The sequence below is a fragment of the Quercus lobata genome, chromosome 11 (assembly GCF_001633185.2).
Source record: "Quercus lobata isolate SW786 chromosome 11, ValleyOak3.0 Primary Assembly, whole genome shotgun sequence".
In the NCBI taxonomy this organism is placed as follows: Eukaryota; Viridiplantae; Streptophyta; class Magnoliopsida; order Fagales; family Fagaceae; genus Quercus; species Quercus lobata.
The window spans coordinates 26495588-26567676 of NC_044914.1; the positions used below are offsets into that span (position 1 = coordinate 26495588).

At 36.0% G+C, this 72089-nt stretch overlaps 3 protein-coding genes, 1 long non-coding RNA gene and 1 pseudogene across 4 annotated transcripts; 2 read left to right on the plus strand and 3 right to left on the minus strand.

The window, feature by feature from the left end:
* Positions 1 to 10498: 10498 nt before the first annotated feature.
* On the plus strand, positions 10499 to 12224 carry LOC115967694 (protein LURP-one-related 6-like). Its single transcript, XM_031086831.1, has 3 exons — positions 10499 to 10822; positions 11599 to 11844; positions 11959 to 12224. Exons 1-3 carry the CDS (start codon positions 10583 to 10585, stop codon positions 12100 to 12102), a joined length of 630 nt encoding a protein of 209 aa, XP_030942691.1. The 5' UTR covers positions 10499 to 10582; the 3' UTR covers positions 12103 to 12224.
* A 4927-nt stretch (positions 12225 to 17151) lies between these two features.
* Positions 17152 to 17865, plus strand: LOC115966631. Its single transcript, XM_031085830.1, has one exon. It carries the CDS (start codon positions 17152 to 17154, stop codon positions 17863 to 17865), a length of 714 nt encoding a protein of 237 aa, XP_030941690.1.
* A 130-nt stretch (positions 17866 to 17995) lies between these two features.
* On the minus strand, positions 17996 to 20341 carry LOC115969092. Its single transcript, XR_004086868.1, has 3 exons — positions 20198 to 20341; positions 19231 to 19297; positions 17996 to 18309 (listed from the first exon to the last, which is right to left on the minus strand). It is a non-coding gene; the product is annotated as an uncharacterized LOC115969092 (long non-coding RNA).
* Positions 20342 to 34870: 14529 nt separating this feature from the next.
* On the minus strand, positions 34871 to 36459 carry LOC115966632 (annotated as a pseudogene).
* Positions 36460 to 36501: 42 nt separating this feature from the next.
* On the minus strand, positions 36502 to 50111 carry LOC115968723 (oligopeptide transporter 4-like). The gene is made up of 6 exons (XM_031088212.1): positions 49367 to 50111; positions 47578 to 47675; positions 39065 to 39628; positions 38410 to 38662; positions 37812 to 37994; positions 36502 to 37328 (listed from the first exon to the last, which is right to left on the minus strand). The coding sequence occupies exons 1-6, from the start codon at positions 50027 to 50029 to the stop codon at positions 36717 to 36719; spliced, it is 2373 nt and encodes a 790-aa protein (XP_030944072.1). The 5' UTR covers positions 50030 to 50111; the 3' UTR covers positions 36502 to 36716.
* Between the last annotated feature and the right edge of the window lie 21978 nt (positions 50112 to 72089).

Consider the following 72089-nt stretch of genomic DNA (forward strand, 5'->3'; position numbering starts at 1 on the left):
TTTTTAGGTTCGACTTGAGGTTGGGTACAAATTCTTGCTATACTGTTTTTCATCGACGGTAAATGGGCCTAATATTCTAAGCACAAATTTCCTGTAATACTCGAAGATGTAAACTTGCAATTTACATCATTGAGTATTATAGTAATATCAACATGTCTTTCCTATATAAATTTATTTTATTTATTTATTATTATTATTATTTTTTTCTGTTAATCCATAAAAAAGTGTTGATTTAGGTTAAAAGAACAATGATATTTTTAGGTGGTTAACGGTGAAAATGTGACGAACTATTATGGAAGCGATACATTGACATAGCTATAACATTTAAAGTTATTAATTATAAAATTTTAAAGTAGAATAGAATAGATGTGATGATAAACTTAGAAAGCATAAACTAAATTTTACCATAAAAGAAAAAAGTTACCAAGGCTGCATTTGTTTTGGTTTAAAATACTTTTCAGCAAATAATTCTAGATTTTCAGGTTTTTGGGCTAGTTGAAAATGTTGTTCAAACCGCAAATATCTAAGTTGATCATAAAATCACTCCTCGTGGACCCCACTCACCACCACATCCCACCGCGACCTGCATCACAACTTTGGCGACCCACCCTGGGCAAAGCAATGACCTAGTCATGATTCGTGCCACCACTCCAGTGACCAACCGTGCAAGAGACAAGACAAAAGGCTTGTGAGCAAAATTTAGCCACCATCCACAACGGAGTTCCTCCATGTTGCCCATGTTCGAGCTCCTCCCCACTATCCACATAACGAAGGTATCATTAATTAAATTCATAGTTAGATTAACCATTCATGTGAGAGGATGGAGTACCATTCAATAATTATTCCTTGTGAAGGTTCGATAAAATCTTGTTCTTAACATATAAATAGGAGACTGTCAAAAGGCTTATACCTTAACTAATTTGGCACCTCCTGATAAAATGAAACTGGTATGATTTCAATAAAAGTGAAATTGAAGTACAACAAAGATAGAGAAACAAGATACAGGGAACCATTAGCATGGTTATCATTTTGATCGATCTATAATAAGAAGATGCTGAATCAATGGAAGATCGAAGCCGAACCATGACTAAGTTGACCTAGTGTTTCTAGCAGCATGAGATAGCTCATGAACCACTCTATTGTAGTCTTTTTTCAGATGCCTCACTTTCTAGCTACAAAAGGATTCAAGCATGGTGAGAGAATCTTGAATAATAGGATCCATGTCTCCACCAAGGGAGCCTGACCTCAATGCTAGAACTACAACAAGAGAGTCAGACTTAATAATAAGTAGAGTGAGATTCATTTCACGAGGTAGAAGAACCCCTTCTTCAATAGCTATAGCTTCAGTAATATCAACTGCATATATGGCAGACGATAGCTTACTTCTGATACCTTTGGATTTTGCCAACAAAAATATTTAATATTCAAACCTCTTATTTCTAGATATTGAACATATATATACAAGAATTTGGAAAAATTATGTTACAAACCCATGGGTAGAACTCATCATTGAAAACCGGCTTGCAAGGGGAGGGTGCCCAAGAACTTATAAACACATGGTTAAACTTACACTTAACTAATATGGAACACTAGGATCATAACATACCATTTTAATCCAACCTTTAAGTCGCCCTTTTTAGGATCCAACCACAAAGCCGCAACTCATTTGATCCCATACTTAATGAGCTACATCCGATTAATTGGGGTGATGGTTGACTCTGATACCAAATATTACAAATTCATGAGTAGAACTCACCATTAAAAACCTATTTGTAAGGGGGGGTGTCTAAGAACTTATAAATACATGGTTAAACTTACACTTAACCAATGTGGGACACTAGGATCATAACATATTATTTAATACTTTCTTACATTAATAGTGGATTCTACCATTTATTTAATTGGTGAGATCTATCATTTATGTAAAAGATAGTAATACCACTTTTTATTACTCAAATGTATTCTTCATTTTTTTTTATACTAAAATATGCTAGACTTACTACAAATTTTGGCACAAAGAAAACCAAACTACAATAAGAAAAATACAACAGGAAAAGACAATGGTTATTTTAGGATCATAACTAATTATTTTTACAATTATTTTATATGATAGATTATGACTACGTATTTGTCACTTTCACATTAATCCACTTTTTTTTTTTTTCTCCCATAACTCACAATTAGGGGTTTCAAATAGTTATGAAAATAGATGTGAAATTGATTTTAGTGGTAGAATTTTTCAAGGGAAAGGACTGAAATTTTAATCACATTTATTTTTGTTCCAAATCATTGTTTAATAGGAATTAGGAAGCAAGAAGTCAAGAACTAATCCAATTCCAACGTGGACATAATTGTGGTGTGTAGCTAAAAAGAAAGAAAAGAATGCAAGAAGAATGAGAGTGGTTCACGGAAGTTGATGTTGGTGAATGAAAACAGTGACTCAATTTGCACATACACAACTTAACAACAAAGCAATAGCATACAGCAACAATTAGGCAGGCAGGAAAGGCACTACGCAGGCTGTGTATGTAAGGGAATTACTGATAAATCTGAAATCTGAGTGAATAACAACAAACAAACCTAAAGCTCTCCGATTCTCAAAAAAAAACCTAAAGCTCTCCGTACAAGTCTCTACCAAGGCAACCCTTTTTTTTTTACCTGCTCTGCCCTTCTCCATTTCTTCACCGAAACAACACAGCCCAACCCAACCCAGAAGATACAACGAAGTACAAAACCCATGTGTGTTTGATGTTTGAATTCCATGCGCAATGGAGTAGCGTGTATCACTCAAACCCATGTGTCCCCACAACACCCACCCACTGAATCAGACTTGTCATTTTCAGTAAATTTTTCTTCTTCTTCTTCTTTTTTTTTTTTTTTTTTCCCGCTCTTTCCCAAAGTACCACGGCAAAAAGAGTGGTGACGTGTCGGAGCAGGTTAGCATTTCAAGGCACTACAATGTTTAAAGTGAGCCAGGTGGGTGCCTTCAAAGTTCAAAACCAATACCAGAGTAGAACAGTAGAACTAGAACCAGCCAACTGTCGTTCTCTCTCTTCTCCTTCCGAATCTGAAGAAAGTATCACCCACCTTACAGCGACCTTACTTTTAGTTTGTCGGACCCACCTTCAATACTACATATCCAGTTACAGTAACCATCCTGAAAAACCATGATGATGTGTTTGCTCTTTTATGGTCTCTCTCTCTCTCTCTTTTTAATTGCGTTGTCATCATTATATTCTAGAAAATTAGAATTTATTGTCAATGGTAGGTTGTCCATGGGTCAGTTTGGGTTGAGTTTGTGCACAATCCGTAACCAATCTAATCAGATCAGGTGAGGAATTTCCAAACCCGCAGCTAACCAGTAATGGTATCTAGTTAGTTGATTTGGGTTTCTGTAATGTGATAGTTGTTTCGGGTACTACTAAAAAGTAGCGAGATCTTAGCAAGATCTTACCAAATTTATCCAAGGTCTAATAAGATCTAGCCAGCTCTAGCGAATTTCTCATTGAATCTAGAGAGATTTCTACCAAATCATATCGAGAACTCATTGAATCTAATGAATATTTGCCAAATCTAGTTGTGTAGGTCACTGAAGTTCGTTGCATCTAGCTGGAAAAGTCACTGAAATGCTAGAGAAATCGTCGGAATTGATGTATTTCGGTCAAGTTAAGTTTCACGAGTTTTAAAGGAGACCTACAGCTGACTCATCGAATTCGGGTTTTTGAAGGTTGGGACCCATGTTCGACCATCGGAGCAGTTGAATCGGGTGGTGGCAGGTCGGGTATAGTTGGGTTTGGTGGGTTAGGCAGGTGGGCGGTTGGGTTGGACACCCCTAGTCAATGGTTTGGTTCTAACATAATTTGGTTCAAAGATTTGTAATTATTATATATGATCCCTAAAATTTGAATTAAAATAGTGTCATTAAAGCTACGTCGCCATTTTTTAATTTTGTATTTTACAAACTTTCAATTTCAAAAGGAAGAAAAACTTGAAGGCCCAATCCAAATGAGTCCAGTAAATGAATAAAGCCGTTTCTAAATAGTTCAAACTTAGCTAAATATAAAGTTTGTTCATATTTGTTTGCTTATAAATAAACCAATTTCTCCTTAATTTTAGAACTATTTAATAAACAATTTGGGTTCAAAGAAAAAAAAATTATTCATGGATATGCTTGTAAACAATAGAACTCAATAAAATACAAGCCAATATTGGGCTCATTTATAGACTTGGTAATAAGCTTGATATGGACTTAAAAAAATAAACCCAGATTTATAAAGCCTTTAATTAACTTGAAATTGAGTCCACTTGTCCAAACCAAATTGGCTTAATAATATTCTTATGTTGAATCTTGAGTTTTAGAGCTTGATATTAAGCTTGAGCTATGCTTGACTAATTAATGAATCAAGTTGAGCTCAAGCTTTAGACATTTTGGTGAGTTGGAGTTTAAACATTGTTTGTAGGCTTATTTCAAGCTCAAGCCAAACTTGAACACTCAATACTCAACAAAGTTTGCCTTGTTTACGTCCCTACAAACAAGCCAACAATGCCTAGGTCCAACCTAGAACCACATCCACAAGCAACCCTTTGATGCCATATTAAGCATGATCCTTGCACACTAATAGATATCCAAGTGCAACCTTGTGGCGAGAAGTATGTGATATATCAAACCCTAGCCAGAACTTAATCAGTGATGCCCAAAGCTTGGTGATGGATCACCCCACCCCAAAAGGAAAGCCTATAGCTCACTTTCCCCATCATGTTAGCATTACTTACTCTCATTAACCACCACCATTTTACATTAAATGCAACATGATGGGGGGTCGTCACTTTGTAACGTTGGGGGAAATAACTTATTAACACGTTCTCTCAGCTGACCTAAGGGAATAATGTGTTGTCAAGACCTCTTCGACCTTATTTGGTGATCATTAACTCTTATTCGGTGAATATCATCAATTGCATGAAAACCAAAGAAAAAGAAATTCATAATGATTTTTTTGCTCAATCAATGGCTTCCAAGTTTTGCAAGAAGACAAAGATAATGAAATTTTAAAAGTGCTTGTTTGTTTGGCATGGAAGATTCTAATCTTTACTATCAACTAGAAAGATGAGTTTTTTTTTTTTTTTTTTTAGTGGAGAGGTTTGATGTAGGACATAATCTACAATTTAATTTTTTTAATTCATTAATTTTGGTTTATGTAATTTTCTTTATTTTAGGATTAGGGTATTTATTTCTTTATTTTTAGGTGCTTTTAATGCTTTTTAGATCAAATTTAGTTCCTATTATTTCTAATTTTCTAGGAGTGGAAGTGTTCTGCTGATTGTCGCTTCCACATCCCACATCACGTATGCGCTATTGTTTACTACTCTATCAATTTCTTTTAAGATTTTCAGGAATTATACTGACTTAACCTTCAAAGTGCCTACAACTACGACCAACCCCTTTGGTTGGTCTAAAGTGTAGGAAATGATTTGTTTTCCTCTTCAAGGTTCTCATCTAGTGAATCTCTACTTATTCAACTACCTTGCTCGATTGGGGCCCTTACTGTGGTTCATGTTCTCAAATTCACCTACGACAACTTACCCCATTGAGATTGATCATATCACAATTTAGTCACAAACTTTTCAAAGGTTAGATTTTAACCCTTTAAAATTTGAAATAAAATTAGATCGTTAAGTTTATTTCGATATAACCCTAATGATTTCATTTTCGCTCAAACTTTTGGCAATCAAATATAATAATTGAAAGTTTATTGTCTAAATTGTGATAGGGTCAAACCAAAAAGAGTTAAATTATAATTTATCATTGTTCTTTCCTAAGTAAAGGAAGGACAAAATTAAGTATACGGGTGGCAATTCATGTTGATGCGTCGTCTTTATGTTGTGTCAAAGTAGAGGTATTCTACTACACTAGTCAACCCTTATCCAAACTTTTTAATAACTATCAAAATCCCTCGATCTTAATATGACTCATTTATTAAGCAGGTTGATTGGACATGACTCATGTAGCATGCTTAAAATACAATTTTTGTTGGATCACTGAAAGACCCATTTCAACCCATTTTATAGAATTTGACCAAAAATTATTAATATATTTTTATATTTTGTAGGCATATAAATTCTAATAATTAAAATAAATAAATTATGCACAAATTGCATTTCATAATAACATCAATTAAAATACTAATATCTTAAAATCTAAAATATAATAAAGTTCCACCCAAATTTAAAAATACATAATCAAAGCTGGGTTGTTTTGGTTGATTGCAAGTCAAGCAAATCAACACAAAATTGACTTGTTTATTAATTGTGTCAAAACGTGTCAACCTATTTTATCACGAGTGAATTGTATTTATTGTCATAATTTCAAGTTTATTTACAATGAGCACTACAAATAAGTGACTTATTGATGTAGTTTTGAATTAAAATTTTGTAATCTAACATATGATGTGCTTTATAAAATGAACTATTGTTTAATTACAATGACCGAAAAGCAAATTGGTAGTTTGTGACACCATTTATACCAATTGATTTTTTTCCCCGGCAAGTTTGATTGTGAATCATGATCATTCATATATGTGGAATTTTGTATCCAGAGAAAATCTAGATTCTACTAGCAAAATTGTAGGAGTGATATTTCTACATATTGTAAATGGACAGTCTATTTGAAAATGAAAGGATCATCTTCCTTGATATAATTTATGGCGAATGCATTGCACCCCACAGTTACTGCACGTTGTACTTGTGCATTAAACGCCTACAAATTTGGTGTTATGCTTCTTTTGAATGACAATTCACAAGATGCTGGCTTGGGCCTATTGGTACGTTTGGGCTAATGGGCTTCCCACTCGATACAATTTACCAAGATGGGCGGCTCCTAAAACATTCTGGAAGTTTAAAATGAAATATCTTCATTATTCAACAGGAAAAGACTAGGTCCTTCTGGGTTCTTTGCATCTTGGAACCAGTATCATATATTCTTAGAGTTGCTAAAAATTTGATTCGCGTCTAATCCTTCCAAGTTTAATTAATTAAGTCCAAGTTAAACAAATTTCAACTCTCTCATCTTTTAATGCTTTGGAATATGTTTCTCATGGCAAATGAGTTGTCAATGGCTAGGTACCAAAACACTTGAAAAAGAACCTAGGCACCATTTCCTCGCTAATTTATGTAGGGTCCGTTTGGATACAGCTTATTTTGCTAAAAACTGAAAACTGAAAATACTGTAGCAAAATAATTTTAAATGTATGAATAATACCGTGAGACTTATTTTTAATATATATTTTTTCTGAATAAAGTGGTTGTGGATCCTGTGAATAGTGCGCGAACAGTGTATGAACAGTGCTCTATGTCTCCTGAAATAGTGAAACGCATGCATAAAAAAAAGGAAACGTGCAGACGCAGACGCTGAATTCAAACATATACATAGTATACTATATATGTATTTGTTGTTGTGATTACAACATGGGATATCACTTAACCTAAAAATTTAAACTTTTTAGTTTGAGCCAAATTATAATATATGAACATTTCATTTTTCTTATTATTATGCAATGTGAGACTTTGCTCACATGTTTATATCCAACTATCTCTCCCTCATATGTGATTCTTTGCATCTCTGTGAGCTTCCAGGCCTCTACTTGGGCCAACGAACAAGTCCTAATCATTCCTCTTTACCTATAGGCTTTCTTTCCTTCACCAGCGCATCATTTATAGGCCTCTCATATGCTATCTATGAGAACAAACCCCACATGCTCATTAATGAGAACCTAGCTCGCACTTTCTTGTGCATGGGAACACCTCGTGCTACACCATGAATTAGAACCCATTAACAATACTCCTTTGATTGGCATTTTTCTAGGATCGTTTGTGTGGGCCTTTTAGGTTTGCTATGTCCCAGCTCCAACTGTAAATGGAAATACAATTAGTCCATTTAATTTTGACCATATTATAGATTCTTTGCATTTCAATCGAAATAAAAAAGTTGAATAATGATTTTATATATAAAGAAGCTACCTTAAGAATCTTGAGATGAGGTTCAAAAATCTTCATCTTTTCCTTCTACTTTAATTACTTAAAAAAAAAAAAAAAAAAGGAGGAAAAGAATTTCTAGCCCATCATTTCTCTCAAACCCATCAAAGAGAAAAAGGTTGTCTACTAGCTTAGCAAAATAAAAAGCAATATATTGTTTTTTGCCACCTGTCACAATATACATCTTCCATGATAAATTTTAAACTAGATCATATGCATGCAGGGTGAGCCAAACGTTACTCCGAAGTCCACCCTAACACGATACCCCAGGAAAGGAAATCGTGTTCAAATTTCCTCTGTCAAAGTAAAGACTTACATCTTTCAAATGATTCTCTTCCTACTCACTAAGATGCAAATTTCAAAAAGCTCACAATGCCTCTTTTGAATGTATATTCTTGGCGAAACTACATTAATGGTCCCTGAAATTTACCCTGTGTGTGCAATTGATCTCTCAAGTTTTAAGTGAGCACTTTTAGTCCCTCAAGTTTAAAAAATGAGCTTTATTAATCCTTTTGTTAACTGCAGTTACTGTTAATGTCTACGTGGCTAACGGAGCAGTGATGTGGCTAACAAAGTAGTGATGTGGCGTCTTTTTTTATTAGAAATTTACAAAACTCAAATGACACATCATAAATTCATAATCCGACACCTAAACAAGTCCCAAATGGGTTACCCAAATCAAATCTCCCAAATTACCTATGAGATCTACGATCAAAGAATGTCACCGTTCACCATCACTCTTCAATGCTTTAAAATCACTCTGTTAGTTGTTGTTATGCATTTTTTAAATCTTTGTATTGGTTTTCATACGATTTGCAGATCCTTGTTTTTTTTCCTTCTTTCCTTGCCTGGCCATTTCTATCTTCAAGACTGTAAGTGTATACTTCTTTTCAATTCTTTAATACAATTCCATCTTTTATCTAAACAAAAAAAGGAGAATCACAATCCAGAATGAACGCACCACCGAAACAATAAAATGCCAAAACACAATTATGAAAAAAATGCCTACAATATAACATACACATAGTTTTGGAGAATTAGTCAAATGATTGTTCAACCATTCAAGCATAAACACAAATGGATAGTGTGCATAACGATAACAAGATCTAAAATTTCAAAAAAATAGAAAATCTAATTTGAAGGACTGTGACTACAGAGAGAAAAAAAAGAGCAATATTTGAGGGATTGTATGGAGAGGTGAGGAGAAGCGGTGAGGCACTGGTGGCTGTGCAAGCACGAGGAAGCAGTAGTGGCTGTGGCAAACAACACTTGAAGAGCTAGAGCCAAAATGGGTTTTTCACCACTTATCGTCGTTGTTGCTATCGTGTGGGGGAGGATGACATCGTTGCCAGGCAATGGAGGTGGCATCCCAGCGTCACATAGAGGAGGACGATTGGGTCAAGAGAGATTTGATTTGGGTAACCCTTTAAGAACCGAATTAGGTGTGGGGAATTTGGGTTCTGAGGTGTCATTTGAGTTTTGTATTTTTTAATACAAAAAAAATATCACGAAACTTTAAAAGATGCTATGTCACTACTTCGTTAGCCATATAAGTATTGATACTAATGGTAATTAACAGAAGGATTAATAATGCTCATTTTTTAAACTTGAGGGACTAAAAGTGTTCACTTGAAACTTGAGGGACCAATTATACTCACAGGACAAACTTCAGGGACCAATAGTGTAGTTTCGCCTATATTCTTTATAGTTATTAAGGAAACTTCCTTCTCAAAAGAAAAGTTATAAGGAAACTTCATTTTGCTTTCAATCAACCAACGACTTTCATCTCAATCATTAGAATTTATTAGGCTAGTAGCCTTTTTTTTTTTTTTGTTTTTCCTTTAATCAATGTGATAGTGTATTTAATTGGATGCATTTTTTTTTTTAAGTTTATTTGTTTATTTAAATAAAGCTAGTTAAAGCATATTCTAGAAAATAAACTTTTTTTTTTTTTGCTGAATTCTAGAAAATAAACTTTAAACAAACTAAGAAGTCCAATGAAAAAATCAATACCAAACAGACTCATTTGATTGACATAAAATCACTTTTATATCATAAATGTATCCAATACTAATACTAATTTATTATTCACCAATTCTAATACGTCATCAAAGTTTAAGTAATGGCTTAATGATAATGACATTGTTTGTGATGTCTTTTATATATATAGTTCAAACCATACCCATCTACTAATTAAAATAAAATAAATAAATTATAATATATCAAACTTTAATATTTATCAAAAAAAAATATTTATCCTTATGCACCCTTAATAGGAAACTAATAAAAACTACTGCGGGGACTCTCCCATCTAGTTGGCTAGCTAGTGAGATATCAATTCACCTCTTCAACAAGCAATGTCCACGTATTCCAGATATTCTCTTCACTTTCTAGACTCCAATGAATCGCATTGTCAAGTCTTGCCGAACCTTTTGAATTTAATAAAGAAACAAAGAGAGCTTCTTTCTTCTCCTCCCAAGTCCCAACATTATATATAAGAGTCGTATTGTTGCATGAGAGCAATATACGAAGCTTGAAAGAAGTATAGAGAAAGATGGGTACAAGGGCTAATATTATTCCAATCATAAACAAGACTTACTGTTCCTCTTCACAGGTTGTCCTTGTAGTTAGGAGGAGGCCACATGCGACAAATGGAGGAGGTTTTGTGGTGACAGATTGTAATCAGAAGGTGATTTTCAGGGTTGATGGGTGTGGTATTCTTGGCACAAAAGATGAGCTGATTCTGAGAGATGGAGATGGTGATGGAAATGCTTTGCTGCTGATCCGCCGAAAGGTACCTAAACACACATATACATGCATGCATCACCACAAACAAGTTTTATATGCATGCATTAATTTAAACGTCCTTGATATTTGACATGGTAATTTGGATGGCCTCAAGGACCCAAAGTGACGGTGATGCTTTGATTTTGATCTTTTTTTTTTTCAAATTTATTCAAATTTATATTAGCTAAGCTAGTAAACACCATGAGTCTATTAATTTCAAGTGAAATAAAAAGGGTTATTTTAAAATTTTAAATAACATAGTATGATACAATTTTAAACTTGTAATATTTGATTTGAATTATGAAATTAATATGTTTGAAATGGAGAAGATCTTATTCTCTCAAAACTATGGATTAGAAGAGAGAATTGGGGAAAACCATTGTTGAGAAACATTAGTCTCCAAGAAGAGAACATGATTCACTAAAACAGGAAATGCTAGTGGGATTGTCAATCCAAACATGGACTTAGAAATATAAGCCTGTTTATTGTAGCATTTCCTTAAAATGTTTGGATTTTTAAAAAATCTATTTTGGTTTCTTAAAAGTAAAATTCTTGAAAAATAATCATATTACAAGTCTTCCTTTTCTGATGACTTCTTGAGCAAGCATTAAGGCATATATCTTGTGTATATATACACAATATATTAAGAAATACATACACGTTTATTTAAATAAATACACGTACATGCATAACCAAAAGATGAATTTATTCTTGTCGTTTGACTTTTGGCATCTTTCCTCTTTTTTTTTTTCTTTTTTTTTTTTCTTTAATTAAAAAAAATAGAAGGGTGGAATGGCTGAGGCACTAAGCATTTACAAGAAATGGAAAGGCTATACATTTGATTATGAAGGGTCTCAGAAGTTAGTTTTCAGCTTAAAAGAACCCAACTCCTGTTTGGTAAGGAACAATGCAATGAAAATCTCCACGGAACCCAGGGAAAGCAACAAAGATTGGGACTTTAGGATCAAAGGCTATTTCCCAGATAGAGATTGTACCATCATCGACACCAAAGGCGACATTGTGGCGCAGGTAATTGATTTGATACTATTCTGGCTATAAACTTGTACACTGCAATGCTTAAATTAATTAATATCAATGTTGTCTGAGGTTTTCTCATAAGGATTTGTTGTTTATGAAGTGCAGGTTGGAGTGAAGAAGGAGGTGCAGGAATTGATGGCAAGCAAGGATCTGTACCATGTGGTGGTGAAACCAGGCGTTGATCAAGCTTTTGTTTTTGGTGTCATTGCTACTCTCGACTATATATATGGTGAATCTACGAGGTGCTAATCAATATAGCAGACGAAATAATTAATGTTTTTTGTCACGTCAGAATATGAGAGCACAGAAGTAATTCTCCACATATAACTGATGCTATCATGTACTCATGCTTTTTACCCACCCTAAAGTTTTAGGACTATGGTATGGCTTTATTGTTGATGTTTTTTTTCTTCCAAGAAATATATTATTCTGTTTACTACCTTTGTATTAATTATAAGAGTTTTGTACTTTAGTCTTTAGTGGTATTGTTCGATTTTCTAAACAAAGAGAACTTGAGCTGAAATATATTTCAAAGTTTTGGAATGATTTGTTTGTGTATTTGGAAAAATTATCAATGAGTGACAGCTCCATTGATTACTTTTAAATAAATACATTAGGTAAACTACAATAATAATTCAATTGAGATTGTTCAGTAAAGTAAAAAGAAAATAAAAATAAATGGAGATTCCTTTTACATTAAAATTTTTTCCAATGTATTCCATTAAAAAAGGCATAAACTTTACATTTTTTTCAAGATTTAGAAGAGTGTTGGTAGACAATCTTACATTCCCCCACTTAATTTTTGGTCTTGTGCTCGCGAAATGCTGATTTATATGAAACACACTTGCTCTTGCACCAAGCCTAACTTTTCATACTCCACTATCTTGAAACAAAGAATCTTAGTGAATGGTGGACACAATGCAAAAATATTTTAATTATTAAGTATAATAGGTAAAAATGCAAACATATTCTAATTAAAAGTATAATGGGTCCGTCACTTGGATTTCCAAAGACAGAAAATAAAGAAAATTCAATTCCACCCCCAATCACCCGGCCCCTTCCAAAAACTTTTCTTATTCAATGGTTTCAAGAGGCATCTCTCTTACAATATATATATATGTGAGTTTCACATGTTGCGAGAGGAAGATCTCATAAAACCATCTTATCAAATATCATACTATTACCATGCATTAGTCATGCACTATTACTTAATGCTAAGAACTAAAACTACCATAAGTAAATAGTGAAGCATCAATAGTCTAATTGTAGTTGATTTCTAAGATCTGAATCAGTTCTAAAGCTTAGAGGAGTCCAAAAATTGAATTGACAATGATATATATATAATACGATAAAATATTGTATTTGAACTTATGCCGTCATCTTTACCATTAAGTCAAGTCATCAATTGTTTCTCAAAAAAAAAAATAGTTAAGGATCTGTTTAGACACCAATTACTGTTGAAAACTAAAAACTGAAAACATTGTAACAAAATAATTTTTAAATGTATGAATAGTGCTGTGAGACCCAGTTTTAATGAAAATTTTGCTGAATTCCATACTTGTGGATCCTGTGAACAGTGCACGGGACCCACTGTTTAAACGCCAAACGCAAAAACACCAAACGCCAGACGCAATCCAAACTCATACTAAGTCACCAATAAAATTTTCTATAGTATAATTAGAATTTGATCCTAGATTCCTTATTCAACGATACAAAATTTAAATAAAAAAGAAAAACTTTACCAATTGAGCTAACTTACTTCCACAACAAAAGTAATAAGGAATAGGTAATCATTTGAGCATATTCACGAGGAGCCAACTTAACCACCAAGCCAGGGAGATAAGGTTGATGTCTCCATGCTCTAGCATGGCCATCTTTGAGTTTGAGGGTGGAGTACCCTTTTGTTTTTGGGGTAAGAAAATCTTTCGTTTTTGGTAATTGAACAAAAAAAATCAATAGATCGTCTAAATAATATGCAATAACTTGTATCCTTAGCATCCTTTCTTGTGTAGCTCATCAAAATTAAAGCTTCTGTTGTACACAATGCATGAAAGAAATTCAACGAAACAAATATTGGTTTATTGACAATTAGGTTTGCTTCCTAAGAAGTCTTTCTAGTCGATTCCTTTTTTTTTTTCTTTGAAAGTGGATAAGCATTCAAAGAAAATGAAGAAAAAGAATGCACTAAAGATTCTCATATAATGCGGTTTTAATTAGCTTAACTGACAAGTTTTTTATATTATCAAATAAGGAACTTGTATTTGAATTCATGTTTACATTAAAGGATCATGTTAACAAACACCCTTAGGGTTTGTTAATAAATTATATTAAAAAATTTTTAACACCACTTTCATAAAAAAATATAAAAAACTGCCAAAAAAATTAATTACTTTATTATTTTCCTATAAAATGTTTCTAAAAGAAGTTCCTAAACTAATGTCCTTAGGGTATTCGTTAACATTTCTTTACATTAAAAACCAATAGTGTCTTTACCTTCTTCTTTTTTTTTTTTTTTTTTTTTTTTTTTTTTTTTTTGTTTTTTGAGTAACAATAGTGTCTTTACCTGATAATAAAGAGCAATTATTATGGATTAAACAGCCAAGGTTGAAATTATATCCATACTAGAAGAGAGTGAAAAGATTATTAATGATTAGAATTGAAACCGACTATTGTAGATACAAATTTTGATTTTTAGAACCAGTAATAAAGACGCATATATTATGGTCATAAAAATATAGACTTGGGCTTAAGTGGATTATATTCCATTTTCTTTGAAAGTTAATTCAAATTTTTTTTTTTTTTTAAATAATGATCTCTACAGTTGCCGATCCATCAACATAAACATTTATTCCTTGACGTTTCAACTTTTAAGAGTTTTTGTTCTTATATAGCTGCTATCTTTCATTTCTGAACTTCTATTAAGGGTTGTATCCAAAAACCAACTTTTGTAAGTCTATCCATTTTGAACTTAAGATTAAGCATAAGCTAATTCAAGCAGTGTAAATACATTGGTGTGGCATATAATATCTATCATCATAGACTTTATCAGTGACTCAATTCTAAAAGCAGTGGCATCGCTGAGAAATGGACTCCCTCGTGCTCTCAAGGGAAGAACAAGAGGAGTTGGTACGTAGCAAGAAAAAAGTGAAGGACTTTAGCCATGAGGATTACCGAGGATGACAGGATGTTGTTTCGATGCCTCCATACCATGAGCAGGGAGGGTGGAGTGAGGCAAACTCCTTCAAGGAGAAGTTCACTGGGGATATCCCGGGGGCATACACCCAAGCTTTCAATTTTAGTGACATCATGGAGTCTGATGAGGAGGTTGAAAACCTTCGTGAAGGTTTAGTTGCTGTTAAATTCTCCAAAGACTTCAAGAAGAAGATTCGTACTCCATGGACAAGAGCCCTCATTGTTAAGGTGTATGGAAGGGTGGTGGGCTTAAGTTTTCTTCATAGCACGTTGTTATCCATGTGGAAAGCCTGCGGGAAGGCTGGACTGTGTTGACTTGGAGCACAGGTTTTTTCTGACCAGGTTTTACTTGAAAGAGGATTATGAAGCTACTCTTAAGAGGGGACCTTGGTTCATTGGAGAGCATTTTCTCTCCATTAGACCATGGGAACCTAACTTTCGACCGGAATCGGCAAATGTCACTTTGGTGGCTATTTGGATTAGATTAAACGTCTTGCTAATCGAGTATTACAACTCGGAAACTCTGTTGCAAATTGGGAAGTCCATTGGTAATGGGTTAAGGGTTGACACACACACTGCGAATGAAGCAATAGGTAGATTTGCTAGACTTTATGTCCAGATTGATGTGGATAAGCTGTTGGTGACAGCAGTGTTGATAGGGAGGTTTGAACAACTGGTTTGCTACGAATGCATTCAAAAATTATGTTTCTCTTGTGGTAGAATGGGTCACAGGAAGGCAAGTTGCCCGTATACAGTTCGTCCAGTTTCGTCGGCGAAAGAGGGGGTATCGGAAAATGGCAGGGACGGTGAAGGACGATCATGGGATATGCATGTACCACACGAATCGGCCATGGGAATGGAGGCCAGCAGGATCGTGCATGGGAATGTGTCTGAGGAGGTACAGGAAAGGACATACGGTCCTTGGACTATAGTAGTGTGAAGGAGGAATGTGCCAAAAAATCAGAGAAGTGGAGGGGGCCATGCTGTGCTGGATAACGGTCAGCTAAGACAAGAGCAGAGAAAGGTAGAGACTGATGCCAAGTTCAAGTTTACAGCGGGTAGAAAAAATTTGGCTGATGGGCCAAGTAGAGAGGTTAAAATAAAGCTGGCCCCCTCAAAACAATTGGATCAAGCCCAAGTTGAAAGCACAATATTCAACTTAAGGCCGAGGGGCTCCCTACAGACCCAATAGTCCTTACCTCGTAAGTCCGTAGCGCCAGCAATGACAAAAGATCATCAGGCCGTGGGTGACGCCTTATTGAATGGAAATGGACTTGGGGTTTCTAGGTTGGGCCAGATGTTAATTTTGGAGGTGAAACAGATAAGAAGAGTTTCAATTCAGAAGCCCAAAGTAGCCCATCAGTTAAGGGCAAGAAAGTAATTGCGAGGAATAGGGCAAGGAACAAAAACACCACGGAAGCTACTGGAAGTAGTAAGACCCATTTCAACCTTACTTCTCTAACACCTAAGATTCTCAGTAGAGATGGCGCTGACCACGACCCAAGCACACCTTTCCTCTTTTCAACCACCACTAATGCCGAGATGGGCAATCAACACCAACATAAGATTTATGGGATTGTCAATAGAGGTGAGTGCGGAAATGAGAGAGAAGCCGACACTGGTGATGGGGTGGTCCGATCAATGTTTGAAGGAATTCGGGAAGATGATTGTCACGGTGTTGGAAGGAAGAATGAGGGGGCCTCAGACCTGACTTGGGGACTGAAGATGCAGGAGCTTCAACCCAGGTTTACCACGGTGAAGGGGAAGTGGCAGATTATTGCGGCGGAGAGCTCAGAGAAGAAAGAATGGAATTCGAAGAGGGAGGTGGAGCTAATGCCTTCCTATGATGAGTGCTATACACCTACCCACCCCATAATAATGAATATTTTAGTTTGGAATAGCAGGGGCGTGCTGAAGTCTAATTTTCAGGAGTATGTTAGAGACTTGGCTAGAGTCCACAATCCGGCCATCTTAGTGATTATGGAGACTAGACTGGGTGGAGAAAGAGCCAAGGGAATCATGGATAGACTTTCGTTTGATGGCGCCATTCACATTGAAACAATCGGGTATGGTGGAGGTTTATGGCTTCTGTAGAACTCTGACCTCATGGAGGTGGTGCAGCTGGCTAATACAGAGCAGGAAATCCATGTGGAAGTGAAGGTAATTGCTTCTAACCTTTCTTGGATTCTGTCTGCTATGTATGCTAGTCCTAGGAGTGCAGAAAGGTATATTCTGTGGGAAAACTTAATTAAGGTTGCAGGTTTACATAATAAGTCGTGGGTGATAGCCGGGGATTTCAATGAACCCCTATTGGGTGAGGATAAATTTGGAGGAAGACCTGTTAGTATCTCGAGATCCCTCCTATTCAAAGACTGTTTGGATAAATGTAATATGGTTGACCTGGGATTCTCCGGTCCTAGATATACGTGGACAACTAGGAGGGACCTGAACAATCTCATTCAAGAGAGAATTGACCGATTTTTCACGAACCTAAGTTGGTGCCTATTGTACCCAGAGGCTAGAGTAACACATTTAACTCGATGCCACTCTGATCATTGTCCGGTTCTCATAGAAGCAGTTCCTAAAAGAGTCACTCACCTTAATAGACCTTTCAAGTTCCAGAGCTTCTGGTTATCTAATCCTTCGTTTCTTGGGGTTGTGATGACGGCAGGGAGTCATACTAGAAATCTCTCGGCTTTAATAGAAAAATTTACAAGTGAAATGACGCAGTGGAACAAGAATCAGTTTGGTAACATTTTTGAGAAGAAGAGGAGGCTAATTGTCACGACCCAAACCTGTACTTCAGAGTTTAGAGCATGACCAGCATGTTAATATCAAGTTTACCTCAATACTAACACAAACCAACCTAAACTGAAGGTACTTATCAAGAATTGTTTCTTGACTTCCTGCTTAATTTATTGCATAAAAGCCATAATATACAACAATGATGGAAACCTTGAAATTTGATTTCCTTTGAACTTGGGAAATTACCACCTGGTTGAAACTTAAGGTATACGTGTAAATATTACATAGCTAAACGTTTAGCAAAACTCTTATTACAAACCTAACCCCAAAAACATATAACTGGGGTTCACAACAAAATAAGGTACCGAATTACATCTGTGCTCAAAGGATCAATTGCATCTTGATTCCTTCTATACAACAAAAGAGCTAACTGCTTTACAACAAAACTCTACATTCTAACAAACGAGAAAACATAGAATTCTTGCCACCTCTAATATTCTCGCTGCTTCCAGGAAGAACCTGTGCACGGAAATATAATAGGGTGAGCTGCGAAGCCCAGTAAGGTTTTAAAGCTCCATGGGCCTTTAATAAAAATGCATGTAAATCAAATAGTTTATGGATATGCCAGATTTGATAAAATAGCCTTCATATTGTTCATATTGTTCTTAAAAATAACTTAAGATGAGAATACTTCATTTTTCTTTCATTTAATAAATAAAATGACATAATAAGGAACTTGAATATAATTCAGTAATCTTATCTTTGAACATACTATTAAATACTTTATCATAATTTCTCATCAGATTTATAACACATTCAATATACCTTTCTTATCATCTTACTTTCCTTATAATTTCCAAATAGCTTTATACCTCACTTATAATACATATTAGTTAATCCAATTGTAAGTCTGTCACTACTTTGGGAGGCTTTCAACACAGAGTGTCAGGCATCCAACATTCCCCACAATGCTAGGTAATTCCGGAATCATATCATAATATATACTTTCAACCATGCGGGTAGGTTGACATCCTCCACAAGTTGGTTGTTACCAACAAGGGCAGGTACAGCAGAACCAGTCCCACTTTTAATGGCCAATCAGAATCTCCATGGAAATGCCAGTACTATAACCCCTACTGGCTGAGTTCAGAACATAACAATGGAATAACCCGAAAACTACATTTTTCTGATAACTTTGCTTTTACATAAATGTTTCACAATAGTAGCATATCCACTTCGTTTTTAAATAATATGTTCGTGATATAAATCATAGCATCAATATGCTAAAACTATTATGTATATAATATTGAATAACTCACGAACACGTATTTTACTTAAATCATGCATATACGTAATATCTCTAATTAAAAGTTTTAATACATAATATTTTTCTAAACAATTTTTTATACTTATCAAAAGCACGTGTTACAAGTCCCTTACCTGAAAACAGAAGACGCGAGAGATTGTACACGAGAAGCTCAAGTGTCCGTGTTCTCGTTCTCACTGCCTAAACGAAAAACCAAAACTTATTACGGACAAACTCTTCCTAATATATAAACTTATACCTCAATCACAACCTAACTCTCAAACTCAAGAAAATCTTAATTCCCATCGCATAAAGTTCCCCAAAACATTTGATACAATCATCAAACACATTTTGCAGCCGAACCATAGAGAAACCAATTCATAGAATTTATATATGCTTCAAACATACCAAAGGATGAGCGTATTAAATTATAGCCCAAAACATACACCCTAACTTGGGAATTAAATCCACAAAGTCAAGTGTAGCATATGTTGTTCACTGCTCATTCCAGCAACATATGCTCCATTTGTAAAATACAAACGGGCTATCCACACACATCCAATTGTCATGAAATTTTACAGAACCACTCCCCTGTATGTCCAGTATATACCATAAAAATTTCGGAGTCAAAGCATAAACCCATGATTTACTAAAAATCACACAAAACAGGATACTCAAATCTGTCCTGTTAGAATTTCTTGCAACTTACAAATTAAACCATTATTTTTATGTTCATCAAAATGTTGTGAGACCACTTCTATAAAAACCATGTGTGTCTTAGAATTCATAAAAACTACTCCTTGCATCCTAATTCACAAAATACGATTTAATACAAAATTTTCTTGTAGTAAACATCAAATCTGTCACAGAGACAGCTTCAGTACACATTCTTACAAAATCATCAACAAATAGCAATAGGTCTTAATTTCATTTGGGTATTTTTATGCCTATAGTATACATATTAAAATATGTTAATAAGCATTCAATTGATCAAAATATCATCAAACTTTCAATCACTAAAACAGAATCATAGTTCAACCTCTAAAATCAGGATAGAGGATAAAGAAGTAGAAATAAACAAATGAAGTTTTGATGACTTACCCCCAACAATTTGAAGCTGAAATTTTAGTGTTAACCCTTTGATTTCTTCTTTAGAGAGGGATATTTTACTTTGGTGAGGTAGAGAAGGCTGCCGTGTAAGAAGGGGAGAAGAAGGAAACAAGAAGAAAGAGAGAGGAATAGAGAAAGAAGAAAAGGAGCTGCTGGACTTCAAATGCAGCCAAGAAAATAACAAAAGTGAGAAGACTTTTGCACCCCACAGTTACTGCACGTTGTACTTGTGCATTAAACGCCTCAAATTTGGTGGTGTGCTTCTTTTGAATGACAATTCACAACATGCTGGCTTGGGCCTATTGGTACGTTTGGGCTAATGGGCTTCCCACTCGATGCAATTTACCAAGATGGGCGGCTCCTTAAACATTCTGGAAGTTTAAAATGAAATACCTTCATTATTCAACAGGATAGGACTAGGTCCTTCTGGGTTCTTTGCATCTTGGAACCAGTATCATATATTCTGAGAGTTGCTAAAAATTTGATTCGCATCTCATCCTTCCAAGTTTAATTAATTAAGTCCAAGTTAAATAAACTACAAATCTCTCATCTTTTAATGCGCTGAAATATGTTTCTCATGGCAAATGAGTTGTCAATGGCTAGGTACAAAAACACCCGAAAAAGAACCTAGGCACCATTTCCTCGCTAATTTATGTGGTATACTGTATATGTATTTGTTATTGCGATTACAATATAGGATATCACTTAACCTAAAATTTTAAACCTCTTTGTTTGAGCCAAATTATGATATATGAACAATTCATTTTTCTTATTATTATGTAATGTGAAACTTCACTCACACATGTATATCCAATCATCTCTCTCTCATATGTGAGTCTTTGCCTTTTTATGAGCTTCTAGGCCTACTTGGGCCAACAAACAAGTCCTACTCGTTCCTTTTCACCTATAGACTTTCTTTCCTTCACCAACGTATTATCTATAGGCCTCTCATATGCTATTTATGAAAACCACATTTCAATCTATAAGAACCACGTGTCAATCCTGCACACTCATTCATGAGAATCCAGCCCGCACTTCCTTGTGCATGGGAACACCTCATGCTACACCATGAATTAACACCCATTAACAATACTCCTTTGATATGCCTTTTTCTAGGATCGTTTGTGTGGACCTTTTAGGTTTGCTATGTCCCAACTCCAACTGTGAATGGGAGACCTTGAATACTTCGCTACCTTACTGCACACCACCTACAAAAGGAGGCTAAACACCTTGCCACCTTGTTGCACACTACCTTGAGCTATGATATCACTTATTGGGTCTCAATCTAGCCTTGTGTGAATTAAGAAAAACAACCAACAATTTTAATCAATCCCCCAAAAATATTATCACTAAAATTACCAAGCCAAAATATCAATCTTTAGTAAGAACACAAAAATATATGTGAAAAACATTTTCTCCTTGAAATGAAAAATCATTAGACAAACTTCAAATAAATTACTATTATAAAATCAATTAGAATATATTCTTTCAAATTTATGCCTAACTTGAGATCCACACCAAATACAATAATATCTTCTTTTGTGTATATCTCACGGCTAAAGAAAATTTCCTTATTTTCTTTACTCTTGCACACACTCACTGCGTTCATTGCAGTTTCTTCTTATTTCTTCACTTTGTAACATCACAAATAAGCCTCACAAATTCTCCTTAATTTAGTGTGTTTTACAAAATAACGTTGTTAACAAAACACAAACCTTATTATCTCTCTCCTTGCATTACCTCCCAAGAAATTTTTTTCTCTCTCTCTCTCTCTTGGTTTCACGCCCAATTCTATAATTCTTTCTCTCTCCTTGTAAGGAGAGCCCCTAGGCCAAGCCATTAAATTTTTTTTATTATTGTCTATTTAAAAGACTCAATTCCTATTCCTTTATGAATATGAAATACATTAATTCTTTAATAGGGATTAGGTTCTCCATCCACTCCAAAAAATAGCCTTTTTCTTCCAAGATAAGGAAACAACAACGACAACAACAACAACAAAAAACCAAATTAATTTTTCATTTTTCAACAAGGAAACCCAATTAACTTTCCAAGTCACAATTGGAATTTGAGACTATTTCCCAACAACTGTTTGGGTGTGGTTTTTGGCCACCAGGGACATGGGTTAGTCGAATAAGTAGTTTATTTGTAGATATGGCCTTGGGGTGGGGGTAGGTTATGGTGGCTTAATTTGGGTTGCTATTAGGTTTCGTGTTGTCTTAATGTGTTTGGGGGTGATAATTTCGAATAGTGTGAATGATTCTGTAAGGACACGATTCCTGCACGGCCCAGTGACATTTTTGGATTCACGCGGGAGAGATCCCTCACAATACGATTTGTAGAGAGTGGGCTTGAAAAGCTTGGGCTTGGTCACGGGGCGATGGTCCGGTCTGGATTTCAGAAAGGTCCCTGTGGAAAATGGACTGGGCCTAAACGTTTAAAGCCCCGCCATGCTGCCACTTCTGAGAATGGGCTCCTCGGACTAGATCCGAGGACCCTTGTGATCCTTTCCGGCTGTCCAACGGAGGACCTTCTCTGTTCTGTGCATGGATCGTTCCAGCGATCTTATTCATGAAGTCCTTCTTTTTTTCTCCCCCCCTTTCTAGATTCACTTACTTCTCCTTTTATACTAGCGTGCATTCGATGTCCTTCGTCCACGTGTAGGGTCAGTCTTTACAAATACTGACATTGGTCCCATCAGTCTAATCCCGGAATTGTTGGGGATGACTTGATAAAGCTGCAGAGTACGGTTCTGTCAGGCATTGGGCCTTATCTAGAAGGGTATTTAGGGTAATCGCCCCAAGGTATTTTGGATTTCCTTACGAATTTATCCCTTTATTCTGGGCGGATTATGGGCTTGCCGAGGACTAGACTGTCCTCGGCTGCCTCCCAAAATTGGTCTGTGCTCTGCGTCATGGAGCTTGGGCCGCAGTTCTCCTCGGATTGGGCCCTCGGACTCTCTAAGGGCAAATGGGCCTGGTCCACGAATTGTTGAGCCCCACAATAGCCCCTCAAAACCCTTCTATCCGAATTCCGGATTGGAAAGGAGGGTTTTGGCAAACCCGGGCCCTTAATATGGCCCATTTAGCTTGATCCCGCATTTATATGAGCGGTTTCCCAGGAAGTTAGGCGGTTTTTGAGGGATTCCTTTTAATCCGCTCGGAATCTGCTCCTGCCGCTTGGACGTCCCAGACGCGCCCTTAATGAATTCCCTTAACGAGGCTCATTTATATCCGGCGGCTCATTTGATAAGGTGGAGAAGTGGAACGGACGCCTCTTTTTTCTTCAGATTCTTTGGGAAGGTTGAATGCATTTAATGCCATCCGTTCTGCTCTTCCTATAAGAAGGCAAGCAGGAGGCCATCACTTTCGTACTAACTCCCTTCTATTCTTCTGAGATCGCAACAAATGATGAAGAAATCATGCCCTTCCTCCAGACACCATATTTTGATAAAGCTTGAAATGGCTCAATCAGGGCAAGGGTGGCGCAGACTTAAGATCCGTCCCGCCTCTCTTTTAGCCAAAATCCGAAGCAGGGGCTCACCACGCCGAACTCTTGGCGTGACTGAGTCGAGAATACCCAATATCAGCACCACCCGGCTCCTCACGAGCGTACCTAATATGGCACCAACGTGTTAGGAGTCAGGGCTGAGGCAGGGGCTAAGTGCTTCTGCTTCTCCCTCTTTTGCTCCTTGGTGCCCTCCTCCATCTTCCTCTTATAGTCTTCCAAGCACCAGTTCCGCCTTGGTGCCTTCTCTTTTCCCTCTTTTGCTCCTTTTCTTTCTTTTCATCTCTTCTCTCTTCTTCTCTTCCTTCTTTACTCATGTCCTCCATCTTCCTCATCCATCTCCTCCATCTTCTTCATTGATTTCTTCCTTACTATTTCCTTCTCCTTCGATTCCTTTCCCTTGTTCTTCATCCTTTTCCGAAGAAGGTTCTTATCATGATATGAGCAATATTGATGCAGAGACTGAAGAGACCTTGAAGATGAGTTTAAAAGAAGCCTGACTGCTTACTTCTCTGTACTGCGAATGTTATCGTTGCTTCAGCAGTCCTCCTTTTGTATAGGCTTGTTTGAGCCCTTTTTTGTACATTGTAATAATCTCTTATATTAATAAAAGTGTTTATTATTTCATTTTGCATATTCCGTTTATGTTTTTGTATATTGGTAAATGCTGCTCGGCTCAATGAGAAAGTGTCTAAACCGATGACAACTAAGACCAAAATACTTGATAATAAAAAGATGTTGCCATAACTCTAATATAAGTGTTTGGCCCAATAAGGCCGACCAGTGAAAAGTAATGATTACCCATGCTGGCCGAGGAGAGAACTGGAGGCTTGATGCCGTGTTTGGGTCCGAGGACCATACAAGGCCTTGATTCTATCCAAAACTCGTAATAATAATAATTTTTATACTTGGTTTCCCCATAGGCTTGAGTCCGAGGACCATGCAAGGCCTTGGTTCAGTCCATAACTTGTAATAATAATAGTTTTTATACTTGGTTTCCCCATAGGCTTGAGTCCGAGGACCATGCAAGGCCTTGGTTCAGTCCATAACTTGTAATAATAATAATTTTTATACTTGGTTTCCCCATAGGCTTGAGTCCGAGGACCATGCAAGGCCTTGGTTCAGTCCATAACTTGTAATAATAATAATTTTTATACTTGGTTTCCCCATAGGCTTGAGTCCGAGGACCATGCAAGGCCTTGGTTCAGTCCATAACTTGTAATAATAATAATTTTTATACTTGGTTTCCCCATAGGCTTGAGTCCGAGGACCATGCAAGGCCTTGGTTCAATCCATAACTTGTAATAATAATAGTTTTATACTTGGTTTCCCCATAGGCTTGAGTCCGAGGACCATGCAAGGCCTTGGTTCTGTTTTATTCCCTCTCCTTAGGTATCCCGTACGCGGCCGGGCAGGAGGTTGTCCTCGGCATTAGTTATTACCCGGCGTGGGCCGTAGTCCGTGGGCCATCATGTAGCAAGGGCATGGGCCGCGAATTTACTAGGCCCACAGATCAGGAGATATTTCCATAGTCTTTGGCCACGCGGTACTTTTGGGTGTCCCGATGTTCGAGGTGCACCTCTACGAGGCTCCTTTAGTCTTGTCGTTGCAGAGGTCTGTTGGAAGTCGAGCTGGAAACGTTTTGTCTGTAGCGTTCCTTGGGAAGCTGCGCTAATTAAATGCCACCACCCTATATCCTCAAATAAATAAGAGAGCAAGTTTCTTTGCCTAGGCACCAGCTCCTTAGTCTCCTCCTTCAGCTTCCTCCCGCAGTAAGTCATGTTTGAGACGAGGGTCGGGGAAGAAAAACTCTCTCCGCCGCAAAGGCGCCACGTTCTCCTCAGGCTCAGAAGAGTGACATACGGGCAACGAAGGCATAGATTCAAAGACACATTCCCTTATGACAGAGGGGAGAGGGTGTTTCCCACGCTTTTAGTCAAAATCCGAAGCAAGTTCTGGCCATGCCAGATTTTTGGTATGTCCGAAGAAGGAATTTCCACCATCAGCACTGTCTACCTTGTAGCCGGCAAATTTCTGCGGGGGCTTCTCAACTTCCGGCTCCCTGCATCTTCTTTGTAGATGGTGTTAGCCTGAGGTCAGGTTCTTTTGCTACCTGAGTTTCGGGCACGTGAAAGCGTTGAGGATGAAACGAAGTCTTGAGGCAGTAGCCAACCTCTCGTCTGTGCTACCTCCTCGGCCTTCTCTTGCTTCCTTGTAACTTTCCTTTCTATCATGTAGCAAGTTTTATCACAAGTTGATTTCAGCTTTTTGTTGTATGCTGTACTGTTTCTTTGTTTTAATAAAAAAGGAAATTTTGCCTACTTATTTTGAATACTACTCTTTTTGCAACATTATTTTGTGGAAGGGTGTGCTCCCTGTGTTTGTTTCTTCAATGATACTTAGAGCAGGAAGTTTTGAAACATAATCCAATCAATTCTAATGTACCAACACTACCAAACATTACAGCGATAATTCATAGCAAGTTTAACTCAAGAAACTAGCAAAGATAACAATTGAATATTCTGTGATAAGTACGAGAGTACCGTCCGAGGAGTTGACGGAGGGTAAAGAACTCAAATCGTTTCTCAGGTGACGTATTGCCCTACGTCGCATCGATTCCCTTGGTGCTGTAGATCTAAGAGCAGACTTGCGAATCCCCGCAATTTGGGAACTGACCCCATGGCGAGTGGAGAGTTTTCCTCAGATGAATCCAAATTCTACGTAATGTGGTTTTTCCTTACGAGTAGTTGGTTTTCCCATAGGGTTGAGTCCGAGGACCATACAAGACCTTGGTTCTGTCCAAAACTTGTGATATTTATCTCTTGTACTTGGTTTCCCCATAGGTTTGAGTCCGTGGACCATGCAAGACCTTGGTTCTGTCCAAGCTTTTGATCTCTTGTGCCTGGTTTCCCCATAGGTTTGAGTCCGAGGACCATGCAAGACCTTGGTTCTGTCCGAAGCTAATGAGATTTGTTTTATGTGCTTGGTTTCCCCACAGGCTTGAGTCCGTGGACCATGCAAGACCTTGGTTCTGTCCAAAGCTTTTGATCCCTTGTGCTTGGTTTCCCCATAGGTTTGAGTCCGAGGACCATGCAAGACCTTGGTTCTGTCCAAAGCTTATGAGATTTGTTTTTTGTGTTTGGTTTCCCCACAGGCTTGAGTCCGTGGACCGTGCAAGACCTTGGTTCTGTCCAAAGCTTTTGATCTCTTGTGCTTGGTTTCCCCATAGGTTTGAGTCCGAGGACCATGCAAGACCTTGGTTCTGTCCAAAGCTTATGAGATTTGTTTTTTGTGCTTGGTTTCCCCACAGGCTTGAGTCCGTGGACCATGCAAGACCTTGGTTCTGTCCAAAGCTTTTGATTTTCATCTCTTGTGCTTGGTTTCCCCATAGGTTTGAGTCCGAGGACCATGCAAGACCTTGGTTCTGTCCAAAGCTTATGAGATTTGTTTTTTGTGCTTGGTTTCCCCACAGGCTTGAGTCCGTGGACCATGCAAGACCTTGGTTCTGTCCAAAGCTTTTGATCTCTTGTGCTTGGTTTCCCCATAGGTTTGAGTCCCCCAAGATCCAAAGGTTTGAGTTTCCGAGGACCATGCAAGACCTTGGTTCTGTCCAAAGCTTATGAGATTTATTTTTTGTGCTTGGTTTCCCCACAGGCTTGAGTCCGTGGACCATGCAAGACCTTGGTTCTGTCCAAAGCTTTTGATCTCTTGTGCTTGGTTTCCCCATAGGTTTGAGTCCGAGGACCATGCAAGACCTTGGTTCTGTCCAAAACTTGTGATATTGATCTCTTGTGCTTGGTTTCCCCATAGGTTTGAGTCCGAGGATCATGCAAGACCTTGGTTCTGTCCAAAGCTTATGAGATTTGTTTTTTGTGCTTGGTTTCCCCATAGGCTTGAGTCCGTGGACCATGCAAGACCTTGGTTCTGTCCAAAGCTTTTGATTTTTGTGCTTGGTTTCCCCACAGGCTTGAGTCCGTGGACCATGCAAGACCTTGGTTCTGTCCAAAGCTTTTGATTTTCATCTCTTGTACTTGGTTTCCCCATAGGTTTGAGTCCGAGGACCATGCAAGACCTTGGTTCTGTCCAAAGTTTGTGAGATTTGTTTTTGTGCTTGGTTTCCCCACAGGCTTGAGTCCGTGGACCATGCAAGACCTTGGTTCTGTCCAAAGCTTTTGATTTTCATCTCTTGTACTTGGTTTCCCATAGGTTTGAGTCCGAGGACCATGCAAGACCTTGGTTCTGTCCAAAGTTTGTGAGATTTGTTTTTGTGCTTGGTTTCCCCACAGGCTTGAGTCCGTGGACCATGCAAGACCTTGGTTCTGTCCAAAGCTTTTGAGTTTCATCTGTTGTGTTTGGTTTCCCCATAGGTTTGAGTCCGAGGACCATGCAAGACCTTGGTTCTGTCCAAAGCTTATGAGATTTGTTTTTTTGTATTTGGTTTCCCCACAGGCTTGAGTCCGTGGACCATGCAAGGCCTTGGTTCTGTCCAAAACTTTTGATATTGATCTCTTGTACTTGGTTTCCCCATAGGTTTGAGTCCGAGGACCATGCAAGACCTTGGTTCTGTCCAAAACTTACGAGATTTGTTTTTTGTATTTGGTTTCCCCACAGGCTTGAGTCCGTGGACCATGCAAGGCCTTGGTTCTGTCCAAAACTTTGGATATTGATCTCTTGTACTTGGTTTCCCCATAGGTTTGAGTCCGAGGACCATGCAAGACCTTGGTTCTGTCCAAAGCTTATGAGATTTGTTTTTTTGTATTTGGTTTCCCCACAGCTAGGCCTTGAAGTCCGTGGACTCTGCAGACTTGGGTCGTTCTGTCCAAAAACTATTTGGATCTCTGTGTGCTTGGTTTCCCATAGGGTTTGGAGTCCGAGGACCCACATGCAAGAACTTGGTTCTGTCCAAGTTCGATGGTCAGGCTTATGAGATTGTTTTTTTTGTGGCTTCGGGTTTTCCCCCAGCTTGAGTCCGAGGACCATGCAAGACCTTGGTTCTGTCCAAAGCTTGTGAGATTTGTTTTTCTTGTGCTTGGTTTCCCCACAGGCTTGAGTCCGTGGACCATGCAAGACCTTGGTTCTGTCCAAAGCTTTTGGTTTTCATCTCTTGTACTTGGTTTCCCCATAGGTTTGAGTCCGAGGACCATGCAAGACCTTGGTTCTGTCCAAAACTTACGAGATTTATTTTTTTGTGTTTGGTTTCCCCATAGACTTGAGTCCGTGGACCATGCAAGGCCTTGGTTCTGTCCAAAACTTTTGGTTTTCATCTCTTGTACTTGGTTTCCCCATAGGTTTGAGTCCGAGGACCATGCAAGACCTTGGTTCTGTCCAAAAACTTACGAGATTTATTGTGTGTTTTGGTTCCCATAGACTTGAGTCCGTGGACCATGCAAGGCCTTGTCTGTCAATTTGGATTTTCTCTTTTACTTGTTTCCCCATAGTTTGAGTCGAGGCGCAGACCTTGGTTCTGTCAAAACTTACCGGAGATTATTTTTGTTTTGGTTCCCCATAGGCCTTGAGTCCGTGACCATGCAGGCCTCTTTCTTCCAAACTTTGTTTCATCTCTTGTACTTGGTTTTTCCCATTGGTTTGAGTCTAGGCCGAGGCTAGCTTCGTTCTGCAAAATACGAGATTTATTTTTGTGTGTTCCCCACAGGCTTGAGTCCGTGGACCATGCACGCCTTGGTTCTGTCCAAACTTTTGGTCTTCATCTCTTGTACTTGGTTTCCCCATATGATTTGGCCGAGAGGACCATGGCAAGACCTTGGTTCTGTCCCAAACTTACGAGATTATTTTTTGTGTTGGTTTTCCATAGGCTTGAGCGCTGACATGCACGCCTGTTCTGTCCAAACGGTTGTTTTCATCTCTTACTTGTTCCCCATAGGTTTGAGTCCGAGACCATGCAGACCTTGTTCTGTCCAAAATTTACGAGATTTTATTTTTTGTGTTTGGTTCCCATAGCTTGAGTCCGTGGGGACCATGCAAGCTTGGTTCTGTCCAAAACTTTTGGTTTTCATCTCTTGTACTTGGTTTCCCCATAGGTTTGAGTCTGAGGGCCATGCAAGACCTTGGTTCTGTCCAAAACTTACGAGATTTATTTTTTTGTGTTTGGTTTCCCCACAGGCTTGAGTCCGTGGACCATGCAAGGCCTTGGTTCTGTCCAAAACTTTTGGTCTTCATCTCTTGTACTTGGTTTCCCCATAGGTTTGAGTCCGAGGACCATGCAAGACCTTGGTTCTGTCCAAAACTTACGAGATTTATTTTTTTGTGTTTGGTTTCCCCATAGGCTTGAGTCCGTGGACCATGCAAGGCCTTGGTTCTGTCCAAAACTTTTGATTTTCATCTCTTGTACTTGGTTTCCCCATAGGTTTGAGTCCGAGGACCATGCAAGACCTTGGTTCTGTCCAAAACTTACGAGATTTATTTTTTTTGTGTTTGGTTTCCCCATAGGCTTGAGTCCGTGGACCATGCAAGGCCTTGGTTCTGTCCAAAACTTTTGGTCTTCATCTCTTGTACTTGGTTTCCCCATAGGTTTGAGTCCGAGGACCATGCAAGACCTTGGTTCTGTCCAAAACTTACGAGATTTATTTTTTTGTGTTTGGTTTCCCCACAGGCTTGAGTCCGTGGACCATGCAAGGCCTTGGTTCTGTCCAAAACTTTTGGTTTTCATCTCTTGTACTTGGTTTCCCCATAGGTTTGAGTCCGAGGACCATGCAAGACCTTGGTTCTGTCCAAAACTTACGAGATTTATTTTTGGTATTTGTTTGTTTTTCGGATGTAAGCCCCTAGATCAGAGCGGGGAGAGCCGGCTTGAGGCCAAGAGCCCCTAAGGCTGCCTACGCCATGGGCGCTGCAAGGAGTAGCCCCTAGCAGAAGTTTATGTCGGAACAACAGCTGCACGTCAAAGGAGACGGAGGAAGCTCCGTGAATTTTTGCTTAGTAGAGAGTTGACTCCACCGCCACCTGCGCCAAGCGCGCATGCTCCCCACAGACGGCGCCAATTGTAAGGACACGATTCCTGCGCGGCCCAGTGACATTTTTGGGTTCACGCGGGAGAGATCCCTCACAATACGATTTGTAGAGAGTGGGCTTGAAAAGCTTGGGCTTGGTCACGGGGGGATGGTCCGGTCTGGATTTCAGAAAGATCCCTGTGGAAAATGGACTGGGCCTAAACGTTTAAAGCCCCGCCATACTGCCACTTCTGAGAATGGGCTCCTCGGACTTGATCCGAGGACCCTTGTGGTCCTTTCCGGCTGTCCAACGGAGGACTTTCTCTGTTCTGTGCATGGATCGTTCCGGCGATCTTCTTCATGAAGTCTCCTTTCCCCCCCCCCTGCTAGATTCACTTACTTCTCCTTTTATACTAGTGTGCGTTCGATGTCCTTCGTCCACGTGTAGGGTCAGTCTTTACAAATACTGACATTGGTCCCATCAGTCTAATCCCGGAATTGTTGGGGATGACTTGATAAAGCTGTAGAGTACGGTTCTGTCAGGCATTGGGCCTTATCCAGAAGGGTATTTAGGGTAATCGCCCCAAGGTATTTTGGATTTCCTTACGAATTTATCCCTTTATTCTGGGCGGATCATGGGCCTGCCGAGGACTAGACTGTCCTCGGCTGCCTCCCAAAAATTGGTCGTGCTCTGCGTCATGGAGCTTGGGCCACAGTTCTCCTCGGATTGGGCCCTCGGACTCTCTAAGGGCAAATGGGCCTGGTCCACGAATTGCTGGGCCCCACAACAACAATGAGGGAGGAGGGGAGAGTCTCTCTCTCTCTCTCTCTCTCTCTCTCTCTCTCTCTCTCTCTCTCTCTCTCTCTATATATATATATTTCTGTATTTTACGAATGTTGCAATCAATTTATAGGCTTATGGCACTTATTCAATACTAACGAAAATTACTACCCATGAATTCATATAAATACTGTGGGGGGGTGGGGGGGGTAAAAGACCGAGAAGCCCATATCAATATCTACATTGGGCCAAGGGCTCATTCCAAGGAAGAACCCCTCCTCGACCATGGGAAGAACCCTCCTCGGCCATGGATGTAGCCGAGGACAAAGGGAGCAGCCTATTACTGGTAGTGACACTCTAGGTCATTCCACGGAATAGGGTAAGTACTAAGACAGAAAAGGACAACGAGAAGAATGGAAATATCTAAGGGAAAGATGCCATAATTACGGTGCTCCGTACTTGACATAGCCATGCATCTTTGCCTTTACAACCACTCCCAACAACTTTAGAGATTGGCAGATGGGACAAGGAGCAACGCAATGAACCTAAAAAGTTAGAGGAGGAAAGGGGGGTATAAAAAGGATGGAAAGGGAGGCAAATGGGGGACTACGAAATCGCTACCACTCAATGCGAAATGGAGAAGGCTCCTCGGATTGTGCCGAGGACCAATCTTCCTTGATAAACTCAGTTCATCTCAGCTTGATCGTGACAAACACCATATTAACTGTTATACGTGTACTAAAACCTAGCTTTTCGACCCACTCTCTACAAATTTATTGTACTGAGTTCACTGGTCCAAGATGCCATACATCTTGGGCTTGAACTGAAAAACAAGACCCTACAAATACTATGGCCATTGTTGTCTTTATGGGAGTTCCAGAATCAATTGGGAGAGTGCAAGTCACTAACTTTCATTAAGAAATTAAACTTCTACACTTTTTTCCCCATTTACCAACCCATTTCAATCCACATAAATATCAAAGTAATAAGAAAATTAACTATTTATTTATTAATTAATAACAAAATTACACCAACAATCTCCCACTCATTTTAATATTAATATAATAAAGTGTATTAGACAAAAATGGATCATTATGTCTCATTAAAGTGTGCTTTGAATTGAACTCCACTTAGTGAAACAATAATCTCTATTCCAAAGTCAATAATAGACTCAGACTTGAACTGTGATTGTCAAAAAAACAAAATTTATTGCTCACACATAAAAATTTGAGTGTAGTCATGAGCTTTTTTAAGCCAACACATTTTAACTTTGTGCCTAATCAGTCTCATGAGTGCTCTATATTACAAAATGAATTTTTAGTAACGAATTTTAGTGAAGAAATTTTTTTCATCACCAAAAAGTTAACATATAGCAACAAAATATAACTTTCATCTCCAATTAGGAGTATTTTAAAATAAAATATTATTGAGTTCAAAAATGTCGCTCAAGCAAGATTCATAATTTTGTAATGTGCAAGGAACTAAGACATGGATTACAGTGTACTTAAAGTATGGACTACGAATTATGAAATAGACTTTTAATCAACAATTAATATAGCCCAAAAAAATATGGACACATAAGAATACTTATTTAAATTAACCTAAATCCAATACAAATAATATTACAATACTCCTCAATGGCTCAGTAATTAAGTTACTCTACTCTTAAAAAGATTCAACTTTAAGGACTCCACTCAGCCCAGCCAATGTAAAGAGGAAGATTATCAAAAAGGAAGTTTACTGAGATCAAGGAGGGAAAAGTTACAGATGAGAGGTCACTTTAAGGGTTACAAAGTAGTGCAAATGTTTGAATTGGGGAAGAGGATTTCTTTTGGTTTGGTTAAAGATCCAAATAAAAATGGGCTCAGGTCTTAGTTGCATATGTGTTAAGTTGTTATAACTTAGAGCATTTCCAACAGTCAATATAAAGCTATTTTTGGACCACCAAATGTTACTGTTCACGTTCCAGCCGCCTCTGTAAACACACAAATTCTCCAAAAAAATTTTTGGAGTTGCTACAATAATTCTCTTAATTTAGAGAATAATGCAGCAACTCCAAACCATTATTTTATCTTAAAAAAATACCCGGTTGAATAAAAAAATATTCTTTCTCTTTCCTCCTCTCTTCCTTGTTCATCTGTCTCTCTCTCAAACGGTAAAACAATCAAAACACAAACACAATAACAGATCAAGAACAGGGAAAAATACAAATTTAATTAGAACAAAAAATATAAAATCAAAACAAAAACAACAGATCAAGGGCATGAAAGCCTATCTAAGCTCCATTGTAACAACAAAGTGAATCAGAACAAGATAAAAAAAAAAAAAAAAAAAAAAAAAAAAGATAGACGAAGGCCATGTCGGCTGTGTGTGTGTGTGTGTGTGTGTGAAGTAGAAATAGAAAAAGTAAAAAAAGAGAGAGAGAGAGAGCTGAAGAAATGATCCGGAATGAACTAGAAGAGAAAGAAAAAGAAGGTAGATAAAGGAAAGGAGTGGGATACGTGGGTGGTGGAGAAAAAACCAAGAGAAAAAAAAAAAAAAGAAGAAACGTGTCCAGATGGTGTGAAGGGAAAAATAATATAAAAAATAAGAAATTGCAATTAAGAAATGCTACCATAATATTTTTATAATAAATTTTAAGTAACAGATTGTTATTATATAATATTGGCGAGTAAAAAAATAATTTCAGTAGTGGGTTCAAATTAGAACTAATAACAACTTTCCACATAAATTTTGTTGTGAAATTATTGCGTAAAATGTTGTGAATATAACACTTTTCATTGAAAAATATAATTGTTAAAAAAAGAATAAATGATGTTTAAAAAAAAAAGAATAAACAATGAATGAAGAAATAATATTTAAATGAGATAAAAAAATGTGATAGAGAATCTGTTGAAAAGTTTATAGGTAAAAACTAAATATCACTGTTCATTCTTCAAACAGTACAAAAAATTTGAAGAAGCTGCTGAAGATGCTCTTATACCATTAAAAAAGTCATCATTGCACTAAATTTGTTTTAGCGGAGAATCATTGCACTATTAGATACTCCATAAATAAATAAATAAAACTAACAAAAATGGATGGAGGATCAATATCCATTCTTTTAAAACTTTGGATGATTAATTATTTGAAACTTCATGGACTAAATTATTTCAAAAAAAAAAAAAAAAACTCAAGACTTTATGAGGAAAATGTGCACTTCCATTGAAGTTGAATTTTTAGATATTAATATAAACCATATGAAACATTTTCTCCACTTGTGTGTTTATTTGTGAATACCATACTGTCAATAAAAACTTGCTAATGCTATGTGTTCCATGTAGTTCCCAAAGTGATATGTTTTAGGACAAAAAAAGAAAAGAAAAGAAAACAAACCTTACTTCACTGGACAACCATCAACAACTATTCCCTTCGCTGTTGGACAAAATGCTAAATCACAATGCTCACTGAAAAATACAGTAGCACTCCCATGAAAGCCAACCCTGCATCCAATGCTCCTGAAAGAACATAACTGTACCTTTGCCACCACTCTTTACATACCGATATACAAAATAATTAAAGATTGTTCCAACTGCAATCCAAACATTATAGTTCAAGGGTGTCGCTGGAGGCATCATTCCTGTTGCTCCTAGGAGCACTGGAAGGTTAATGAGTGGAATCCAAGTTTGCTTTGGAAATGACTTATATGCAATAGCCAAACAATAACTGGTCATATTGCACCTCCAAGGAAGAACCAATTCATTGCCTCATAGCTTCCAAGACTTCCAAAGATCCGTTTAGGCCCCACCAAACCCCATATAACAGATGCATCAAAGAAAACTCGATCGCTAGGGCATGTCCAAGGACTGTTGACAGGAAGGAGTTCTGGTTGGCATATGTTTTGAATTGAGTTTGGCAACCACCATGCCACTCCAATGTTGATGGTTCCAGCAAGAATTGTTCCTATGAACTATGCATACACATGTAAATATAGCAGAGTAGATAATAGTTGAGTAATTGTACAAAATATGTTAAAACATAAAACTAGCTTCTTCTTCTTTTTTAATATACATACAGAAAATTAAGATCATGTAACGTGTTACTTGAAGGTCATAAATTTCCATGAAAACTCATCCTCGTATGATGGATTGAGATAACACTGTTGCTTATTTATAACATGAACTCGTAATTCTATATTGTCCAAATGTATTATTGTTAAAAGTTTTGATGTTCTTAGTTATAAATTTATAGTGGTGAATTGCGTGATTTGCCAACACTTGCATATTGATAGTAGTAAAGAAGTTTTTTTTTTGGGAAAAAGTATTTACCAGTACTAAGAACATTGATCTTGGAGGAATCTTCATGTAATGTCCTAACTTGAAGTCATTGAGGAAAGAGACAGCTTGATTCATGCTCATATAGCCATAGACTTTAAAACTTACATTGACAGACAGATCATAATAATAGTAGTGGAGAAGTATTAAATATTTTACATTGATAGTGAAAAGGAAAACTATGTAAATGCTTATTAAGGTACTCTGACAAACTTAAAATAATAACTAGCATCAATCAAAATTCACAAATATGTGATCAAATCACTCCATGTAATGGGAGCTGGCTTGATTACATATTACCAGTTGATTGTAGACATTTAAAATAATATTGGACTATAGTATTGGTGTTGTATATTTCGGGTTAGTAGGATGGGAAAGTTTTGACTGATATGGCTATAACCAACTAGTTAAGATAAGATATTGTAATTAATGAGAGATGAAATGAGCTTTTTGCACAATAAGGTGAAATGAGCAAAAGTTAAACCAATAACCTGGTTCGTTGTGGCAGTTATGATACTAATATTTGTGCATTACATTCCATCCATAAAAAGCGAAGGAAACATGAGGGATGAACTTTCCCAACTAATCAAGTTTTCCTGAGCTGGAAATGACTGCTCCAGCTGGATGGAGATAGCATCTCATAAACAATTGTGTAATGTGGTGTGTGCTCAACACAACCCATCCCCATACTTGGGTTTGCCCCATTTTGTGCGTTTTAAAAATAAATTTAAGTTATTTTGCTCATAGTAATATTGTAATATTAATGATTTGGATTCCCTATATAGAGTTATGGAAAGATCTTTGCAACAATATATACTCAAATGTAAAGGATAATTTGTATAAAATACTACAATCCATATAATGCATGAAATGCCTACCATTTCAAATCCTACCATCATAGTAATTGCTACCATTATGTTGTTTGACATTAGAAGTGAAATCATGACTGAAGCATACAGGCATCAGTTCAATGGACAACCATCAACCACTATGCCCTTGGCTGTTGGACATTGTGCTAATGGACAATGTTCACCATCGGTACCCCACCAAGTCAAACCTTTCCCTTCCATGCCCACTGAAAAATACAATAGCACTCCCATGAAAGCCACTCCAGCATCCAGTGCTGCTGAAAGAATGTAATTGTACCTCTGCCACCATTGCTTTCGGTAACGAAAGATGAAAAAATTGAAAATTGTTCCGACAATAATCCATGCATTGTAGTTCACTGGTGTTGCTGGCGGCATCATTGCTGTTGCTCCCAGGACTGGAAGGTTGATCAGGGGAATCCAAGAGTGCTTGGGGAATGATTTATGCAATAGCCAAACAATCACTGGCCCTATTGCACCTCCAAGGAAGAACCAATTCATTGCCTCATAGTTTCCAAGAGGTCCAAAGATACGTCTCGGTCCTACTAGACCCCAAATAACAGATGCATCAAAGAAGACTCGATCTCCAGGGCATGTCCAGGGACTGTCAGTGGGAAGAAGTTCATCCTGGCATATATTCGTAATAGAGGTCAACAACCACCATGCCACTGCAAGATTGATGGTTCCAGCCAGAATTGTTCCGATGAACTAGACAAACACATGGGCCAATGCAGCAGCAGAGTAGAAAATGTTAGTAATTATGCGGCAGGTAGTGTTCAAAAATAGTTTATAGACATTGGATGGTTAAGGATCATTAAATTGTGATTCTAATGTAATGAAGTTTTGTGAAAACTCATCACACACATCTAGTCGGCTTTGCTTCTTTTCAATAGTAAGTTTATAATGATGTAGTGTCAAATATTCAACTTGCCATTATCCTCCCCCCCCCCCCCCCCCCCCCCCAAAAAAAACAAACAAAAAAAAGGGGATAAAGAATGGCATAGCTTGAAGGTTGATAGACTTTGATTCCTGATCCTGAATTTGGCTATTAATAAATATGTTATAGAAGTCATATTACTAAATTTTTTTTCCAGATATAAAAAAGATCTCATATCTGAATAATTGTAAACTGATGTATTAACTTATTTTCCTTAAATTTTGATTTATAGATAGTAGAAAATAAATTTGTACCTGAACTAGGAACATTGATCTTGGGGGAATCTTCATGTAATGTCCTAGCTTGAAATCACTGAGGAAGGAGACAGCTTGAGACATGCTCATATAACCAAAGGTTTTGAAGCACACATTGGCTATTGGTCTTCCCGGGTATATCAAACCCATTGCATACTCTGTGATAATGTTTAGCCCTGGTGTCTGTATTTAGAACATTATATAATTAATGAGATAATAACAAATTATATGTAGATCATGGAATTGAATTAAATTCTTATTTTAATGCCTGAGTTAAAGAAATCTAAAATAAAACAACCTTAAGCTATAGATTCTGGAAATGTGATCTAGTAGCCCCATCCAAGTGGGAATGGTTTAATTTAAAATAGATAGTTGTTTGATGCTACGCGAAATTATAGAAGAATGTCATTAAACTTGGTATGGTATCTTGAATTATATAGGACATATGGAAAAGTATGTCTGATATGACACAGCTTGCATGACCAGGGCCAACTAATTGAGATCAGGCATTAGTAATGATTTTTAGTATATAAATTCAATATTTTACTTCTGTTGCTGCAAGAAAAAAAAAAGCTGGAAAAAGTATTTTCTCAATAACCTGGTTTGTTGTGGCAGTTATAATGCTGATTGGAAGAGTAAAAGTAAAGGCCATTGCTGCAGCAAAGAGAAGTCCCCACCATGGCATCTGAACTTGATTATTTAAAAATATGCAGAGTGCAAGGGAAACTGCCATTGTCACAACAAGCAACATGTAAAACCACCAGGAGGGTATGTCCTTGTATCTCTTCATCAATTTGGTATGGATATCCTCCTTGCCCTTATAAGAAGCACGATACCTCTCATAGATTTCCCTGCCCATATAAGTGTAGATGAAACTTGACTTTACTAAATAAATTCAGAAAATATGAGAACCTTAAGAACTTGATAATAGTGAAGGGTAGTTTTGTTCATTGATTACTTTAAAAGAGGTTTGTATTGTTTAACATTTTGTGTCTCACTTTGAAAAGAAATTATTGGTCTTAAATTCTAAAGCCATGTTGTATTCAAAAGCTTATGCCATTTTTGTTATGTGGAAAAAATCCAGGGCACGCTAAATACTTTTTGACTGTCTTGGTAAATTAATGATTCTGGCTGTGTAAATATGTTCTCACAGAATTACTTTGCTAACTTAAACAAATAGCATTCTTACCATATTTGAAAACAATCAAAGAACTGTGAACATTAAACCATCTGAGAATCAATTGGGAATATACCTGCCGTAGAATAGGGCCACATGTGTGAGCGTGGATGCAATTGTGGCAAATCCAAAGCCATAAGTGAGAGAAAAAAGCATGCTTAAATGAATCCGTCCTTGCTCCTCATAATTGGATAGATTTAACTCAAACTTATCATTTACAATAGCTGATATGTTGTAGACTTGACCTTGGGCTGTAAACAAGTGTGATGAAAAAATAGGAAATCTCCTTGCACCGTACAAGTCTAACGCCCAGTATCCTATTGGGATTGCAATATAGACTATCAAAAAGTAGCCAGCAAAAACGTTGACAATAGAAAAGAAAGGGCTGACGAGGGGGCTTGATAAGAAAGATGCCACAGCAGACCAGTCAAGTGTTAGGGCTCCAAGTCCAAGGCCTCTCATGCCTGAACCTATCTGCTGGGCTGTGACTGACTTGGAGAATACCCAGCAGACCCATGATATGCTTGTGAGTGTTGTGAAGAGGTACCCTGGGACCAGATACCATGAGAAACTGCAAATTAGTGCAATTAGGAAGAACTTTGCTCGTGACATGTGCCGCTTTTCATTTTCATGCAAAGCCCTGCATAATAAATCACAATTTTATATCAATGAAGGTTTTTTTTTTTTTTTTTTGGGTGCATCATTATAAACAGTTTATAACAAGACGAGGCGCTTTTCGTTTTAATGGCATGAAGCTTGTAACAACACTGCCTCCGTGTGACGTTCATTCTTAATTTCCTGAATTTGCAAATTCTTTGTTATTCTACTCTACTAAACATCAATGAAGTATTGATACACTACTCTTTTTGTGACAGTGATTGTGCTGTATTCGTGTCATGGAACAAAAATTCAGGTTTATTACTGATATTATTACAGTCGGTGACTTGGTGTAAAAACTAAAAACTGGTAAGAGGATTGGCTGTCTCACATGCATGCATGATGCATGGTGGCCTGATTGTGTGGTTAAGAGCATCAAGGCATGATAAGGAGACACATAAAGAAAGATATCACTCAGTATCCATGTAGTAGCCTTTACTCTTTTTTAATTGATCAACTGCGACTTTGACGGTGCCGCAGTTCGTTCCGCATGATCCATTTAATTTAGAACTGTTAAAATGCCCACTTGCTCTCTCTTTTTGGATCAGATTTTACTTAGTTTGGACAAGTTGGTGCAATTTTAGATCGATTTTGAGACGACTATATTGAATTTATGAATATTGAAATTGTAAATCAATAATTGTTTTATCCTTATGGGTAGGGGTGTCAATTCGAGTTAGCGTATTGGGTTCGTGTCGTGTCGAGGTAGGAGTATTCGACTAAATGACTCAACCCTAACTCGACCCATTTAATAATTGTATCATGATCTTTCAACCTTAATCCGACCTGTTAATAAGGCGGGTTGACCTGATCCAACCCAACCCATTTGACACGCTTAATAAATGAGTCGAATTGGGTTGACACGAATGTAACACAACGTATTTCAACCTGCATAATATTAAATATAACATTCATCTATAAATAATTTTTTTTTACATCCCAAAAAGCAATGCATACACTTCAAGTCTTCAACCCACATTCAAAATAATATAGGCTGCGTTTGGTTGAATGTAAAATATTTTCCGAGTGTAAAATATTTTCAAGTGTAAATTATTTTCAGAAAAGGAAAATATTTTCAAGTGTTTGGTTGCATTATGAAAATTGTTCTAGAAAATGTTTTCATGTGTTTGATTGCATTCTGAAAATGCCATTTTTCTACTAGTTTCTCATATTTTCTCAGCTACCAAACAAATTTTATAATAGAAAATTTCAATATATAAACTTAAAAAAACAAAAATCAAAACAACACTCTTCATTAAACTCCACAATTCGGTCAAACTAAGAGAGGATGGAAGAAAGAGTGATCAAAAATTGAGGGAAAGGGACAGGTAGATCGAGAAAGAGAGAGATTGATCATGGGTGGGTCATGGGCGATGATCTCGACGGCGCAATCTCAACGGTGCTGGGGTACGATCTCGACGGCATGATCTCGGAGGTGAGTTTGAGTGAGAGAAGAGAAGAAAAGGGCGATGGGTTTGAAGGGATGTGGATCGGGTATTGTAGAGGGTGGGTTTGAGAGAAGTGTTTCGCCGGCAGCGTGGGAGCGACTGATCGAAGATGTTGGAGGTGAGATGGGTTTCGCCGACATGAGGGTGGGTTTTGCCTTGGTGGATCGGGTACATGCAAAGCTCGAAATGGGCGGAGGTGAGGTTGAGTGAGAGACGAAAAGAAAAGGGAGAAAACCCACTGGCGTAGAGGGGAAAACCACAGCGCTGCTCGTCGGAGTGTGGGCAGACCTTGAACCGGTGCCAGCGTGTGGGGTGGAGCTCTGTCTCCTTCTTGTTGGTGTGTAGGGTAGAGCTGAAGTGCTTGGCGAGTCGGACCGTATGGAGCTCAAAAATTCCGGAAATGCTTTGAAGGTAAAATAACTCCTGAAATCATTTTTCAGGTCTGAGGGGTTTATTTTACGATCAACGGAAATGATTTTCCATTTGACCAAATTTTCCATGCACAACCAAACACACGGCAGGGTATAAATTGTTCTCCTGAATCCATTTTCAGCCGAAACAAACACAGCCATAGTTCAACAAAAATATGACATTCATTTAGAAATAAGTTTTTTACACTCCAAAAGAAGTGCATACACTTCAATCCAAATTCAAAATAACAAAGTTTAACAAAAATAAAATAACATAGTTCAACAAAAATATAATATCCTTGGAACTCGCCAAATGCTAAGTATCAATATTGAAATAATTTAAGCAAACAGTAGACTAATCCTGACTATGACCACAATTATCATTCGTAGATTCTTTGTTGATGTCCAAATTCATAACATCTTCCACAAGATCATCCAATTTTATTTGTGCAAGTTCTATGCCAAAAAAAAAAAAAAGTATTAGTAGTTCTAGGGTTTGAAAGTTTCAATTTCCAATTATACTCCTTGTAAATTTTTGTAATTACTCACTTTTCTTTTTAAATTTAAAATATATGTTAGATATAAAAGGTATTTGACAAATCTAAAATAAAATAAAATAAATATTTATTTGTTATATGAGTTAAACGGATTGTATTAAGTGGGTCATTTCGAGTTGACACAAATAAATTGGTGTGTCAAACGTGTCTATTGTAGGTTACGCGGGTTGACCTGCTTATGACACGTTTATTATCGTGTCGCTTTTGGGTTGACCCGTTTATGACCTAAATCCATTAAGACCCAACCCTAACCCAAAAAAACCCATGTCGGGTTCATGTCGTGTTCACGGGTTGGATTGAACATTGACACCCCTACTTATGAGTCACATGCAGCTCCCTTGGAAACTGACAATATACTCTCTCTCTCTCTCTCTCTCTCTCTCTCTCTCTCTCTTATGGGCTATTTGGTTGGAGGAGTGGAAAAGTGGGAGAATGGAAAATTAGTGGGAGGTTAGAAAAAATTTGGTTTTCCCTCATGTGTGTTTGGTTGGAGGGGTAAACAAGTGGGAGGATGGAAAATTCTTTTGTTTGGTTAGAGATAAAAAGGAGAGGATAGAAAATGTAATTTATATAAATTGACTATTATACCCTTGTTACATAATAGGTAAGAAATAGATTTATTTGTACTCATTAAATAATATAAAATTTACCAACAATTATATTTTTCAAAAGTGTTACGTCCATAATATTTTCGTAATACTTTCACAACAAAATTTATGTGGAAAGTTGTTATTAGTTCTAATTTGAACACACCACTGAAATTATTTTTTTACTCGCCAATATTAACTAATAACAATCTATTACTTAAAATTTATTGTAAAAATATTGTAGTAACATTTCTCAAATAAGATTTTTTATTATTTATATCATTTCTCTTTTCTCCCTTTTCATTTCATCCATAAGTTTTTTTTTTTTTCTACGCTATCTCCTCCACGCACATTCCTATCTCTATCCCCACCCCCTTCTTTTTATTTTTCTTTTTCTCCCTCATTCAAATCTCAAGAAAGTTCCAGCACTCTCATTCTCTCTCTTTTTTCTCCAGTTCGCTCTCTCTGTTTTTTTTTTTTTTTTTTTTTTTGATTCCAAACACAACACAGTCCAGATGGGTCATCTTCGTCCCAAAGCAGTTGGCCCAGCCGGAGCCGTCGCTCATCTTCGTCCCCAACGCAGTCCAGATGGGTTAGATGTCTTCTGTCTTTTGTCTTTTTTTTTTTTTTTTGCTTTTATTGTTATGATTTGATTAATTTTAAAATCTTATTTTTGAGTTTGTATTTTGATAATCTAATTATGCTTAACTGATTAAAAAAAAAAAAAAAACTGATTATACTTGAGTTTAGAGATATTTGAGAGAAAGATTATTGTGTTTGTAGCTGTGAGGGCATTTCTGTAAAAGTGTTGTGACAGCACTTTTCTCTCCACAATTTTCCTCCCGATTTGGGAGGATGAAAATTGTGGGCTCGGGAGAGAAAATTTTCTCCTGGGTTTTCCATCCTCAGCATTTTCCTTCTTTTTCCAAACGGTGTTTTCCATCCTATTTTCTTTCCTCCCTTTTCCATTCTCCTTATTTTCACTCCAACCAAACACAGTGTTAAAGTTCATCAAATTTTTGGGCCAAAAATATGTGGCCCAAAAACTTCCATAACTGTATCTTGTTATATTCAACACAAGATACGCCTAGATGTAAAGTACTACTTTCCAAAGTCAGCTTGGTTGATTCATTTGAATCTTCTAAACTGGAACCAGCTGGACTTGTCCGCTTATTTCTTATTTAGGAGTATTTAATTCTGTCCTGTTCGGATAAGTATTTTCATATTTTGTGGACTCCCAACACTTTGAAATTTTGTTTCACGTTTAAGTCGGTTCTCACATACCTCCAATTTCTACTATTTAGGGTGTGTGAGGTAAAAATTAAAAACTATACTTTTTAATATTATTTATAGGTCTTATTATACTATTTTAGCTAAGCAAATCTCAAATAGACCCCTAATAAATGTTGCATAGCTCTAATCATAGTTGTCAGTATTGTACGATACGCATTACATATCACATGGTACGATACAAGTCTTATTTATAGACCCCTAATAAATGTTGCATAGCTCTAATCATAGTTGTCAGTATCGTACGATACGTATCGTATTGGCATATCGTAAATGTTCATAAATCGTACGATACAGTGCATGTATCGTATGAATCGTATTGTATTGTAAAATCGTATGTATCGTACGACATATAGACAAATGCTTTAAAATGAGATTTTTTGTTAAAATTTGTACTCTTATTTGAATCTAACAAGTTGTTAGATTTGTTTTGAACACAAAATTATTATTAGTTTACTTAATGTAGCCTACTAAAATAGCATATTCATAAAGTTTTTTTCCCCTCTCCTATAATTAAACTACACAGTAGACACTTACCTTTCACTTTAATATTTTAAAAAGAATTAAATTTTTATTTTTATTTTTATTTTTATTGTTATTCTTATAAGTCCAAGAAACTAGAATGCCAAAATATATATATATATATATATAAAATTATTAAAATAAAAAGAACAAGAAAATATAGTAAATGTTAATGATGAATGGCGATGAAAAAAATTTTAATAAAGAAATAAATTTGCAAAATTATGAACATGATGATAGCGTTGACTTAGATGGGGTTGATTAGGCAATTTGATGAATATGATGAAAATAAATTATTATTTTTGGATCATTTGCAATATATTGCGACTTTTGACTTTAAGTAATTTGAATATGTATGTTATGAACACATGCTAGTTTAATTTATTTAATTAGCTTGTTAAATATTATTACATAAATGACGAATATATTAGTCATTAGTTGAATATATTCAAAATTTATAATGAATATACCATTTATATATGTATATTTATAATTTATTATAAATTTTATTAAGTATTTATGTATCTAACGATACGATACGATACACGATACAAAAAAATTAAGAATCGATTCACGATACGATTCACGAAAATGATAATCAATTATTAAGATTCATTCTTAATGATCGATAAGGGAGGATTAGAAGTAGGTCCCGTTTTCAAATATTCTTACGTGCATTCATTACGGCATGCTATTGTGGGCAAGATTTTGAATTCTAAGACCGTATCTTGTCTTCTTGCCCCCCTGGTTAGTAAAAGAAGACAAACTAAAAGAAGAAACAATATTGTTAGTGTCACAATAAAATTCACAATTTTTGTTACAATCTATCCACATAATTATGAATGATGAGTTTACTCTACCGCCTACAACTTCTGTTGCGGTAATAGCAATATTCAAAACTGTAAAGGGAAAACTTTTTTTTTGGAGAAGAGGAAAGGGAAAATTCATGATAAGCTAATATAATAAACCCAATAATGCATATGCAACAAAATTATAAATAAAATCATGGGAAAGGTTTGTCTGCTTTTGAATAAAGTATCTTTATTAGGCCAAAAAAATAATAATAAAAATTCAATAACAAAAAGACAGTTGATGTAAAGGTACTACTTTCCAAAGTCAGCTTGGTGAATTCATTTTCTTGTAAAACTGGAACCAGCCGGACTTGTCCGCTTATTTCTTATTTAATATTTAATTGTGTCCTTTCGGATAAGTATTTTCATATTTTGTGGACTCCAACACTTTGAAATTTTGTTTCATGTTTCTCAGAAAAAAAAGGTCAGTTCACACAGACCTACAATTTCCACCTAGCGTGCATTTGGATTACACGATTCAGTGTGCGTTTGACGTTTGAAGTGGGATCCACAGACACGGCATACTTCAGCCATTCCCAAGATAAGTTGCGTTTTTTTTTTTTTCCTTCTTCACGGTACTGTTTATAGATTATAAATCTCAGCAAAACTTATATTTCTAGGTAAATTTAGGTTTTTCAGAACTATTTATATTTTTAAAAATTATTTTACTATAATATTTTCAGTAATTAATTTTTAGTTTTTAATAAATAAGCGGTATCTAAACAGACCTTTAATAAATGCTACGTAACTCTGATATTTTTGAAAATCATAATCAATTATTAAGATTCATTCTCTTGATGATCAATAAGAGAGGACCATTCTAACCAAAAAAAAAAGATAGGATTAGAAGTAGGTCTTGTTTTAGAATATTCTTAGACTGTGTTTGGTTCAATGTAAATCGAATTCCGAGTGTAAAAGGAATGCAGGGGAAAGTGAATCCCGTAAAGAAAATGAAATTCGGGTTTTTGGTTCTGCAATGGAAAATAGTCCGAAAAACAACTTTCGGTGTTTGGTAACATTCTAAAAATACTATTTTCCTACAAATTTTTCACATTTTTTCAACCATTTTCTCAGCATCCAAACAAATTTTATTACAGAAAATTTCAAAATATACTTAACACAACCCAAAATCAAAATAAAAACATTGAGCAGAGGAAGAAAGTGAGATTGGAGGGAGAAAGAGTGACAGATTGAAGGAAAGAGAGATAGATCGGTGACGGCCAGAGAGAGATCAGAGTTTTGTGGACAACAGCGGCCAGATCGGGTAGGTTTAGGGGTGGAATGGAGTGGACTGGTGGTTGGTGGCAGCCAAATCGGCGATGTTGAGCAAGAGGAAGAACAAGATTAGTGTGTCGAGAACGAGCTCAGTCTTGGGTGGGTCGAGGACGAGATCGGTTTTGGGTGGATCAGGCTTGGGTGGTGGCGATCGGGCTTGGGTGGTGATGCCAATGAGCTTCCAGCGGCGACTATGGGTGCGATCTTGCCGGTGCTAGGATGCGATCTCGGCGGTGCTTCAAGCGGCGCGATCTCGCCGGTGCTAGCTGTGACAAGACCGATGCTTCTTGTGCGATCTCCTTGCTCTCTCTCTCTCTCTCTCTCCCCTATTTTCCTAGGGCGAAAATCATTTGAAGGTAAAATGAAACCTGAAATGGTTTTACGCCAAAAGAAGGTTATTTTACAGTCAACACGAAAACTGATTTCCGTTTGACCCAATTTTCTTAGCTTACCAAACACACAGAGGGGTGTAAAATGATTTCCTGAAACCCTTTTCAACCAAAACAAACGTAGGCTTAATGTGTATTCATTACAGCATGCTATCAGGGGCAAGATTTTGAATTCTAAGACTTTATCTTGAAGAGAAGAAGATGTAACGGTCAGTGCAATGGTCACTCTACAAGTATAAATGTTTGTGGAGTGTAAAGGAAAAGAACTGGAGTTCAAGTCTCCACACATATATATACTTAAATTGGACTAGAGTAAAATTCTATTCTATCCACGTGACAAGTCATGAATAATAAGTTTACTCTACCGCTTGCTTACAACTCGTGGGCAAATTTTAGGTTCTGTTGTGGTAATAGCAATATTAAAAAAAAAAAAAAAAAAATGTAGGGAAAATTCATGCCCAATAATGCATATGCAACTAAATTATAAATAAAATCATGGGAAAGGTTTGTCTGCTTTTGAATAAAGTATCTTTATTAGGCCAAAAAAATAAAAACAAAAAACCAATAACAAAAGGACAGTTGAGGATGAATAAGAGAACGTACCGGAAAAGTGAAACTTGAACAAGAGTAGCTGGCCACCACATATGTGCCGGCTCTACCACGTACTTTCGTAATAGTCCAGCCCAACCATATCCTAATACCTGCAAATTAATGCAATCCATTGTTAGTGGTGACTCCAAGAATTTTTTTCATGGTATTTCTCAATAAGCATAAATTATACAATCTAATAAAAATAAAATTTTGTATATTGACAACAACAACAATAAAAAAAAAACATGCAAATACATAAAATTTACAATTGTCTTCTACATGATTTTCTTATCAAATATTTGTCCATAATTCTAGTAAAAGAATAAACGATAAACTATAAGTTCATTTGAAATATTAATAAAATTATTAATTATTGTTTTTAGTTGTTTCATTAATTTGTTTGTCTTTTATAAACTATAATTTGTTATATTGTTGTTTCATTAATTATAAAATTATTAATTATTATTTAGCCTAACATAATTTAATTTGTTTGTCTTTTATAATGTATTATTTCATTATTGTTTAGCCTAACATAATTTAGTTGTGTAATTTGTTTATTAATTGTCTTCTATAATTTGTTATGCATATTATTAATATGTATAATGTAATTAAAAATTGAGTGGGCTAATCAAGTGATAAACCCAAGCCTTAAATTATACCCATACCATAACCCAAACCATAAACCAAAGCCCAACCTTTTAATTTTTAATAACTTTTTTTCCATTTTCCTTTGTTTTCTCCGTCAGGTCTTATTTTGACTTTTGTGTCATTTTATTTTTTGCTTTTAATCTTTTTCTCTCCTTCACACGTGCTTTACATCTTATCTCTATCCTATCTCTTCTAGATTTTTCTTCAGATGTACTTTCCTCTTTTCTTTCTTCTTTTCTTTCTTAGTCACAGGTTTTTTTTCGTCCTCAAGCATCGTTTTACACTCCCACCATGCTTCTTTCAACAAGCATCGTTCATCCTTAATAGAACCTCCATGCTCCTCTCTCAAGCCGCCTCTACCCAGCACAACATCTCCTCACCTCCATTACTGATCTATATGTGCTTTGTTTGGATTATAGGTTTATATTTTTATTATTTTGTATGGGAAATCAAGAGTTTTTATTTAGGCCCGGAATCCCTTTTTGGTTGAGGGTGTTCATAATTTTGGTTAAGGATGTTCTTAATTTTTTTTTTTTAAGAGTAAACAAATAAAAAAAATTTAATCTGTCCACCGTGCCCGTTATCTCTAAATACATATTCAGATAAATCACCCTTTCAAACATGTTCAAAATATGAGAATAAAAAAATTAAAAAGTTAAAGTTAAAAAATGAAAATGATAAAAATTAATGTGAGTGGTGGGGGTGTAATTGCATCCGGTGCAGATCCCGAGCTATTTTGCACCGGATCCAAATCCTGTTCTCCCAATAGCAAACTAATATGATATTGAAATGTAACCACGGACGTCAGTATTGCAAATTGCAGAATGATGGGACGGGATACCAAAAACAAAAGGTGTTGCCTAGCTAGCTTGTACTATTATTAGCGTTTACTTTCCACCTACCGATTTTTTTTTCTTGCTTCAATTCAATTTCCAAATCAGCAAGAAAAGTGTCCCCTAAAACACGGAGTTGTCCTCAAGATTCTGACACTACTAGATCAAAAAAAGAGATTCTTTTCATATACATGTAGTGATAACAATAATCCAAATAAATCTCGAAAAGTGTACAACAAAAACTGTTACAGCCAGTAGAAACACATTTTTAAGAAAAGGGATTCATATTCACAGACAGTTAATACTATAATAGAAATTACCTGAGTAGTGATAATAAGAAGCCAAGCAGCAAAAAACGAGATATTCCTGTGGTAGAAGGCTTTGATAATGGTGACAATACCAACAGCATATGCTGAGCCAGATCCGAATGCACTCCCAGCATTAGCAAAGATGGAAATGAGTACGTGCTCCTTCATGTTAAACGGACCAGGGTTCAACGAGAAGCTCCTGGATCCAAACCCAGGTATCTGAAACTTGGTCTTGGGAAGAACAGAAGCCATGAAGCGACCTATAGGGAGGGTGGCGACTTGAACAGTGATTTGGGTAATGATAAGAGGCTCCGTACGGTAGGAAAAGAACTGGTTGAGGAAGGAAAGAAGAGCACATGAGATTAGACCCAAGAACCACATCCTGAAAGTCCATATGGGGAGAGTAGGGTCGTCTGTGTTGGCCACTGTTAGCCTGACTTCTTCAATGGGACAGAGCTCCTCATCTTCGTCGATGGTGGAGATGTCTTTTTCTGGATCTGTGGGTTTGGTGGAGTTGGAGTTGGTGTTGGGGTATGGTGTCTGTATGTTTAGTGTATCCATGGCGGCTGCTGGTGCTGCAAGTTGGATTTTGGTTTCTTTTTTGGTGGGAACTATAGGAAGGAGGTTTGGTCTTTTATTGCATGAGGATGGAAGGATGAGAGTGCTGTTGACCATAGACTTCAGTGCGTTTTTTGTTGATGAGAGAGAGAGAGACTTCGTTGGTGGGGATGTGAGAATAAGTATAGGAGTACCGCCCACTGCGAAGTAAAGCTACGACCATATATTGGCCTACCACTTTTAATCCAAAACTCACCATTTATCATATAAGCAAGTTTTGATAGAAGTTGTGATCCTCGCATTTTTGTTTGTATAATATTGTACTATATGGTTGATTGTAAGTGATGAAGAAAAAATTATAAGTTAATGTGAAAATAACAAATTACTAATCATAATCTATCACATAAGACAGTTGCGATAAAGGGTGTGTGAGAGCTTGTGGTCATAGAATAATTTGAACATGCCTAGCAATTGTACTTAGTAAAAAAAAGTGTACTTTTGATCCTTAAAATTTGGAATGTAGTCTATTTTCACTAGTAATCTAATCATTTAGTATCCATTATATATTTTTTATGAAAAATTAGTTTTAAAATGTCGTGGAATATAAGTATAATATTATTATAAGTAGAAAAACATGTTATGGACAATTAGATTACTAACGAAAAAAGATAGTAGAGTCTGTATAAAAGCCTAATCAAATTTGAATAGTAAAAAAAAAATTGAAATGTAAAGGGTTAAAATGGAAAGTCCAAAAGTGTTAGGCTACTCTTGTTTCAATGTAAAATATTTTCTTCAAATTCAAGTGTTTGGCTTGACTTAAAATATCTCTCTCAACCTCAATTTAGACTGCGTTTGGCAATATGTAAAATATTTTCAGGGTGAAAATATTTTTCAGAAATGAAAACATTTTCAAATATTTGCTTGCATTCCAAAAAATGTTTTGGAAAATATTTTCTAGTGTTTAATTGTGTTCTTGAAAACGCTCTAGAAACACATTTTTATCAGATTTCACACATTTTCCCAAGATCCAAACAAATATTATTATAGAAAATCTCAATATATAAACATAAAAAGAAACAAAAATCAAAACAAAAGAATCAAAATCACATGAGAGAGAGAGAGAGAGAGGGAGAGAGAGATTAGTTCATGGGTGACTTGGTGGTGGCGGCAGTAGTGGCAACATGGACACGATGGGTCAATCTAAGAGTGACGGCTTGATCTAGGCGTGGGTCGCCCACAGTGGTTAGATCTAGGAGTGGGTCGTTCACACGGTGGTCAAATCAACTTAGAGTGGGTTGCTCACAGTGGTTCGATTGGCTCTGGGGTGGGTCGTTCATTAGGTTGACACGGTGGTTCGAACCTCTTTTTGGTGGCTCCTGCTCTCTCTGTGCTTAATTGTAAGTGTTCTCTCTCTCTCTCTCTCTCTCTCTCTCCAAATGTGTTAAAATACTCTTGTTTCAATGTAAAATATTTTCTTCAATTTCAAGTGTTTGGTGTAACTTAAAATCTCTCTCTCTCTCTCTCTCTCTCTCTCTCTCTCTCTCTCCAACCTTTGTTTTGCAACCACCACCACCCCTAACCAATTTGTGTTTTATTACTACCACCACCCCAATATTGACCTCCATTGAACTCTAAGATTTTTTTTTCTAAGGGTGTCAATAATGACGAAGCCAGGAATTTGTGGATGGTGGTAAGTAAGTAAAAAATAAGATGATTATTTTATATATATATATATATATATATATATATACACACACAAATGCCACATTATATACAATACAATTGTATAATAGTCTAAAAAATTATTAATAGTTTAAAAATCGTAAAGATTGGTTGTGGAGCTTCCCATATTAGAGACTAAATTCATATAATAACTCCTTTTTTTGTAGAGCCAAACAAGTGAAAATATTTTTCAAGGTGTATTTTTAGGTTGCAAGCAAAAAACTAAAAATATGAATTATCCTAAAAATATTTTCCTCTGAACATTTTCCCATCGAAAGTAATCTGCACGCTAGTGGTACTATATTAAGGGTCTGTTTGGATACAACTTATTTTTACTGAAACTGAAAACTGAAAACATTGTAACACAATAATTTTTAAATATGTAAATAGTACCGTGAGACCCATTTTTAATATTTTTTAACCCATGAACAGTGCTAAACAATGTATGAACAGTGTGTAAACAGTGCTCTTGTCCCCTAAAGCAAAAACGTGTGCAGGAAAAAAAAAAATTAAAACGCAAAACGTGGCTTTCATCCGGTTAACTGGGTTGATTTGTTTTTGTTGCTTAATGAAAAATGCTTTTGAGTAGTCTCGTTGTTTATTCTTTTTTTTTCTTTCTTTTTTTTAAATCTTGTAAATTAAATTCTAAACTGTGTAGCTGCGATTTTTTTATTTTCAATTTTCTCATGTGAGAAGTGAATGCCAATGCCACTGGGGGTTTGTGCTTTCATGTAGTACTTGTACATTTATGATATTGTCTTGTTTTGTTAATTTTTTTTCTTGATATTATTTTAGCCAACCTCTGTTGCTTTTCATGCCCATTTTGGATTTGCTACTTACTGCCCTTCTACAGGAAGCAATATTTTTTGTGTTGCTTTGCAATGGAGCCTGATTTGGCAATAAACTCTTTTTTCCTAACATATTTTTCTCTCTTACAATCATAAGAATTTTATAGATAGTTTTTTAGGCCTAGATATCAGTGTCAATGGGACACATTTGCGCTCATGATCTAGGCAACCAAAGAACATCTCCTTATATGTTGGATTTTCCATCAAAAATATGTAGGTCTCAATCTTTGATATTGGATCTAAGTCCAATACGCCAAAAGCTGCGTGAACTTCTGCCCATATGACTTTGAAAAACACTTTTCCATAACCTCAGTCGCCCTATCAATTGTCATTGACACATTATCAAATGACTGGGAAATTACATTTCTGAGTTCATCATCTTCTGCCAGTCATCTTTTCTGATAGGCCAAGAATGTATTAACCCCTTGTGATGAATTAACAAATTAATTAGCCAAGTTAATTAATTAATTCAATTAGCATGCAATATGCGTGGTAACATAAACAAATCACCAATTAACTAAATGCAGCGAAAATTAAATTGACACGGTTATTTGTTTACGAATGGGGAAAACCTACACAACAAAAAATCTCATCGGATGATTTTAAGGTCACCACTCTTGAGAATTCACTATTATCACAACAAACGGTTACAAGTAAAGGAATCCTAGTACTTTATACCAACATACGGTTGAATCATTACCCTAATACCCAATTGGACTTGTTTTGTAGTGACAATCTCTCATTTTCAATGCACGACTCCAAGTACGTGACTAACCAATTCAATGTGCAGATCCTAGTACACGACTTACTCACCAACTTGAGAAAGATGTTGACTGCAAAGTTCTTCAGTTCATCACACGATGAAGATCACGAAACTCCTTGGTTACAAAACCCTACGGTGTACAAACACAACAACTTCTTCAAAAGAAAGATGAATTAGAACAAATTCTGTCTTCGGTCACAATTTGCATGAACACAACTTTGCTTCACGCTCGCGCAACCTTTGATAGCCCTTAAAATAATCCTTATATATGTTTAGGATTGTGAGAAAAGAAAACCCAAACATATACCCACGGATTGGATGAAAATTAGAGCTGAAAATATGTTTTTCATAAACCTCAATAGATAGTTTATCTATCGAGAAGCTATCGAGTATCGGGCTTCAACAGCTTTTTAAATCTCAATAAATACTAGCTGTCAAGTTTTAAAATCTAGCACTTCGTCACTTGTTTCTTGGACAAACTTGCATGGTTTTAATACTTAATCTTGAAACCTTGTTCCTTGAAACATTAAACACATCCTAGATCTACCCAATTACAAGTAAAGTGCGTTTTGTCAAATGATTAGCCAATTCTATATTGACATATGTTCCTAACATTAAATCACATATGTCCTAGCATTTTCTTGCTTTTGGAAGACATTGCATGTTGTGATGACACTTGAGAACGTGCAACATTAATTTCTGGTGACCTTTAATCATCTTCCACTTCAAAGTTCTCCAAAGAAACTTCATTTTGAGATATCAAATTATCAATCTCATCAATAGTGGTCGATGCAACATATCTAGCACGTTTCTCCTTTGCAGTTTTAGCATGATCCCCTTTTGCTCTATCTTTATCCCAAAGTTATGTCATCTTAGAGTAGTTGGGCATAGGTGTTGTCATCCACTTTTTGACTGCAAGTTTAGACTATTACAAACAAAGAAAAATGGTTAAACAACAAATATAATTATGTAATACAAAATTAAACTTACAAAAAATTGTAATTTACCGCTATGAGTGGCTCCCAAACTTCTAGTTCAGCTATCCATATATTTAAAGAATCATTCCATCCAAAACTACTCAATTCATCTTTAAATATGTCATAGCACTCATGAAAACTCTTCTTTAGTGTCTTTTGTCGATTTTTCACCTTATCCTTGTTAATATCTATGTGAAATTTTTCAACCAACTCTATCACTATGTCATCATATGCCTTAGAGGTAAAAGTTCCATTAACTCTACCACCAATGATCACCTGATGTAAAAAAGCATCCACTAAAGCATCATCCATAACACTACTCCATTTTACTTCTTTGCTTGGATCTCTACCATTCTTCTTTGATATCTTACCCATGCTATAATTAATAAGACAAAAAACACATATAAAATATTGTATAAATATGAATATTAATTATCAAAAAATAACGAGCAATATCAAAATGAAAAGAGAAATTTGTATAGCATTTAGGTCTAAGTAATTGAAACATAACATAATCTTAAATAACATGACAACAATAAACACAAAAGCTATCACATTTGGACATAAATTTGCCACATGGCTAATGCTATAAAATCTCTTATATTATCTCCTTGCCTAGCATCCTCATCATCTTCTCTTGGAGTAGGGGCCGCATGTTCAGCAATAAAACTTTCATCAAGATCGACACCCATTAAATAATTATGAAGTATGCAACATGCTAAAATGATTTCATTTTGTGTGTCAACACAATAACTAGGCTCTGTAGTACTTGCTATGATAGAAAATCTCTTTTTAAGTACACCAAATGCTCTTTCAATAGCATTGCACAATGACGCCTGTCGCAAACTAAACAATTCTTTAGCATTTTCAAGAGGGCGAATAGAGTACTCTTTTAAATGATAATGCACTCTCTTATAAGGTGCAATTAGACGACTTTTATTCATGTATCCTGCATCAACAAAATAATATTTACCTAATAAACAATAATAATTGTTAATTATATACTATAAATTTTTTAATTATAAAGAATACATCCTAATACGTATTTGAATTCAATTTACTTTGTGGGATTTTCAAATTATCGTTTCTAATTAAAGCACTCTTTATTATTCTCGAATCTGAAGCAGTTCCTTCCCAATCTGGTAATACGTACGTGAAGTTCAAATCAAATGAGCATGCTGCCAACACATTTTGTGTTGGGTAACCCTTTCTTCCCCGATATCTTGGTGCATCCTCATTAGACACTTTAACACAAATATGTGTTCCATCAAGTGCCCCAATACAATCCTGAAATTAAAAATATCTCTCAAAGACATCTACCTTAAAATATACTTATACTAAACTACTATCAAATATATAATATATACATGATATATTTACCTTAAAATATGGATTGAACCTACTACTCTATAATATTTCAACTGGCACTTAGGTTCCACAAGGTTGTCAAAGGAACTGATCCTCTAACATAATTATTGATCTTAACACATTATGAAAATGGCGAATAATGATCTCATCGGAATGACAAAAAAAGGACATTGTACAAATCTTCACATTATGTGATAGAGTGTGAAGAAACTTGGCAACTTGCTTTTCAACCGTGGCACGTTGTGTGTCCTGAAGATCACTGTCTCTTCGCAAAATGTCACACAAACTTTGAAAAGTTTGTGGACCCATGCGTATTACATCATAGCATTTTTCACTAGATCTAAGTTGATGCATTATTTCATCACGAAGTAATTGTCTTTCTATGGTTGATTGTGTAGGAATGTGGGGAACACGTCTTTTCAAACGTTGCCTTCAATGAATAGTGTAGCACAAATAATGGCATGAAGCATGAACCAAGTCTGGTTTCCGAATATATTCTAAAAAATTTATGGTCTTAAGTACATCATCATTCAAATCCATCTAAGTAAAAAAAATATTTATGTTATTAGTCGAAGTCCTAGTCAAAGAAATTATAGGCACATATTCTATTCATTATAAAATTTGGAGGACACTTCACAATATGCTTTTGATAGCTTTTAAACTGTAAATTAAATATTTTTAAATGTTAACATATGATTATATATATGAACAAGAAACAATATAAGACTTGAATACATTGAAATGAATACATTTTAAATGAAACAAAGCCAAAGGACACCATTCAAGTAGCACTCACAATACTGAATTTTGTTTTTCCATTTCAGAATCTGTCCATTATGTCAATTTCATTGTTCAAAATCTTATTTTCAAAATTTAATTGCATGTAGACTGCCACGTCCTATTCCTCGTCCTATTCCTCGTATCAGATCAAAAACAGTAATATCCTACTTTTCATTAAAAATAAATAAAAACATTGGTGATAACATTGTATGATGAATAACCAATATAATTATGAAATTATCCATAAAAACAAAATTTTACTTCAATTTAGTGTAATTTTTGTAACCTACAACACCATGTTTATACCATAGAAAGTGATATACTATATTTTGCTACACAATTCACACAGAAGTTTAGGAATTGATTAATTAGCAAAACAATTATCATTTTATGAAAAAACATTATTAAAGAAAGATGTAAGCAAACTAAAGAATCTGGATGTACAACAACTATCATTTATATGTCACTCTTTCATCCGTGGACCTTATAGCTATTATTTATAAGACTTGAGGGGACAAAGAAAAAGAAAGACTTACTTGTGAGCAGTAACCAAAACTGCAGCAATCAAAGAATAATGTGTAGCTATGTTGATGAATAGCAGTAGCTTCAATGGTGTCTCACGAAAATCCCACAAACAACAGTAGCTTCACTTTGTAGTAAACAGGCAATAACATGTAGCTATGTTTTTTTTTTTTTTTTTTTAGGTTGATTGAGAAAAGAATGGCTGATATTAAAGGGGTATTTTAGGGATTTTAACAAAAATTTCATTAAACTTAAATCCATTCTCTCCCATTCCTCCTAATTTTGAGGGGAACAAAAATTTGAGTTTTTGAGTGAAAAGGGAGGAATGAGCGTTCCCTCCTAACCATTCCATTCCCTCCCACTTAAACTCCCAAATAAAGAAATTGACCTTTCATTTCCTTCATTAAAACTCCCAAACAAAAGGAGGGAAGAATATTCTAAAAATACCTTTTTTATTCTTTTCCATTCCATACCCTTCATTAAAACTCCCAATCAAGAGGAGAGAAGAATATTCTAAAAATACTTTTATTTTTTATTTTTTTTCATTTCCTTCCCTCCTCCCAAACGAAGCCTTAGATGTCTAAATTGGAGTAGAAGTTTATCTCTTGCAGCTTCTTTGCAAGTGAAAACCTCTCTTCTATATACTATACAATTACATGTAAACTTCTACAAACAACCATAAACAAAACATATACCCTATAATAGGTGGTATATCACAAAATTTTTTCAACTTACAGCCATTCAAGTCAAATAACTTGCCTATAAAAAAAAGTCAAATAACTTAAATAAATTAAAACCAAAATGAGGTGATGGTTTTTTAAAATATCCACATTAAAAAAAATTGATAAATGATTTTTTTTTTTTTTAAGTTTTGGACAAACTTGTGTTTTGGACCTTTTGGTATGTTCGGTTGTCGGATAATGCGTTAAACCAATACCCACTTGTCCTCCATGGATTGGGTTTTAGGTTGACCAAGTTTTGCACAAGTTAGAATCTTTTACCCATACCCACTTTTTTCTTTCAAGTTTGAAGCCAATTGTTTTTAGGTCTAGTAAGAAGTTCAAGAGCTCACACCTAGTAGGTATAATGGTGTAAAATTAAAAACAATCAATTTTTTTTGACATTTAACTTGAGTTTACAAAGGAATAATTTTTTTTTTCTTAGGTCACAAGTAATAGGGATTTTTTTTTTCAAACTCGTGACACAGAAAGCAGGAGAGGTAGATGCCAACCAGCTACAAGCTCATTAGTGACAAGGAAAAGTTACATACTGAAAAAGCGAGACTTGAGCGAGAGTTGCTGGCCACCACATATGGGCTGGCTCCACCACATATTTCCTCAATAGTCCAGCCCAACCATAGCCTAATACCTGAAACCCAATCAAACATAAGAAATAATGTTATTAATTTGTAATTTGATGTCTTGTAATCACTATCCTTACATTTTTGTAAGTGTAAATTGCAAATTACGCCCTTGAAATTTTAGGTTGTTTGGATTTTACACCCTTAAGTTTGTTTCCATTAGTAATTCACTCCACGTTTAGTTTTTGCTGTTAAGTGACACATGTGCATGCAGACATGTTTTATTTTTGCCAAATCAACCTCAAACGGTACCATTTAAGTGAAGACAAAGTGCAAACCTGGCCCAAAGCTAAAACGGACTACAAGTCCTAATTCACAAGCCAATCCAACAAAACCACTCCTCCATCCTCCGTACTCACACAAACTCTCTGAAACTCCAATTGCAAACCACTCACAATCTCAATCTCACTCCTCATCACCATTCTTCCTTTGTTTAACCTCACAAAATGCCTGTCTTCCTTCACCAACATCCCGTTCACGTCTTCACTTCTGGTGAACGATACGGAAGGGCATTGTAGGACCATGAACCGGTTAAACGACGTCGGATTGGTGAAGAGAATTCATTCTCCAATATTGGAATCGTTCGAAGTCTCCGCCGATTCTTCGATTGGTGGAGAGCGAAACCGGAGGCGCAACTGAATGCCGGAGCGATGAATTCCAAGGAATTGACAGAAGGGAATTGAGAAATTAGGGATTGAAAAATGTCATCGAATTCGAATTGGGAACGGAGTGAACTACGTGTTGTTTGTTTGAGTCTTTGGCATCGGAAAACACTTAACTTGCGAACTTGGAAGTGTCGTTTGGCAAAGAGTAAGAGGGGATTGGGATTGGTGTGAAGTTGAGTTGAGGCAGCAAGAGTAATCGTTGTTATTGCTGTGAGTGTTACTATTGGCTTGGTTTGAGGGATTTTATTTTTTCCATTACTTTTCTCAAATTATCTAAGAGCATTCACATCAACTCGTGTAAATTTATCATCTATTTTACATCGAAAAAGCTACCTTTTCTATTTTACACATCTATTTTTACAAAACACCCACATCAGTTCATCTATTATACACTATATTTTATATAAATAATATTTTTATATTCTTTTTTTAATATTATTTTACCTACTGTTTCTTTTTCTAATACATCCTTTTCTTTCTTCTTTCTTTCTTTTTCTTTTATCTCTGCCGTTTCCTCTTTCTTTTCTTCCACTTCTTTCTTCTTCTTTCTCTCACGGTCAAAACCCAGAGGCACCAGAGCTTTTCTTTCTTCCTTCTTTCTTTTTCTTTTATCTCTGCCGTTTCCTCTTTCTTTTCTTCCTCTTCTTTCTTATTCTTTCTCTCACGGTCAAAACCCAGAGGCACCAGAGCAAGGACTCCATCAACACCACAACCATCACAAGCACCACAACACCTCTCCAATCCACCGATCTCCGTCAACCCAAAAGCACCATCACAAGCACTCCATCAACACCGATCTCCATGAAAACCGATCTCCGTCAACCCATCACCGATCTCCATCAACACCGATCCACATCACCGATCCAAATTGCCTCTCCAATCCACGATCCACAATCACTGATCACCGATCAAACGATTTTGTTCTAGTGGTTGATTTTGTTGTTGATTTTGTGGTTGATTTTTGATGTTTGTAGTTGATTTTTGATTTTGTGTCTGTGGGAGTGTGTATCAGAGGAAGAAAGAACATGATGAGGGATGGTTAGTTGTGCAGATGGAGAAGAGAGAGAAAAAAAATGAGCGAACCAGAAATTATTAAAATATTGTATACACGAGCTACAGTAACCGTGTATATATTCACGGTTACTGTAGCTCGTGGATAAATATACATGATTATACAAGACTTTGGAAGCACTGATGTAGAGCAATTTTGCTTCAAAATGTGTAAAAATGGTAGTTTTTTCTATTATACAAGAGTTTCCACCCACTGATGTGGATGCTCTAACTCGATTCCATTTACTCATAAAAAGAGACGAATTATCAAAAACATAACTCATGGATTGAGAATTATATATATATATATATATATATATATAGAGTCATTCTCCAGGCCTCCACTGTTACTGGACAAGGTCTGAGCATATGAATATGCATTTGGATACGCTTATTTTATTGAAAATTGAAAATAATAAAAAAATAATTTCCGATTATTGTTTATTTGCCTTAATATACTATTCATGTCACATGAACAGTGCAAAAGGCGTTGGTAAAAAAAAAAAAAAAAAGCTAGACGCAGACGTGTGAATCCAATACGCAAACCAAACGGACACTAAAACTAGAGGGTTTATGTTTTAATTTTTGGCTGAAACGGTGCCCTTTTAAAATGCCACTGAAATGGTATTGTTTGAGGAAGATTTGGCAAAAAATAAAAAATAAAACATGTCAGTATGCACATGTATCACTTAACAGCAAAAACTAACTTTGGGTGAATTATTAATAGAATCAAATTTCAGAGTGTAAAATCAAAGTTCTAGAACTTTGGAGTGTAAAATTCAATCAACCCCAAACTTCGAGGGTGTAATTTGTAATTTACTCTTTTTATAATATATATATATATATATATAATAATTTATGTATGTGTACATGTATATATGTGTGTGTGGAGATTCATTTGGAAAATTACAAAAAAAAAATAATAATAATAGTGAATTTCCATTTTATCCATAAAAAGTATTTCTTATTAAGTTAGACTTGGTCATAAATTATTTTCCTAACGAGTCAATTTATAGTCTCTTTACATTGTGGCGACACATTTTGTTGAGTATAAAAGTTGATGTATACCAATTTAATATTACTTCATGATAAACTATACATCTTGCGTATTAAAGGGGTAAAATGAATATAAATAAATAAATGGAATGCAAAGAATTTTTAAGGAATATTATATCTATTCTTCACTTTGAAAGTATAGTAGGAAGAAATGAAAGTATCGTATCGTGTCTAAATGTCTAATACACAAATATATTAGACACAAGTTGTATCCGTTCAAGATAGAGTAATGCAACATAATAGTTTTCACAATTTTTGAATAAGTAAGTTGTTATTAATTCTCATATGACCATACAATTGACACTACTTTTATTTTTTTGTTTTTTTTGATAGGAACAATTGACACTACTTTATTATTTAATATTAATAATTTATTATCGGGAGCTGTGAAAAAGTGTGTAAGAAAAGTTGCAACTCTAGGCTTATTGTTACAACTTACAAGAATGCTAATTCTATTTTATTCTCACGTAGGTATTCATTTCACTTACAAGAATGTTGATTCTACTTTATTCTCACACTCATTCTTTTTATTAAATGGAAGCAAACATTCTTTTTTAAAAAGACATAAGAAGTGAATGATATACTAGTAAATTATATAATTATAAATAAAAAATCAGCAATCCCCTCCTCATATTTTCAAGAATTGACTGACTTTAAGCAAGAATTTTATGTTTTTTTATGTGCAACATCATAGGAAATTGTTTCCCATCTATCCATTTCATCACATAAGATAAGATTACACAACAGGCCGTATTAAATTGGTTATTAGAAATTTACTTGAGATGGAATATTTTTATCCTATAGTACAATCCATTAAGCAACCTGTCTGGTGAAATGGAAGTTATTATGTAATACGTATGACCATTTCTAAAATCCTGGCCAAAAGTCATCATGCTAGTTAGCGATTATAACTGTAGGGACTGGGTTATAATAAATTTGTAGAGAATGGGTTTAAGAACTAGGTCTTAGTCCGAACCACAATTACTAGACACGGTTATGTATGGGCTGAGTAACAAGGATATGGGTTAAAGCATGAAATTTTGTCCTCAGGCGTTTCGTCCGAGGAACTTAGTATTCTTCTTTTTCCTTCAGTACTAGGTTACAGAGGTTTCCAAGATCATGCAGACTGCTATAGTTTTCTCCTTTTTCTCTCCTCCTGCTCTTTCTTCCATGATCCCCCATTCTTGGAGTGTCTCTCACATTATATACTTCTTTCCAGTCGATCTTGACCCTTCACCTGTTGATCATGTAGGTTATTACTCGAGTGCTCGTCCCATCAACCACCTTCCCAAACCCTCTGTGAGTTGCGGCAACCAAGACCGCACTGTTCAGGGGTCATTTCTTCATTAATGCGGCCAGAACGTTAATTGGGTGCATTCAATACGAAGGTGATAGTTTCTCCTTGGATTGCTCCTACACCATACGCCCATGGGTGTCCTACTGTACTTGTCCTTCTCTTGGGGGCGCTCTGGGAGGCTGCCTTTACCGGCATGCTGTTCTTTCCTCCTGGGATTTGGGATGCCGAGAGCAGGATCGTCCTCGACAACGTTTCTAGGCTATTTGGGCTTTCTTTGTTCGTCCTCAACCATTTCTCCCTCTTCGGGTGGGTCTTGGGCTCAGTATAAAGTGGGCCGAAGTTGTCAAATTCTTTGGCCCCACAATAACAATCTCACTAACCAATCAATAGTATACGATATGTTGTAAACAAGTTGAGCCGAGCTGAACCGAGTATTAAAAGTTCAAACTTATTTATTTAATATTATTTTGAACATGAGCTGAACTCAAGCTTATTATCAAACAAATTTACAAGTTCAAACTTAGTTCATTTACTTGTCTAGCAAGCTTGAGCTTGTTCACAAGCTTTTGATTAACTTTTCTTTTTCCTATATATAATAAAACCATGACTAAAATGTTTTACCCCTTCATAAATGTATAAATTTTTACTACAAATAAATTATTCGTGTTATGAATAAACTACAATTAATAATTTTATATCATATAAACTAATTTACAAACTTATACAACTCTTTTTTTTTCTTTTTTCTTTTTTTGAGGAAAAACTTATACAACTCAATTTCAAGTTTATATAAATATATTTTTAGACAAGTATACAAATAACTATATAGTATTATATATAGTTAATTTGAGCTCTCATTTTTACTTCGCAAACTAATTATTATATTTGAACTTGGCTCGTTTATTAATTGGGCTTGAACTTAGCTTATTTACTAAACAAACACACATAAACAATATTTTTCTTAAGGCAAGCTCAAACTGGGTTCATATACAGCCCTAAATTCAAGTTACCTTGCTTACCTTAGAAAATAAATATATTAAAAAAAAAAAATACCTAGCTACAATCTTTTAATAATAATTGTAGATTTTTGGTATGCAAGGGAATGAAGACCAGATGGTGACTATCATATTGAATGAAGTCAAGTGGAGAGCTGCTGTCTTTATTCCTGGTAACGTGAATGCAAAGGATTGGGCAATGTGTGGAAGGCTTGCAATTAATTTGGACCCCAAAATAGTTGTTGTTATGTTTTGGTTTAGGCTGTGATGTAGATGAGTTTTTTGCTACAATGGAGCTTGTATCTCTGGTAGAGGCCATGGTGTAGCTGAGTTTCCTCTCTTTCTTTTTGTTATAGAGATGTTTGTATCTCATTTCTCTTTGTTGTATTGAATTGGTGTCAATTTGTAGTTGAGGCTTTCGGCTTTTTTTTATCAATGAGGGTTAATTTGCAGCTTTGTTGCTGCTTGTTTTGTAGTTGTGAACCTTCTTTTGTGTGTGTGTATATATATTGGCTTAATGAAGATTGCTTATTCATAATAATTACATTGCTACCAGTGGCAGCTCCAGAAATTTTTTCTAGAGTGGTCATTAATAAACTTAAATTATATAATAACTAATAAGAAAGATAGTTATATCTCATTATCAATGCTGCAAGCTATATCTCTTTCAAAATTTTAGTTAAATAAAAATTTTTTGGATTTTTTCCTTTTGTTTGTAAAGGCCCAATATATTGTTAAAAGGACCAAAGTTTGACTACAAACTTATTGTAACCCAAGACTACAACTTTCACTAAACAAATTAATATGACTACATATTTTGAAAATCTAACCATTGAATTATATGTTTTTTTATGTTCTTAAAATACATGTCAAGTTTCATGTCAATCAGATGTTATTTGCTATTTAATCCATAAATTTATATTTTGCGTATAATTTTAGATTACAAAAACTTGAAAATTAAACATTTGATTAATGACATAAACTATTTATCTTTAATCTTCTTGAAGTTTTGCAAGCATAGAGGATAAAAGAAAAAAAATATATAATCTAATTGTAGAATTGTTAAAATCCATATCTAATAAAAAAATATTGAGTGGAGTTGTAGCCTTAATTTACAACCAAGTTTGTTGCTAAACTTTGTCTAAAGTTGAATTATATTGGACCTAAAAAAAAATTTAGGATGGTCACACATTTTTTTTAAGGTAAAAAAAATCATAAAATTTTTAAATTTTATATATAATAATGATTTTTTTTTTCCAGGCTAGGGTGGTCCTGTGACCACCTTGACTCTAACATGGAGCCACCAGTGCTTACTACACTTCTCAAATTTAAAATGAAGAAAAAAAATTTATTATTACGCATAGTGTATACATATGTATACACAAGTTGAAATTATATTTTGAAAATATGACTTCAATTAAAATTGTATAAACCTATTTTCAAAATTACAATTTTATAATTATAATTGAAATTGTGTTTTTAAAATACGATATCACATGCTAAATTTATTGTTGTGTGCAAAAACAATTAGCCAAATAGATACCGCTTATTATTGAAAACTGAAAAGTAAATAGTGCTGTGAGACCTAGTTTTAAAGAAAAATTTATTGAAATTCGTACTTGTGGGTCCGGTGAACAATGCATGGGACCCACACAAAAAAGGCAGCCTCCAGCACAAACGCAAACGCATTTGTATCCAAACTAACACCAACTTTTGCTTCCAAAATACCAAAGAAAAACACGTAAAAAAAGCCATAAAAAAAGGAGAATATTACCTGAGTAGTGATGATAAGAAGCCAACCAGCAAAAAAGGAAATATTTCGGCGATAAAAGGCTTTAAAACTGTGAGACCCAGTTTTAAAGAAAAATTTATTGAAATTCGTACTTGTGGGTCCGGTGAACAATGCATGGGACCCACACAAAAAAGGCAGCCTCCAGCACAAACGCAAACGCATTTGTATCCAAACTAACACCAACTTTTGCTTCCAAAATACCAAAGAAAAACACGCTGTAAAAAAAGCCATAACAAAAGGAGAATATTACCTGAGTAGTGATGATAAGAAGCCAACCAGCAAAAAAGGAAATATTTCGGCGATAAAAGGCTTTGATTATTTCAATAATATAAACACCATAAATTAGTCAATTTCCAAATGCAGTACCAACATTAGCAAAGATGGTAATGAGTACATGCTCCCTCGTGTTAAACGGACCCAGGTTAAGAGAGAACAACCTAGATCCAAACCCGAGTATTTGGAACTTGGTTGTGAGGAGAGTGGTAGCCATGAAGCGGCCAATGGGGAGGGACGCCACTAAAACAGTGATTTGGGATACAGGAAGGGGCTCAGTCCTGTAGGAGAAGAATTGGTTTAGGAAGGAAAGGATTGCACATGAGAGTAAGCCTAAGGTCCACATTCGAAAGGTCCATACAGGTAGGGTCTAGTCATCGGTGTTGGGCACGGTTAGCCTGAATTGTTCGACGGGCGAGAGCTCGTCTTCGTTCACATCATCCATGGTGGCCGGGATGTGTGTTTCAATGGTGGTGGTGGTATTAGGGTATGGTGTTTGCACTTCTAGGGTGGCCATGGGTGAGAGAAATTAATGTTGGTTTTAGCAGGAGCTTAGATGTTGGAATAAGAAGGGCCTTGTTAACTATTTATGGTATTGGTGTATTTTAATGATTTGATAGTTAATTATAAACTGACTTTGGTTTAAATCCTCCTTGACTTTTGTGAGAGTGCCTTTTTCTGTAACACTCAGGCCCAAGGATCCCGGGCCCAGGCCTAAATAAGAGGTTTGGTGAACCGAGCCTTGACTCACCGCAGCTAAAAGGCTGTTTAAGAGTCAAGTAGCATACAGGGGATGCTCCTGACAATACAAGAAAAATGACAAGCAAGGATATTCGTATAGAAAAAAATGCCAAAACAACAAGATAAATTCAAAAGGAAAGAAGCAGGATTAGCAAAGTGGTGCAAAAGTTAACGTTAAAGGGATCCTGGGATTAATGAGACATATTTCATTAATACGTTGTTTGTTAAGTTACAGAAAGCTTACTAGGACGTGATACAAGGTTCAATCAAGCTCAAAAATTACAGTATTGAGTGGCTATTTCAGCCTTCAAAACTTGCAAAGTTTGATTCTCTTTGAATCCGAGTATGTGCAATAGTGGCTTTTACAGGATACTGGGAAGCAATATTCGTCTTTCCCTTAGTGTTTTCTTTCTCTTCACCCCAGATTTGCTGATAGTTTTTCTCTAGAAAATCTCTTCTTTTTTTCTCTCTTTTTCCTGCCCTCTTCTTCGCAATCCATCCCTTCCTTTTATAATGGAGTTCTGGTCTTCCCGGGGGACCGTTGGTTCCCCTGTTTTGCCTTCTTGTGAACAGAACTATGTTCCGTGCCTATCACTCGGTAAGTCCCATTTCCCATTTTTCTCATTCTTTCCTTCTTTCAGCTCTGATTCTTTTGAAAGTCCCTGGTTGGCCACCTTCTTTGGGATGTGCTGAGGTATGCCCTTCTCGGCATCACCATTTTGGCAGTTCCACTTTTCCCTCTTCTTTCCCATCTGGGTGGAATCCTGTTCTGCCAACTTGAAAGCCGCTTGTTATCATTTTTTTTTTTTTTGTGTTTCTCTGTTCTGGTTCCTCGAGGTTTTTTTCTGTCTGTGCCATGAGAGGTCGCTGGGTTTTACTGGCGCTCGTGTTCTGTTACTTTGTTTCTTATTTTCTTCTTCTGTCTTTTTCTTTCGAGTTGTCCTAGTCTTCCTTTGACTTTGTGCCTGAAAGGATCTGCGCCTCTTGATGGTTGCTGGGGATCCTGACTTCTTATCCCCTACCGTGGTTTTCTTTTTTTCTTCTGGATGCTTCTTCGTCTGGGCTTTAAGTCTCCTAGGCCCTTTTTATTCCTTCGTAGTTCCCCTGCATCTGCTGCTTTGGACTTAGCTTGATTTTTTCCTTTTGGGCCTGACTCATTCCTTTGGGCCTCCTTCACTATGATCATTTTTAGACCTCAACAACTTTCTCTTAAGGAAATTAAATGCTAAAATTAATGTGACACATCTCATGTCCCAAAACCCAAGTCAACCACTCTCTAAGTTTCCAGAGTAATGCTACAGTTATAAATTATTTTACAATATTTTTACAAATTATTGTTTTGGCAAATTTTTACTAGTTTTGAGTGATTCTTAGGTACTTTTTTTTTAATACAAGATAAAAATTCTACTCTAATATAATCTAAGTGTATATGTGTGTAAAGCTCCCTCCTGGAAACTTGAACCCCGGCCCTTACCCCCACACCCCACAAGCACTTATACTTGTAGAGTGTTGAGGTCTAAAAAAGTCACAATGTTGCACCAAGGCCCAAAATGGCATAGAGAGTTGAACTCCATGAAAAAAATAAAAGACTTAAGCCCACAATAAAGAAAAAAAAAAGATGGTAGGCCTAACTCCATTAAGGGATTTAAGAAAGAACCTAAGAACCACGAATGTATAGGCCTTAGAATTCATGAAATGAAGGGAAGAAGAAGAAAAGCCCAACTTGTCAAGGTCAGAAAATCACTAGGTAGTCCAGTGGTAAGAACTGGGCCAGGATACCTAAGGATTGCCAGGAGCTCGGGATCCTCGGGACGTGCAGCAAAGCCAGGATGAGATTAAGATAGCTCAAAATGAGTGCCAAGAAACACAAGAAACGAGAACAAATACGTCCCTATCAGCCACCCAATGATGCAGAAAGGAACCAGAAAGCTTGGAAACAAACAATTCATGAGCAAGGGGCTGGTACCTCGAGAAACCCAGAAAGAAGAACCATGAAGGGAAGTAGCTGGGAAGACTTTTAATCTGGCAAGAAGGAATCAGCTCACTTGGGAAAAATGACAAGAGGAAAGGCAACCAAAAGCTGAGTCTGAAAAAGGTGAAAGGCCTTGAAGGAAGAAGGACCAAAGGTCAGCTCTTTAAGGACACCCTAAAATGGAAAGTCAGCAGGAGACTTTTGGGGAAGAAGCACCAAAGTGAGAAAATTATGAGAAATAAGGAAGGGACCGGTCACCAATGTTGCTAGCACAATATTAGTTCTGGTACCCAAGAAAGCAAATGAGGGGAATCAGTAGTACCTCAAAAACCTAGGATGACACTATAAAAGGGGGAAGCAATCAATAGTGAAGAGGTAGTCAACAGTGAAGAGGCATTCAACAACAGTGAATTAGAGTAGAATCATTGTGAAAACTCTGTTAGAATTCAAAGAAAGTAAGAAAAGAGAGGGAAATACTGTCTGGTATCCTCAAACAGCCACTAGAGAACACACTTGGATTCAAAGGGATTCAAACTTTGCAAGTCATAGAGGCCTGAAGAGCCATCTAAGTCTGTAATTTTTAAACTTATTTGGACCTTGTGATACGTCCTAGTGAGCATGATGTATTACACAATTGAGAAATTAATGAAATATTACACAATATCTTAAGGATCCCTAACATTTACTTTGTGTTTTTCTCTATCGCATTGCCCTTTTATTGTTTCTTGCTATTCAATGCATATATTTCTTGTTTGCTAGTATGTATGTGTTGTAGGATTTCTGCTCTGTGCACCATCTAGTTCGTAATCAACCAATTTAACTGTGGTGAACCAAGCCCAGTCCCTTAAAACAACAAATAAGAGGGCCCAAGGTCCTTGTTTCTACCTGGACCTGGGTACTGTCCAAAAATGACCTTCACATAGAGTTACCATCACACCAAGGACGTGCAATGGTTTTAGGTATTCTTGAAGCATGGAGAATAGTACTCTCACTTCTCACATTCATGGTGGGGTCTACTCATTAAATTCATGGTGAGATCCATCATAAATGTGAGAAAAGTGAGCACCATTTTTCCATACTCCGGGAGCACTAAAGAATTTTTCGTTGTGTCACATCAATTTTGGCAAAGAGTATCAACCTTAATCAAGACCCAGCTATGTCAAATCAGGTCCTAGGTATATGAATTCTGAAAGGTTGGAATGGGAAAGGTTTGGACTGGGGAATTAGTTGTTCAAGATGCAAATTGTCTAAGGTTATGTAAGATAGCAAGTAACAGCTTCTTCTTTTTTTTAAGAGAGAGGGAGAGAAAGTCAGAAATTTTTATGAGTAGTTCTAAGACCACAAATTATCCCACTACTATTTTGCCATAATTCTAACATAACAGATTGTGAGTTTAACCATCATTTTCGCAAGTACCTACCATTTTTTATTCACCAATCACACTTGTCACATCATAGTTGTGGCAAGAAGTCGTGAAAAATATTATGGTCCTATACTTTTCCAATTTTTATTGATAAACCGAAATCAGTTCACACAAGTTTCCAAAAAGCAAACAGAGAACATGGAGCTAATTCTCTGATCAAACAGTTTCCTCAATCCAATATTCCCACCATATGAAGCCAACATTTGGGCTACATACGTAAACAAACTGTGAGGACTGAAATTGTTCTACAAAGTATAGCATCAAACCTTAATCAAGTCCTTGCTAAGTGAAACCACTAAGGTATCTGAATTCTGAAAGGTTAAAATAAGGAAGATTTGGAGGGGGGGATTAGGTGTAAATTGTCAATGGTTTAAGGATAGATTTTGTTCATTGAGGGATGGCAACTAACGGCTTTGAGATAGGTTATGTCATATATGCTTTTCTTTCTCTTTTTCTAAGTACATTTTCGTTCCTGAATAAATGAAATATTTATATTATAGGTAAACTGTGTTAACTAAAAACACACAATGGCATGGTCACGCCTTAGTAGAAGACGCCAATTTAAATTGCTCTTCTTTACCCATTTTTTTCTCCCCAAAAAAAAAAACACATCTTGTGTGTAACAATCATCGCCCTTATATTATTAAAGAAAATGGCTACAAAGGATCATCTAACTTCATTCCTTCGTGAGTTATGCCACCAATTCTGTAAAAAAAAATACTGTCTTTAACTAGAAAAAAGAATGATGGCATCTATTCTCCTGGAACATTTCTAGCAGGCATGATATGTGAGTGAAGCTTCATTTCTTAAAGAAGAATTCTTAAATTTTTTGTTTTTTTAAAAATTAAATTACACATGTCATATATTATCATCAATATTCTATAATCTATATATAACAGTTGGACTTTTGATTTATACTATTATGGAGAACCTTTTCCGACCAAAGCACTCAAAAGAAAAAATTTTAACTAAAGGATAAAAAATACTTGAGAAAAGAGTGCTAAAACCCTTTCGGGAGCCTTGAATCTTCATCATATCAAGCCTTCACCCTATTTAGGCGTCTTTGATCACTTTCCTATGTGTCTAAAACCCATGGATTAGGACCCTTCCTATAGAATAAATTTGAGGTTGAAAAATGAACGATGTGGGATGTGAATTCTTTTATTTATTCCTTGCAAAACATGACCAAATTGTGCGGCACACTTTTGAGCTTAATTTTTCCTTTTAGAACTCAATTTTATGAGTACGCACAATGCACATGCGTAGAGACTAGTATTAGAATATTGACGTGTAAAATTTCGATTATTCAAAAGTTTATGTAGCAAAATATTATAAAGTTAACCAAAAGTCAAATATCTTTAGTTGTTATATATATATATATGCACTATAGATTATTCGATATTCCGCAAGTACAAGGACATGATACTCCCTCCTCAAACATAATAGTGTACCCGCTAATTACATTCAAGGTGTTCAGATCCTCCATTTATGTGAAACTAGGAAGTATCACATTACTATACTCCTAGAATACTTGATAATTTCCCAACCTTTATTATATGGTATATTGTTGTTATAGTTTATAGATAGACAACTCATATACTATATAATAAGCCAAAGGCCTTGTAGCTGAATTGGCGTCTCCCCATGCACAAAGTGCTTGGTGGTTTAGGGGGAAAAGGATTCGAGCTGTGGGTTAGTAACATGTTGTAATTATTTCTCCAAAAAAAAAAAATACTATATAATAAAAGTTAAGCTTATAAGCCATTGTTATGCCAAGTGGTTACACCAAATTGCAACAATTTTTTAGATAAAAACAAAAATGTAATTGTTCTTATCATTTGGATAAACATAAAAGCTTAATTGTTCTTATCATTTGGATAAACACAAAAGCTTAATTGTTGAAATCTACTTTTCTTTTTTTTCTTTTTTTTTCATCTTCGCTTTATGAAATAATGTACAATTTTTTATCCTTTTAATACACGATTTTTATCAACAATATTTCAATTGACACACGTTGAAAAGTTGAATTTTTATGAATTACAGCCCCCCCTCCCTCTCTGAATTAAGAATTTGAGTTTAGAGTTGATTTTACTTTTTAATGACACTTTTATGAAAATCGTTTGCTTGAGATTAAACTCTATTAGCTAAGTTTTAAAATATATAAAAATTTTATTTTAACTAAAATTCTATTTCAATTAAAACCAATTGCATTGTTTATATATATACCAAAAGTTGTGAGGCTTCCTCACCTCTACAGTGGATGCAATGAATGGGAATTGGTGAGGTTTGTTAATTCCAAGTAGGTTTCAGCAACCCAAAAAAAAAAATCTAAGTAGGGCCGTAAACAAGCCGAGTGTTTTGTCGATTAGTGGAAGTTTAAGCTTGGCTCGAAAACAAAAGTAGAATGTTCAAGTTCGGCTTGAGCTTGAATCAAGCCTACAAATATTGTTCAAGTTTGAGCTCATTAAAAGGCTAAAAGCTTAAACTTGGCTTGGCTTAATTCATTGGTCTAACTAAGCTCAAGCTCAATATCAACTCAAACTCGAGCTCAATATTAAGCTTTTGAACTTGAG

Bases quoted from the DNA above. Each gene is read 5' to 3' on its own strand.
- LOC115967694 (XM_031086831.1), top strand. From the start codon at position 10,583: ATGGGTACAAGGGCTAATATTATTCCAATCATAAACAAGACTTACTGT. The intron at 10,823-11,598 runs GTACCTAAACAC...TAAAAAAAATAG, and splicing joins TGCTGCTGATCCGCCGAAAG to AAGGGTGGAATGGCTGAGGC. The intron at 11,845-11,958 runs GTAATTGATTTG...TATGAAGTGCAG, and splicing joins AAGGCGACATTGTGGCGCAG to GTTGGAGTGAAGAAGGAGGT.
- LOC115966631 (XM_031085830.1), top strand. From the start codon at position 17,152: ATGGAGGTGGTGCAGCTGGCTAATACAGAGCAGGAAATCCATGTGGAA.
- LOC115968723 (XM_031088212.1), bottom strand. From the start codon at position 50,029: ATGGTCAACAGCACTCTCATCCTTCCATCCTCATGCAATAAAAGACCA. The intron at 47,676-49,366 runs GTAATTTCTATT...ATTAATTTGCAG, and splicing joins TTCTTATTATCACTACTCAG to GTATTAGGATATGGTTGGGC. The intron at 39,629-47,577 runs GTACGTTCTCTT...TTTATTATGCAG, and splicing joins GTTCAAGTTTCACTTTTCCG to GGCTTTGCATGAAAATGAAA.